General features: G+C 42.9%; 2 protein-coding genes across 13 annotated transcripts in view; both read right to left on the bottom strand.

The window, feature by feature from the left end:
• Positions 1-12721: 12721 nt before the first annotated feature.
• Positions 12722-45267, bottom strand: CLIC4 (chloride intracellular channel 4). The gene is made up of 6 exons (XM_052811205.1): positions 45103-45267; positions 26531-26640; positions 20698-20823; positions 19208-19314; positions 17782-17963; positions 12722-16962 (listed from the first exon to the last, which is right to left on the bottom strand). Exons 1-6 carry the CDS (start codon positions 45172-45174, stop codon positions 16798-16800), a joined length of 762 nt encoding a protein of 253 aa, XP_052667165.1. The 5' UTR covers positions 45175-45267; the 3' UTR covers positions 12722-16797.
• A 19500-nt stretch (positions 45268-64767) lies between these two features.
• The window catches only part of SRRM1 (serine and arginine repetitive matrix 1), an 18483-nt gene continuing 11161 nt past the window's right edge, over positions 64768-72089 (bottom strand). For 7 of the 12 annotated variants that reach the window (XM_052810817.1, XM_052810819.1, XM_052810820.1 and 4 more), the window contains 9 exons: positions 72084-72089; positions 71650-71736; positions 70837-70981; positions 70541-70582; positions 68599-68703; positions 67807-68268; positions 66722-66908; positions 65970-66164; positions 64768-65752 (listed from right to left, as the gene is read on the bottom strand). The exon at positions 72084-72089 is cut by the window's right edge and continues 75 nt beyond it. In XM_052810817.1, coding sequence (XP_052666777.1) covers positions 65648-65752; positions 65970-66164; positions 66722-66908; positions 67807-68268; positions 68599-68703; positions 70541-70582; positions 70837-70981; positions 71650-71736; positions 72084-72089 — 1334 coding nt within the window. In that variant the 3' untranslated portion in view covers positions 64768-65647. The remainder of the gene's footprint in view (positions 65753-65969; positions 66165-66721; positions 66909-67806; positions 68269-68598; positions 68704-70540; positions 70583-70836; positions 70982-71649; positions 71737-72083) is intronic. The other 5 variants (XM_052810822.1, XM_052810823.1, XM_052810818.1 and 2 more) reach the window with 4 other exon arrangements.

The raw sequence follows: 72089 nt of genomic DNA, 5'->3' as shown, positions 1-72089 counted from the left end.
AAAACGCAACAAAAGCAATATGTATGCGAACTTCTGTTCCAGATCCAAAACGCGTGTTTATGGTGGGACAAGCGCATAGGTGAGCGAACGCGCTCACAAGCGAGTATGTGCATACAAATCACGGAGAAACAGGGCTGGAGCCCAAGGAGCCGCCAAACCTGTTCCCTCGCCCAAGGCACGCTGGTGTTTACATAGACAAACATCTGTCTGGGGTGCTTTAACACGTCCTTCACCCCCAGTGGTGGCGGTTCCCCGGCCTGCCGAGACGACAGGAGATTTTTCCTAACATCTAACCTGAATTTGCACCTTTTGTTTCCTCTCCTCCGGACAGCTGTTCCCCTCCACGGCTCCCATCTGCACAGAGGAGATTTGTGCCTCTTCCCGGTCCTCGTTTCTCTAGACGATGCGATGCACCCGTTCCCTTCGTGCATCCTGCTCTAGGCTCCCGATCTCTCCTCTCTTCTATGAAATTCCAGAAATAGCCACTTACCTCTGAGGTTTGACCTTGCAGCCTCCAGCCCTGTCTTCCCAGCTTGGGGCAGACATGCGGAGGACAGGACAGCACGAGGCAGAGAAAACCCTGGGGAAAGCCTCCGCTCTCCCGAAGCTCTGGCACAGCCTCCGCCGTCTCTTCCGATGCTCGGTTTGAGCTGGGCAAGGCAGGAGCCACGTTCCTCTCTTTAGGGCTGCAAATCCTAATGGACGGATCTGAAGGAAGAACCAGTGTGGTTGTGAGATGGATTTGGGTCTGGAGAGAGGGTACACGCATTCAGCCAAAAGCTCTCCAAGACCTAAGGTGCTCGAGAGCTCCAGCAGCGATGCTACCCACGCACAAGGAGAAAGCTGTCTCCAGCACTCGCAAAGCCAGCAGAAACCAGCGCGGAGGACAGGCCACCGCCGCAGCAGCAGACCCGAGACTCTTGGCCATGGTTCCACCAAGGCTCCCAACTGTCCTACAGAGACCTTGCTTTATCCGCTACCCAAACGCGGCTACTCCTGCCCCACGGCACAGTAACCCTTTCCCGTTCCCGGGGCAGGAAGCAAAGTCATGTTTATGTCCAAACCTGCCCGGACCACTGCCACCCAGCTCAGGACCCGGCTGCCCCTTTGTTCTCCGGAGCAAAACCACGGAATCTGCAACAGCAACAGGCAACTGTGCGTCTTGTAAAGAGAAATCCCTCCTGCCAGGGGCTGCGTGTATGCTGGGGGGGGCTCATTTCCCTTTGTGCCCAAGACAAGGAGCGGCCAAACTCCACAAAGAGCTTGCCCACGCATCGACTGGCCGGGGCGAGCCCAAAACCTCTGGCCTCCCTTAGTCAAAAGCAGCAATGTCAACAGAGGAATGTCTCGCCTTGCCCAGTCGCACCAAGCTCCAACTGGAGCGATTAATCTTTATAACATGTGGAAGGAGGAATGCACAAGTCAGCAAGCGAGCGGGGCAGGTGGAGGAGTCGCCGGGAAGGGGGGGAGCTGCTTTTATTTTTTTTTTTTTTTTTCGTAGAACAACAGGCTGCAGGAAGCAAAAGATCAACCTGTCAGCTTGGCTCAGCCCAGCGATCAGTCTGGTACTTCACAAGCAGCGAAACGCTTTGTGGTTTTGCTCCATTACCACCATCGCAGGGCCTTTCTGGGGAGCTCGCTTGCTTCTCGAAGCAACTTTGATGCAGGATGGATAGAATAAAAAAATGGGGGAGGGGCAGAAAGCTTACCCCATGGGCATGCACAAGCACAGCAAACTCGTTCCTTGGCCTTTCATCTGCCTTAATAACATGCTTTCTGTGGCATCTATAGAAACCTGCTAATAGCAAAGAATATGAGCTCGTCTAAAACGTGAATCCAACTTCTCCGCATATTAATGGCTGTGATGGAGCCTGGAGAGCAGCAGAGACTTCGAGCATCTGCTGTGGTTACCAACAGCGTCCACATCGTTTAAGGTCGCCTTGCTTTATTAGGTGGGAAATGGGAAGAATTATTGCTTTGATAACACTCAAGGTGCCCAGCTCCTGGGAAACTCCCGGACCTTCACCACGGGAATTTCCTACACACCCGAGAGGAAAACCTGGTATCCCAAATCATCACTGGGGTCAGAGCAAGGGCATCGGCAGCAACCACTGCCGCATGGGCTAGCAAGGCAAGGACCTTCAGCACTGTCCTAAACTGAGCCCTTGTCCCCCATGACATGACACTAGAGGGCACCATCAATGTCCAGCGTTGAACAGATTCAAGGGCCTGATAGACTCTTCATCCTTGGTTTTGCCAAACTCGCCATGTCAGATAATCCATGTATTGCCATAGACAGGGCTAAATCAGCATTAAAAAAAAAAAAAAAAAAGGAAAAAAGAAAAATTTATTTCTGCGTGGAAGGGGTTCCCACATGGCCCTTGTCAGGTGGAGGAGGCAGCAAGGGCTTGTCGTGCAGTATCAGGCACCAACCCAAGAAAGGTGGGTTTAATACCTGTCCCATCTATTGTCAGGAAAGCAGGGACATGAAACCTTCAGATTTCACTGTTATAGTCTTCCTAGAAGGGGTTGACAAGTGCTATGGGAGACATCAAGGACTGGGAGGTACTTTTCTTCTCCATTGACCCTAAAGCCTCACTGCACACCTGCAACGGGGACCTTCTTTGCTTCAGAGCTCCAGCAACCCAATTTCCCATAACAACCATAATCATTGTCATTAGTGACTAAAATGGCATAAAAGCCACATCCCCTGGGCAGGACAGGAGCCCAGCAGCAGAGGTCATTTCAGGAGCCTAGACTCAGCTCTGCTAATTAGCACTGGGCACTGCATAGACAGTGCACAGCAAGAGGAACCACCCAAGTATCCAACCGTGCTTCGGGATCCTCAGTGGGGATCCATTAGGGATGGGCCAAGGAAATGCCTTGTGGGAAAGAGATGGTCTTAAAATACCATAATAAGAGGCGCTTGTCCCACTGGCCTGCTTGGTAGGCTTTGGAGAAAGGCATCACACAGCCTTCAGCTCCCCAGGGTCCTTCAAAAACTGTCCTGCACCTAGAGCTGTGTTTTGTCCAGGCTACGGAGCTGGCTCAGTGGTTTGTGGCATTTTGAAAATGGGGACTCCTACAATAGCAAACAAACACTCATCCGTTTCCAGTGTTCTTCACTTGTTGGGTGAGGAGGGATCTGAAAAACACCAAAAGCACAGAAAAAACACCAAGAAGAGTCCTGACGTCCACCTGCGGTCGTTTCTGACCCGCATCCTCAGAGGTGCGAGGCGCAGGTCAGCACGCCGGAGATGCGGCAGAGATCCTAGAATATGGGGACAAACGGTTCTCTAAGTCAAGCCCAAACGCACTCACGCTGTTAAAACGGGGTCAGAAAAGAGCATTACGGCAGTTCCTTTTCCTTTGTTCTCTGCCTTTCCAGAAGTCAAACATTCCCCAGTGTCTCTGTATTCTCCCCTCTGGACCGCTAAGGAAAAGCAGCGGGATGTTACAGGAGGGCGGCAAAAGCCACCAAACCCTGGAGGGGGGGGGAAAGGTGTAGCCTCAGAGATGGCCCCCGACTTGGGGAAGGTGCAGAGGAGCAGGAGCTGGGCCACCCTGCTGCTCCCCGGGAGCTGCCGGGGAGATTCCCTGAGCCGAGGCTGACCTCCGCAGGCCAGCCGGATCATAACAGCCCTGCGCTCCTCCCGGGAACCAGGAACACCGGGAAACTATTGCCAAACGGTGCAAAGAGAAATAGGGCCCTTTCCCCACCAAAACCAACGCAGTGTTACCAAAGCAGCGGGCATCTATGGGATCTGGGACCGCCTGCCTCATGTCCCAGCAAGGATGGCTCCGTAAGGGAGCTGCCAGCTCAGGACACGGGAGCTCCTGGGCTTGTTTTTTCTCTCCCATCTTCCCGATACTTCCAGGGCGTCTTCCTGTGCATCTCCCCTACCGCTGCCTTCCCTTCTTCCAGAAATTAAGAGGTTAAGAGACATGCTTGCTACAGAAATAGAAGGTTCACAGCAATTCATTAAGCTGTTGGTCTAACAGGGCTTTCCAGGGCCCCGAGGACCCCTTCTGCACGCAGAAGATAAAGCAGTGCTTCAGGGCCAGGAGCAGACCCAGGAGCCCTGATTCCCCAAGATCCACATCATCTGCTCAGAACAGACAACGATAGGCAAGGACCGTTTGCACCTTTGCACTAACACAGCGCCCAGAAGGGCTTATCCTATCCCCAGTTAATCAGTAGGGCAGCAAACGCTGAGGATTTGGTTTTCAGCTCAAAAAGAAAAGATGATCTCATTGGTGTAGCCGATATCGAGGCTTCCTTTTCCAAGAAGGTCTGAGCGAGCAACGCGTACGCCCTGACAAAAAGCGAAGTTATCCCTGGAGGGCAACAGCAGCTCCAAAGCCTCTCGCCTTACTGAGGTTTTCACCAACAGCTGCTGATCTGAATTCCTAGACACAGCATTTGCCTCCTCAAAGCCTTGGGTTTGTCGGGATGTTAGCGCCAAATCCAAGAGCTCTCCGGCATCCAAGCGGATCCGCTTTGCCCTCCGCACACACCAGCAGCCACCAGCTTCCCCACGGCACAGCATGTGACGGGAACAGAAAAGCGTGGCCCCGAGGAGCGGTGTGTGGCCGGAGCAGTGGGCAATTTCCCCACAGAAGGGCAGTTTCAAGTTGGTGATGCTGGGGAGGACTTCAGAGCAAGAAAATCAAAAGGAGACTTATTCAGAGACTCATTTTAATGCCTGGAGGAGGAGAGGGAGCAGAGCAAAGCCAAAAAAAGTGGCAGGGCTGAGCGAGTGGTTTGCAGGGCTGAGACGTTTATAGGAGGACGTTGGTCAGATGTGACATGAGCTACTCCGTGTACCTCCACCCCACACCACTGCTTTCCCTCCGAGCCCAGCCCGTGCCCTGACCAAGCCCTTGGGGTCTTGCTGGGCCCTGTGTTCCAACACTGATGCTGTGACAGGTTCCCTCACAACTACCCAAAGTTTGTTTCATCGAGATGGTAACAACTTTCCTTCGGAGGGCTTAGGAGCAGCTGCATCCACAGCACAACATTCAGCACACCAAGAGGCAGGTTTTCTCTCTCCCACTCCCACTACGGGTGGGAACTGTGGGAATAAGCAATGCCGATAGGAAAACAGAGTCTCTGACATGGAGAGGGCAAAGACCTTCTGACCATTCTGCCACAATGCCACCGGCCCTCTCATGTGGGTAACTGGACTTTTTGCCCCAGAGACCCATCACTTCTTCCTGGCCTGCTGCTAGAAAGAGGAGACTTGCTAGAGTAGTGCTGTGAAGACGACATGAGAAAAAAAGCCTCCCATGAAAAGAATCATTCAGGAAGGCGCCTGGCAGACAATTTGATGTACCGACACATTCTGCAGAGCCAAGTGTTTATACTGAAGTGAACTCTGTACAGATACGCATTCTAGGCTGGGCAGAGATCAGGATCACAGCAAGGGTGTAAATAAAATTATGAGTGTAACATTGATTCCAGTTCGCCCACTAACAACGTTCCCATTCACTCAAGGAAACATTCCCAGGAATCGCTCCTATTTGCTGTCTGGCAATTCAGGCTGCTTTTTTCTCCTCTGTTGAACCAACACTCCCGATAAAGCAGGGAGCCTTCCGGCTACTATCTCAATGTAAAGGCACAAGGAGACCTCGCCTTTCATTGCCTGTTCCAACCAGATGGTGCGGCCAAAGCAGGGATCCTGGGGAATCAGGACTCCCAGATTCCTTCCTGGCCCTTCTGCAAACTCCAGGAGAGACACTCCACCCTCTGCATGCAAAGGGGGGGGCCCTTACATGTGCCCGCGCTCCACTGAAACGGGTGCATTTATAAGCTCAGCTCCCCGCGGATGTGATAAGATCAATCCTTGGAAGCAGTGTAACCACAGCAGGAGAGCACCGCAGCGGGATTGTTTAACCTATATACAGCACCCCAGACAGAGCTTTACCCCTTTGGGTCAGGTCAGAGCTGGGGATCTCTCCTCCAGGCTGCACTGCACGACGTAGACATGCACGGGGTGACTCACACAAGGGCACCCAGAGAGTCAGCAGCAGAGCCAGCTACTGTGCCCAAAAGCGAGTAACCTGGAGGGACCCCCAACGAAGCTGTGAAGCTCAGCTATTCTTGAGAACCAGTCACAACTTGCCTTGGTTTCAAGGCCTTCTCTTATCTTTTGCAGCAACTTGGGCTCATTGTGAAATCTTACCACTGGAGATGTTAACAGCCAGGATTTATGGCTTCTGTAGTTTCCCTTTAATAGCTTCAGCTGGGGAAGCGCTGGCGAAGGATGAAAGATGCTGGTACGGGATGGATGTCAGGAGAAGACTTCAAAGACTTCCAATACATTGAGTCGCGTTATGATACTCGGGATCCTTCTCTTACAACCATCCAACGCTTTCAGGAGCCTCTCCCTCCTTAAGCACAGGCTTAACCATTTGGACCCACAGTCAAGCACCTGCGTCTCAGCTCTCGAGGCTCACAGGCAGGATTCTGCCCTGAGGAGCCCCTGTTCAGGTGCTCCCAGCAAGTTTCTCATTGCCTACAGCACATTACAGAGCAGTACCTTCCTCCTTACCCCAGTCTCCCCCAAATCCTTCACTCCCAGAGACGCTACGAAATGCCAGCTGGCTCAGACCAATGCAGTAGCCACTGCAAAATCCAGTTTGCAGCAGGAAGTTTCACGGGAAAGCTGAGCAAGTTCTGCTGTAATGAGTAACTAGCCATAAGGAAAGTCTCGGCCGGAGGGGAAGGACAGAGCGAGCCTGAGAAGGGATTTTGCACACTAGTATCTACAGATTCCATTGCCCTGTGGGCTAGTCACACTGTGAGAAAGTTTGCTCATGTGCATCTTTCACTGCCCACTAGTACAAAAGGATCTTAGACTAACTGAACTGGTCTGTCACACACTATGCCTGGAGGGCAGGTAGCTGGGACCCAGGGACAATCTCCATCCTGTTGGCTGCAAGTGTCCCAGATTTCTCTCCTCAAGGAATCTAACAGAAAAGAATTCACCCAATGGTCAAAGCAGTGTTATTTCACACTCGTTCCCATGGCAGGTTTTACTGCATAGCTGATTCTGGCTCAAAGTCCACAAAACGCTCTGAAATTAGTTAGACTCCTTTGAAGAAAGCTCACACTGAACACTTCAAATCTGGCAACCCCTTGCATGATGCCCGCAGTAAATGCGCATGTGCTGTTGTATATCTGATTCTTAGCTGAGTGGGTGCAGCAAGACGAAGAGCCAACCACTGCCTTTAAAAAAAAAAAAAAAACCAACAAAAAAGCCCACAAACTACAGGAACTCCCAGTCCCTATAAGAAATATTGCCTGAGGAAATTAAAACTAAGAAGTAGCTGAAGCAGCATATGCCTGCCTACACCTTAAACCCACATACACAAGCAGGAGCTGTAAAAACTCTCAGCATTTTCCTACCCTATGTCCTTGGACGGTGCATCCTGGCTTCACATGCTCGTTTGTCACAGATAATGCCACCCGGCACGCAAACAGCAGTTTACGTTGTCCAAGTGCCCTGAATGACAAGAAGAAAAGCACAAGCTTCATCATTCAGTTTTGTTTCAAACATATCCACAGTAGGAGCCCACGGATACAGATCAACCCATCCAGATCAAATAAAAAAAATTCAGCTACAAGCCACAGAATCGGTATGAACGCTAACGCAGCTTTGTTACACTGATGTAACTTCATTCCCAGTGAGCCAGCAAAGCAGATAAACAGAAGTCATGGTGACCAGCAGAGTTAATAAAAGCCAATTTCCTTAGGGCACATGCCCTTGTCCTCAAGCACCCCCCTCTACTGCAGCAACCTCAGCTCCCCTCTTTACCCCGTCAGCCTCCTGACACAAGGCAAGGTGCCGTGACTTATCCGGAGCTACGCGTGTGCTTGGGCCAGCTCTGCTGCCAGACGGCAAGTACATCAGCTGAGCTCTGCTCTCTGAATGGTCTTCATTTAGATCTCAAAGGGAGATCGTTGTCCATGATACTTTCTTCTTTAAGTTTCCTTGTTGGTAGCTACGGATGGGAAACACTACCAGAATCTTTCAAAGGCAATTATTCCCCTTTTAAGAAAGCAAAACTGAGACACTACAAATGGAAACAGCTTGCCCAATACAGACAAGAAATGAACTCACAGCCCCTAGAGTCAAGTCCAGGGAACTATTGTCTAGACCACCCTTCTTCCTTGTTAGACTCTTCCCAACAAGAACTTCACCCCAGAAACAACCTCCAACAATTGTGCAGCTACAAATAGCTCGACTTGTCGGCTGCTCACAGGGCCCAGCTCTACTGCTTTACGCTTAAAGGCAGTAAGTCTCTAATGAGACTCAAGCCTCAGGCAGTAAATTATTGAGGAAGACGACCAGGGTCTTCGTCTTTTGCCTGGCATCCCACAACAACTGCAGGAGTATCCAGAAGTTTAAGTTCTCCTCGGAAAGCTGTGCGCACACAGCATGACATGTACAGAGCAGCTGGGCCTCTGGGAGAAGGCTGTGTTTGTAGCTACCGGGCACTGGGCTGACTGCAGCTGGCTGCCTCGCCAGGAGGCTGGAGTGGGCTGCTCTGTATTAAAAACAGGAGCCAGCTACAGCTGTGCTCCACATCCAGACTAAAGCATCATACACGGCAAGGGCTGCAGCAGGGGTATTGAACCAAAGGAGAAACAGGAGCAGAAGCTGTCAAGGATGGAAGTTACTTAATGCTGGGAACAGGAAGGGGGAGTCAAGACTGCAAGAGTTGGGCAAGAGTCTGACCAACAAGTTTGCTGTTCCCAGTTCGTGTCACTCATCAAACTTGATAGAAAAAGGAAAAAAGGTAAAATAACAGCTATCTGCTCCTGGGTTCTGCTCCCACTCCAACCACCAACTTCATATAAGATACTGAGCAAACCCATTTCTGCGAACCACAGTCCCATCCTCCTAACAGGAAGGACTGGAACTGGAGGCTTGAAACACACATCAGATCGGAGAAGCCCCCCCGCTGCCGAGCTCTGCGTTGCAGGCACCTCTCGCAGTTGACTAAGCTCCCTCTTCGGCACACTATCAAACCTGCTACCTTTAAGTGTTTTACTATTAACGCTAGCTTCTCACAATCAGCTTTTTAAATCACACATTGTTTAAATTTTTGCCATGTTCTATATCCAGAGCTCAGCACCGTAAATGCTTTCTCCTCTACCCTGCATTCAACCAATGCATGGACCGAGAAGGCCATTTTAACCAGCATAACCTTCAAACTTATTAAGAGGAGCAGTATCACTTCAATCAGACTCTAAAATAAGAATTCCATGCGCAAACTGACAAAGTCATTCTCCTAGGTCCTGCCAAGCCCTTTGCCGCAGGCAAAGGAGTTGAGACGTCCCTTAGCATCAATTTTGTTTGTTTATTTATAAAGTTCACGTTTGATCTTTGTTTAGCAACCGTTTTCATCTCTCTGTCCGGTGGTAAGAACACAGCAGTTCTTCTCTTGAGTCAAAGAATCATGAGTTCTCTTTTTCCAGCTCTGGAAACCATCCAGCATCAGCTTTGAGAGCTCATCAGAAATTTAGCAAGACCAAGTGCAGTAGGATCTGCAGGGAGAAGGGTTGCTTACTTCCGGACTTTTCACTTCTCGCACACAGTTAAAAGCTAGGCTCTGTACGTCGCCCTAAGTTAATACTTTTCAGAAATTATCTCATGACACTTGACTAATTTACCTCCCCCAGTCTCTGGTTACTTTTGAACACTGCGATCACGACCCAAAGTTGCTCAGCTACCACACACTTTTGGCAGTCTTGGAAAAGTACTAACCCAGACTAAAGAGCTTTGTTATTGCCAGTGTTGCTGCATTTTTTTCATGAGAGATTAAACTGCTTTAAGTCTCACCACTATGCCTACTGACTTCAGGAGACCACCACAAAACCAAGCATTTGGGTGTGAACTATTCACCAGTTCAAGGTGCATCTTGCTTTTGCAGAATGAATTCAATGAAGAAAGTAAAGCCCTCAAGCAGCAGTTCTAAACATTTGTGATTAAAAGGTCAGTCAACTTCTCATGGACCATTCACATTCACCCTGTTAACACTACCCCCTGCTTCATGTAAGCCCATCAAAGGCTCTCCTTGGCCTCCTGGACCACCTGTGATCCACTGAGAAGAGTTTGGGAACCACTACAGTTAAACATATTCTTGATTAATGAGTCACTACATCCACCCTTTCTCCTGGAGACTTTCAGAGACAGCAAAAATGTTTACACATTCAGCTCACACTTAGCTTTCATTGTAATGAGTGTGCAAAAGCCCTCAGGCAACCACGTCAAATGAGGTCCTTTTCCATCCCCCTGAATACAAAGGTTTGTCCAGGTTTCTTTTTCCTTCCATAAAAATCTCGACTACTCTCTGACAAATTGATTTATTCCTACACCAGCAAGAACTCAACAGAGATACTTGCAGGGTCTCCTCAGCCTTCTAGCTACTGTATTTTGCTGCTGTTTATAAGAAAACCGAGTTGAGGAAGTAATTAGAAAATTGTTTCTGGAATTTCCACAGCACAATTAATACTTTTGGCAAATAGTACGTTTTAGCCTCTTTGCAATAAGAAAACTGGAGCTCTGATAAAGCATGCTAATTGCTAAAGGAACGAACCAAGACAAATCAGATCAATCTTCTGAAATGTGTGCAACACCCTATGTAAAATATGATACTATGCTAACAAAATGCTGGTTTATTTCTAGGAACTTCTTAGTGAAACGTCACAAAAATAAGTTGATGAGTATCTAAAATAGTATTTCCAAACAAGGTGCCAATATTTCAAAGCTAGTGCCATTAACAACACATCTCAAGGTGAACCAGTGCCCAAGATCACCAGATCTCCCCCTGGCTTGGTACCAGCGAGTGACAGCAACTTCCAGTACACTGTTAGGCTCACTTAGAATAGGGCAGAGTACAAAGAGAAAGAAAATGATCACTTCAATATAACTGGGGTCTAGCTAAAGCATGTCGATGTTGCAGGGGTGGACAGGACACAGGAGAAGGGTGACACACTTCACTATAGTCACTGCAATTCTCAGACTGCACTGCTCTCAGGCCTTACAACTGAGGTGAACAGATATCAACTGCTTTCACAATTACTACTTACCACAGTTTAGGTGGTCCAGATTCTAAACCACTGGAGTTCATTACGAATCTCTACACCAGTTTTCCCTGGGAACATGGCACCATTTTTGGAGAGGTAAGCCAGAGCTATGAAACCTGGATTCAAGCCAAGTCCAAAATTATTTGCATCAGAGCTGTCCCTGAGAACAGGGAGAACATAGTGGTCAGAAACAAGTATGAAACATTCAGCCTCACCTAGCTCCCCTCAAGCTCTTAAATTCTTTCCATTGCTCCCAGTCAGCAGCTACACAGAACTGTTTGGGAGTGGGCTCCACAGCTTTCACTGAAGCCAAAATCCAGCTGTTTCTGGCTAGGACATCCAGGAAGAACGCTTCACACCAGACTGGGCAGTCACTGAGGTGTGTTAAAAACAACATCTAGCAAAAAATATAGAAGTTATTAGCTAGTCAAAAGCAGCTCTTGCAGCAAATCATAATTATACAAAATATTTATCACATATCCTAGGACTATTGCCTTTGCCATGCAGGACGAGCGTCATCTTCACAGCTCAACACTATTCCCTTTCAGTGTGCTCTTCACATGAAGAGGGTATTACATTACCTTCTGGTCCACCCTGTTGCATTTCATGGAAGTATGTGACCAAACTCAAACAAGCTGATCACAAATCGTACTGCAAAACCCACCTCCGATCACAAGCGTTGCAGTCAGTAAAATAACACAGTGATGCAGGTATGTAAACCTACCAAGGGTTTAATTGCTGGATTTGCTACTATTACAAACACGTCTGTTACTTTCCTGCACATGCTCAAACTCAGATGATGGCATCCCAGATTACAGGCTCCAGGAATGTCTTCTGGATTCCACAAACTTCCTTTCAAAAACAAAAATCAGACCCCAGAGACACCTCAAACACTCATAAGACAGACAAGAGATTGACATGATAATGCTTAGGAAGTTTTGAAGAAAACTTCCACTAGCAGCTGGTGGTCTTTGCTCTGAAGACCTAGTACCTAGTTAACATACTCATATTAAAAGCAAGGGTGTATGGCGTTTACCATGGCTAGGTGAGACATATTTGAAAGCAAAAGACAGTGAGGAAACACAGCTGAAACTCAGAATCAGAGCACTGAGTCTGAAATCCATGAATTCCACAGATGGGATCAATTCAGTCTCAACTCTTGAAATGGCTGTTTAGTGGATTATCTGGGTGGAAACAAGCTGAACCAAACTTGAGAATTTTTTTATGTCTTTTTAATAAATTTTCAGTTTAACTCTGAAAACCTCATATTTCACAGAAAAACATGCTACCAAAATTTATGGGTTTATGTTTCCACTTAAAATCTGGAAAAAAAAAAAAAACCCACCAACCACTTTTCATAATTTCTGTAGGGGAAGTCATTATTTCTCAACTCATTCTTAATTTTAAGAAAGTTCTTAACATTGTTAAGGGGCACAACAGCTAGTTATAATGTTAGAAACAACATGTATTCTGCCTTAAATCACACTACCACTGAAAAAAACAGAAGGCCAAAAATTGAGAAGGTAATTACTACAAAGTTTTGTTCTGCAGTTTAGCACACCACATTCAAGTCAAAGCTTACACGTGAGAACTGTAGTCTTCAGAAATAAGAGAAAGATCTGCTTGGTAGTGAAAATATAATTTTATTTTTAACAATAGCTGCCAGCAGTATACTGGTATATCTGTAAAAGATGTTCCAGAGAGTGAAAGACATAAGCAAACTACAATAAATTGTATCAACTCTTCAAGTATTTCTGCAAACAATGCTCCAATTCTTGATGTCCTGTCTTGGGAGTCTCAAAATCCTATTCTGCTCCACTATTGTCCCATCCCTCCCACCCCCTCCAGAAACAAAATGTAATATTGGTGGCACAGGTTCTGAGGCAGATTAAATATTTTTCACTTGGGATGAAGCCTTCTTCTGAAAATATTAATTGGATATGTTCAGATAGTACTCTGAGTGGCAAAGAGTAAAAAAAAGTTGACTGTACTTAGCCACTTTTTGTTCTACATTGAGATAGGCATCAGTGGGTTTGGCTCAAGCATCTTCAATTTATTCATGTCTGTGTTCCTTTGATACGAAATGCTAATTTGCTACTTTAGCATAAAAACTTGATTACATCTCTCTTCTTATCATGGAACTGCACGCAACTCTCAATCAGTTTAGACATGCCCATTGCGGAAAAACCACCAATTTTATGGGAAAATGCAAACGTACAAGCTACATGGCTGTGACTGTCCGTGTGGGACATTTACATAGACCAGCAGTGAACAGTAGATGGACAGGAAAGCTTTGGAATGCGTGAAATTGTTTCAGAAGTTCACATGCCTCTTGTTCAACAGGCAGCTCTTACACATACGGAATCTCTTCAAGAAGGAAAGCTTGTTAAAAAAAAAATCATGCATACACTGTAATCTGTTCTCCCACACAAAAACAGGGTGAAGATGATGGATTTTCCCTTTATGTTCAGGAAATACACAAGTCACCTGTTTTAATGGGAATTTAAGCATATTTCAGCTTGAGAATAAAGTAAGTTATTCAGCATGCTAATACATGCAACCAACTTGCAAACTGGAATGCCTACTTGAAAGGGTAACTGCTGTTTTTAAATTGTAGAAGGGGCTAGAAGCATCATTTTAAATTTAAACAGGGGGTAGATTAATTGCTGTTTGATGAAATTAAAAATGCATTTAAAGATCAGATTGTAAACAAGTTGACAGAAGTCAAGAATTTACATAGTTATGAAAGGGCTTTTTTAATTAATGTAGCGCTGGTGATTGGGGCCAGATGAAAGTGCTCTACCCACACCAGACGCTAAGCCTTTTACACACCACCCTAGCTATACTCTGCTGTTCTGAAGGGATCACCTACAGAGGTGAGAGCTGCTCGTTCTCCATTAGATTCCTGGCCTCTGCTGAAGCCAGTAAGAGGCTGGCCAGCTTCTGCCACAACACAACAAAACTGTGCAATAGGAAGCCTGAAAGATACCAACTCCTTTCACACAGGACAGTTAACAGCTATCATATGGTAACCGCCTTAGAAACTGCTAACCTGGTCCTCATTTGAATTACACCTATAAGGGAAAGGCTCCGACGCTCAATACTCCATTGTACTGAGATAAGAAATACATTAGTTACAGCAAAAGCTTTAACTTTGTTTACAAGCTTTCAGACACAATCATTAAAATACTTAATGCCGAATATAATGAATTACAATTGTCTGAAGATTGCCTAAAAAGTAGAGAGAATATATTATCTATAAAAGACAAGCCTGGTATTTTAACAAGTTAAATATTTGTATGCATTGATATGCAGGCCATGCACACACTAGAATACTGCATGAAATTGTTTTCATGCTCATATGCACATAACTGCCTGGTGTACTAAAGTGTGCACGAAATGGCTAATTTGCTTTTAAAAGGAGGGAGGCCCGATTACTACAACGTCAGACAACTTCCAAGGGCCATCCTGATCTAGGTTTTAAAGTAGAGTTAAAAACTTAACAAAGATATGCCCACAATCACATTGCTTCCTACAGTTTTGTTTTTCAAGGTTAACTATATGATGGAAAAGAGCACCAAACCAATGAGGGTTGGGGTCTTCTTTTACCCTATGCGTAATTAAAAACGTTATCTAACAAAAAAGTCATTCCTTTTTCTAGAGGTCACGTTGTAGCAAAGACTGAAGCCCTACAGAGGATTATTATGGCTGAGAAACTTTATTCAGGATGAGAACGTGACATTAGAATACAGTAATTATTAAAAGGCTACAGTAAGTTTTTCCTAACCAGGTCACTCATTCTGCAGAATTTTCTTTCTGTGCCTAAACACCCCCATAATAAATCATAATAGGGTCTAAGTGTATCTATGGTTGTCTTTGAAAAACATGTAACAGGCTTGCTAACTGCCTTTATATTGGAATTCTAGCTCTAGGCAGGCAAGACAAGGCACCACAAGCCACGTATACTATACAAATATGGATCCTGTACTCTACCTCTTCTATGTCAAACTAACTTCATGGGTATATAAAGTAGCAAAAGCAGGATGCTTAGAAAAGTCAGGCTGGTTTTCACAAAGCCAGTGCTTACCAAAAAAATTAGTGTATAAAAGTGTTTATGCGAGCATTTCCATGTTATTGCAGAATGTTAAATATTCCAAGAACAACCTACCAGGAATAGCACTTTCCAGCTTCTAAAATCAGTTAAATATAAAAGTATCTTTACAAAAAAATAGGCATATAAGTCTAGCATTCTTTGGAGTTGTTTATGATGGTCTTTTAAAAATAACCTAGCAGTTTATTTCATGCATCAAAATCAGTAATTTTAAACAAGAAAACCACTCCCTGGTTTAGAAATATTTGAAAATTGCTTTTAAAAAAATTGTAGTGCTATTCCTCAGTGTTGCTGTAAAAAGATTATGTATAGTAGTGCAATGATTATGATTATGCAAAATTGCAGTCCAGGTGCACAGATAAACAATTAGGATAAATTCAATGTAAAGGACTGGATTTCACACACCATTTCTTTACAAGAGTAATTAATAAATTCCCTTTCAGGAAAAAATGCATACTACAATGTAAGGCAAATGTTTTCTTTAAAGGTCACTTTAGCTTTCTTCGGGAAAGAAATAGCTTAAAAAAGTTCCCAGAAAGACTCCCACTTTAATGGCTATCAGTGTTCGGTCTTGCATCACTAATCATTGCACTGCTATTCACCATATACAGTAGCTATTTATCAACTAGGACACTAACGTTTACATGTACTTTGTTTATGACAGCACAGATTTTGTAAGTAAATATCACCAGAAAGACCTATACAAAATAAAGGCTCTTAACTACCAAAAAGAAAGCCACTTGCAATTTTTAAGGTGAACAGATGGCAAGCATCCAATTCTTCTGGTTTCATGATGGTAAAGGGCATCCTGACAATTATTCGTTTGCTGCAACTCAGAATTCGGGACAAACATAGGTTGCCAATTTTAAAAAAATTTGCTTTTTTTTTAATCTCATCACGCTCTTGAAGACACAACTAAATACTAACTCTGAACTGTGAGCTTCCCGCTATAGCACTCAAGCCTAGATTCAAACCTCCCTGATATCTGAGGGCATTCAAATCCAAGTTTCACATTTGAGTCCATTCTCAACCATTACTGTGATTTCAAATCCAAGAGAAATTTTTTTAAAAAACATTGCCAAATATTCTGCAAATGGCTCTTTTGGATAATAAGTTCCCTTCTGTATGTAAATAGGATAGACAAGCAGGTACAGTTCAATGTGTCACTGATATGACAATTGTGTATAGATCTTCTGGAAAAGCAATAAATTCCAAAATACATAAATATTCCTTGTACCATATAGCAAGACAGTATCCTAAACCAATTCGTAGACAGGGACCAAATGTTTGCAAAGAAAGCTAGCAGGGGCAAGATAACCCTTCATAGTGAAGAATCTAGAGTTACCCCAGTGCAATATTAACATAACTGCATTAATGATATTCAAACTTGCTGTGAAGAGAGGTAAGGAAAAACAAGCCTATAATTAAGTCTGCAAACTTTAGGTAATTACTGTACCTGGTCTATCCACCATAACTTTGAATAACTGCAAGTTCATGCAAAAAAAATTGCTATCTTATATGAAAAGAGCAGTCTGTTAGAAGCATTGTTATGGAATATGCAAGAAGTCATCTCTTTTGCAAGTGCTGTTTACTTAGTGAGTCTCTTGGCTACATCACTGTAAGCTATTTCAATTTCTTTGTCTCCAGGACAGGTATTGGTGAATTCATCCCTGCTATAAGCATTCGTCAGGTATCTCCAAATCCCTGTCATTTCCTTGGGAATCTCAAAGTTGCGGTATTTTTTGGCCACCACCTAGAACAAAAGAATTACATTATGAATTTACATCCTTCAACTTAAACCACTTTTCCATGCCTTGTCACACTCTCGTTAAGCTATTCTTCCACCACATACACTCAAAGTTACTTCTATAGTCAGCAGAACCTGCCCCTCTGGGATATGCCTGGACCTGGCAGCATACTGCCTCACTTAGTTTGTACTGCTGTCCTCAAAGTAAATACTTCTGCACCCAGGCAGAAACTTAATCTGTGGCTCCATCTGCAGTACAAAACTGACAAATATCACTGGAGACAGTGAAAAGAAATCAAACCACAATTACACAGGCACATCTTCCTTCCTGTAGTTATCCTAGGCTACCTCTTTCTAAACTTCAGACTTTTTTTTTTTTTTTTAATACATCCCTGTTATTTCACATTGAGTCATTTACTTTGTTGCTAATAGAGCAAGCGGTATTCTCCACAGACCTGAGAAGACATCCACTTCAAACATTAACTGGTCACATGATATTCACCTTCCTTCTTCCACCTCATTCTTTTAAGTGTTGCAACTTCCTGTGACCACATTGGTCAGTACCGTAAAACGGGTTTTGGCTTGTGCCATTTTATCATCTGCCGCCCAACTTGTCTACTGGTTCACACCTTCACTGAATTCAACTGCTCTATCCCTAAAGCCCTTGTGAATTACCCAAACCTCACGCAATTTCATGTACTGTTAATACTGTAGTTAAACTTACATGGGAGCCTACAAACAGTTGAAATTAGTTGGACTCCAGAATGTCATAAACCATAAGCATTTTGTCCTTCGTTATCACGTAACAACATACAAGGCACTTACCTTGACAATGTGTAGTTTGGGTAGCAGGTTGCAGTCTGCTAGTGTCATCTCATTGCCATCCAAAAACTTGCGGGTAGAAATTGTAATATCCTCCATGCTATTTTCATCTATCTCATCAGGAAGAGGAGAGTTCAGATACTCGTCCAGCTTCTGGAGGGTTTTCAAGAGGCCACGTTCTAAGGCTACAAAGGAAGCAAGTTTTGAGAACAAAAAAGAAAGCCAAACCACAGCACACAAATTTCAAAGCAAATTATAATTTAGAATATTGGTATTAGTGGCAGATCTGAAAACCAAAATCCACGTCACTGTACTACCCAGAGCAGACCATACACTGAAAGATTTTTAACCCTTGTACAATTTTTGTGGCAACACTACTGCTGGAGCTGCCATCATGGTCACTAAGTAACACTGAAACTGAACTAGAATCCCTTAAGTATCACACAGATGCACGTTATTTAAAAGCTGGCTTATGCATGAGTTTGCACTAATTTAAAATACTCTAAGATTGCCCACAAGTGTTTATTTTTGGTTTAAGAAGTGGCTTATGTCAAGTTTCTTAAGACTATTCCTAACTGGCTTAAACTAATTAGAACTGAGCTATGCTAGGGTTTATATTCATTTAAACATAATCTGTTTAACGTCACATGCTCAGCTAACAGCCATGACTAAACACACAGGCTACAGAGGAGGTTTATGGAATACAGCAGAGGGCAGCACACCCCACAAAATCTAAAAGTATTTCTTGGCTGTTTACAAATATTTTGCATCTCTCCATTTGAAATGCAGCAGAAAGGCATTCTGATACCATGACTTAAGTTTTCCTTCCAAGTACATCGAGGACAAAAGATTTAAAGGTCTAATTGTGCATCCCTTCTCTCTTATTAATCTCTCACCTTCCACCTACTATGTTCTCTCCACACAGAAAGGTCTTAGTCCTTTACAGAAAGTGACATGAACTAAGCTTAACTCAGAACTCTGAATAGGAGCCCTCAATCCTAGCAAGGTCAAACAATCAAGTGTGCAGAAAGGCCTCGCAACAAATGCATGGAAACTCAACCACCAGGGCACGACACAAACTTTGCATGGGAATTTGGTTCTGGACGTTAAAATCATTTCTACTTAGTTCAAGAGTTTAGAGTAGCTAAAGTTGCGTAGAGAAGTTTCAATGCCAGGGATTCTTACAAACCATGCATACCCTACTAAAATTCTGACTGAACACTGTCTAACTGAAGTTCTCTTTGGAAGTGTTGAAATCTTTGTCTGTGACCATTAACTTTAAACCACAGGTTTAATTCATGGGACTCCCTCAAGTGTCCATCAACATGCAGCAAAATTTGTCAGTGAGACACTTCACAGTAAAGCTGCTCTGAAAAACACAAGACAATGAAACAACGTGTGCACAGCCATCAGCCCCCAAGTAACCTACCTTCATTAGCTTCTGGTCTAGAATTCTTGATAAATGCAGAAAATTTGGCAAATATATCCATTCCAGCCGTGTTTGATTCTGGATGCTTTGGTGAAAGTTTTAGGTACCTAAAAAGTAGAAAGGAGTAGATCTACAGCACATTTAGCAGAATGATGCTTACCATATATTAACTAGCACAAAACAGCCCTTTTTAAAAAAAATTTAAAAAAAGATTCTACATCATGTACATTTACCAATTTATCCAGAGGACTTGATTCTTAAGTGTAATATCACACACTCCCATTTAAGTTAAGATTTTTAAACCCCAATACTTTTAAATCACTTTATTTCAGAGGAAAACCAAAGCACATTTCTGCTTTCTGAATCAGACATTTGTTTCAAGCACAGAGTGTCTGAAACAGCCCAGGGTCACAAGAACAAGCTCCCTTACTCTGGCACAGCAGTCCTGCCAAGGGGGCAGATCACAGTTCTGTAAACAAGAATATAGCTAGGGATCAAACAGGTAACAAATTAAATACTCTCATCATTCTCTGTTCACTGGAGATCTTTTTTTCTTTTAAATTACTATCAGCTGTCCCAGAATATCATGGACTCAAAATCTTTTAACAAAAAGTAAAGTCTTGCCACACTAAAAAGACAAAACAGTTCAGTCTGCTAAAGGCAGAGTCTGCATTTTGCCATTGCCTGCCAGCTGAGGGAGAAGAAAGCCAACAGTTTAGAGAAATCTTGAAGACATTTCTCAAGCTTGTACTGTGTAATCTAATTATTTTTAAAAGTGTTGAGTATTTTCCACCATAATTTCCAAACACTAAATAATCAATCTCCAGGACTCATCATTATGCCTAGTATGAAGGAATTAATTTTTTAAAAATTATTTTCAATTTGCATTTAGTAATTACTGGTTCTGTACAATTATCAACTGTCCCTCTGCTCACAGAAAGCTGGAAGGAATAAAAAAGTAATTAACATTAAATACATAGCTCACTGATACTCCCGGTAAGAACAAGAAAAGGACAACAAATTCTTAAAGACTTAAATAACACCTTACTTCTAGAAGAATGACTGCAAATACAAGTCTCCAAAAGGACACCACACGTCTCCTTAAAACAGATTCCCACAATAGTTTATTATGGAGTCAGGACTAAGTTTTGTATAGCAGGCTCATCTTCATTTACATTATTTGGACACATTATCAGAATAGCCTGCCCCAGTCATCAACAAGAAAAGTCATTTAGTTTGAAAACTGTGGGAAGGATGACAGGACTTTACAAAGGACAATTTTAAAATAATCTTTAAAAAGAAAACAGTTTTTAATATGAAGGTGAGGGAACTGGAGGGAGGAAAGGTGTGACATGCGAGAACTCCACAAGCTGTTTTCAACGTCTTGTCTTCAGTTTACTGATGCTGAAGAACATCTTAATTAGTGCAGAAAACCCCTCTGAGAACACTCCATCTAATCTAAGGTGACAAATTATCATTTTAACACTTACTTGGGTGGAGCCAAAACATCTTCCAGGAACTCTTCAATTTTATTCACATCTGTTTTCACTTCACCATTGTAAGTTATGAAGGGCGGATGAGTGCCTGGAGCCAAATTTTGAAGGTCTGCTGGTTTTCTAGGGTGAAATACAAACCAATACAAAAGTAATCGTGGGACATCCATGACCCTAGCTTTCATAGCTACAGTCACAAAAGCACTGCCTGAGGTTTTCACATCCTTGCAGTTTCAAAAAGATATCACCAGTTTTCTTTTTAAAAAGTGAGTTTACAGTTTGACTAGCATTTTGAATATATACTTGATAACAATTAATTTCAAATACTTAAAACCAACTGCTTCCTCCTACCTCTGGCTATGTTTTCTCTCAAGTTAATATAATGTTGACTAGCAGGGGGGATATATATACACACACACCACAAACACACTCTCTCTTTCCCAAGATCTGCAGTACAGAGTTTATATATAGCGTAATCCTCAATCAGTGATAATCCTCCCCCTTTACACAGAGCTTCTCTGGAAATAAGCTAGTCTGATACAGAGCAGTATGTATAAACCATTTATTATGCGCACACAGAATCTGGTCCTAGACAAGCTGACAGATGCTTAAATATCATGTTTAAAAATGATGCTTAAAGCTTCCTCCAGTGAAAAAACTTTACAAGTAAGAGCATCACACTTGGGCAAAGGGAGAAGAATCCCTGACATAGTATGACTAGACACAAGAGAAACAGCATCAAGCTAAAATACCCAGACATTTCTAAATCTTAAGTCAGTTCTGGTGATACCTCTTGCTGTTCACTCCAGCTCCGTTCACACTAATCCTTATCAAGCTAAGCCAGTCTATTTTATAAGCAATTGGCTTCTCTCTCCTCTAGTTGTGCCGTGATACTGCAGTGACAAGGAACAACACTGGAGGCATTTATTTAGAAGCCTATACATCAGCTGCGCATATACACCTACCTACTCATTCAGCCCAAAATGCCTAACTTACTCTTTAACGTACACATCTGCCTTGTCAGCAGATTCAGATGCAAAGCTGAAGTCAACAGAGATGTGGATTCATTACAAGCTATAAAATCCAAAGCATCATCTAAAAAGCTGCAGCCAATTTTTCCCTAGTAAATCATCATGGTATTAGTCCCCTGCTAGTGCAACTGTCTCAGTGCAAGCAGAAATAAAATTACAGTACTGCTTGGCACTTCTTCAGCAGCACCACTTAAAACTTCCCTCTCATGAAACTTTGACCACAGTCCAGGATGACTGCTCAGAAGGACACAGTCTAACTTCCCCGAGAACCTCTCCACATTTTAGAGGACACTGAAATTCCTAGTTCCTCAGACCATCCCTGTGTACTAACATCCAACAGTATACACGATCCAGATGAGGCACGAGTGTACAATTACATTTCTGTCAAGTTGACCAGAGCACATGCTGCAGGATGACCACCACCTTTTGCTAGCATTATGCTGGATGAGGAACAACAAACGATACCTGATCCAGCAGAAAGTTTGCCAAGATAAAGCTGCCCCTTTGTTACTGTTTGAACAAATCCAAACTGAACCGTAACCCTTGAACTCGGTTTGTGCTTTGTACAAAGTGGCCACATTTCTGAGCCAGCACCAGGCATCCAGGAACTGGATTTACTGGATACTGGAACTACAGTTCAAGAAAGCCTCCTGACTGTACTGGACAAGGAAACTAGATTAGTAATACACCCAAACATGGTCATTCAGGGTAGCATGAGAAAGCAGCGTTTTCAGGGATAACACTCAGATTCTGTAAACTAAGCACAGTTTACAAGTTTATCCTGTAAAAATGTTGCTTTCAATTTCTTACAAAATTAAGAATCCCTGCCACAATTTCATGTCCTGCCCACTGCTGAACCTTTTAAGCAGGGCAAACACCAACAGTATGTAGTGCCAAAGTGCACTTAGGACAGATATGAGCACTTGGCAGTATACGTAAAACTGAATGAGAAAACTGATTTTCATACTTGAGAATGTTAAACACCCTGCTTTTAGCCAGGTGACAGAAGTCTCATTAAAAGAATTTAACCATTTTCAATTTTTAAGCTTCCAAGAAGTTACTTCTCACTAATAGTTGCCATCACCCTCTTACTTTTAGGATTTAGAGTCTGTCATCGGTTAATGCTTTAAGTAGCTTAACACTTCATTTAAATACAGCTTTGTAACCCACAACAATTACAGGAAGTCATTGTGGCTCACTTCCAATTCTGCATGTTGGCTAGATAAAATTCCTCAAAAGGAACATTATTTTAAAAACAAACACACACAAGACCACCGGATTTGCAGTAATACTATCAAAAGAAAGATTTTATTTCAGAAACACACTAGTCTAATGAACTAACCAAAAAAGTTTTCCAAAGAATTACAGTGTATCTCAAGGATCCCAGAGCATTTTATTAACCCCTCTTGCCACTCCAGTCAAACCACGTATAACCCTATATCTTTCAAGAGAAAGAAAGCAGAGATTAACATCCCACAGCCAAAGCCCAAACATAATACAGGGTTTGACTTCCAGTTTGCTACTCTTGCCAGTAGATCATAAACAAACCCTGGTTTACCACATACAAGCCACAGCCTTTAGAGCACCACAAGTACACAGGAACATCCTTAAAAGGCTAAGAATATAACTTCCCTTAATAGTCAAATAAGAAGGCAATTAAAAATATTATAGTGAAGTTTACTTCAGAGATAAAACTGGACAGCTTTAAAAATAGCCCAAACCACCACAAAACACACCTCTATAACCACTCAAAACAATTCCATGATAGCTAGTACCCTGCCCCAAAGTTTAACGGGGTATTTGGAGGTAGGGCCACATACTTAAATAAGTGGCTATCACTAGTTAATTAAGTGGGCAGGCTCTTCAACACCAGAGTTAAGGTATAAACTTTTCACGGCTTTGCCACAAACCAGAATAGCAATTAGCATTCAAATAAGTTCTTGAACATCAGACAAAAGCCAGTCTCCAAATGTAATATGCTGTACAGTGATTTATAAATTATAAAAGTACTGCAATGAGTGTCTGAAGAGTAACATGAAAAAAAAATGCCAGCAATAAAAAGACCCTATCTCTAGTACCTAAGCAGTATTTTACACTGCTGAAGTTGCATTCACCTCTGGGCAGTCTTTAATATTTACTAACCTCTCTATTTAATCTTTGTCTGTCAGCATTACTGTAAAACCACACAATCAAGATGTTTAAAATAGGATTTCAAAACTTTACTGAATGCAAGCTGGCCTTGAATGTTGTTACAAGCCCAACAAATGATTTGTGTGCTGCAACTCTGCTCTAGCCACGAGAACAAGTCAAATCTCTGAGCACTGGAAATGCTGCTTCTGAAAAGGGAAAGAATAAAGCCTCTGTCTGACTAAACAGAAGCAAGAAATGCATTATTTCTTTGAAAGGGCAGTACGTCCCACTTCGTTTGCCTATATGCATATTTTTGTGTCTTAAGAGTAGAACTGAAAACTGCAAAATGTTCTTTTGTTAGCACAGTATGATGTCCAATGCAATTATGGAAGGGAAAAATAAATGTCACAGAGTCAGTAAAATCAGACTCAGTTTTTCCTGTGTCCCAAGTTACTTACTTGTAAACTTTTGTACCCAACCATGACCTTTTAAGCCTCACAAACAGACAGAGCTTGCCTTACCATTGTGCAGAAATTACTCTATGAGGCAGAAGCATGGTTTGCAAGTAAACCCTTTTTCTTTTTTTGGCTAGCAAAATAAATTCAGATGCTTAAAACAACTACTACCCAGCTCCTTAACAAGTTTGTGCCTTTAACAGGTACAAAAAGAAGAGAGACACTGAATAATGTACTTGTAAAAGCAGCTTCTTGTGACCATATTAGAAGCGCTAAGGCAGGCAACATCTAGCACCTATTATCATTCTGGTAATGCTAACAGGGGAAAAAAACACCATCTGGTATAAAACATTTCCACTTGAGCAGTTACCTGAATTTGACATTCTGCAAGCTACACTACTCTACAACAAGGTATTAGACAATCCAGAATGTTAAATTTGTATTTATGAAGCTTTAAATAAAGTCTAAAAGGAATTAAGTTTGTATCAACATCTATTCAAATCTGAATTAGCTTCAGTGGCCCTTCTTCTCCTTTACCAGAAAATAACATTCAGTGTATAACGAAAAAGTAGAGTTCATTTGACCTATTCCTGTGCAGTTTTTTAATTTTGCACTTCTTATGTGTTCTCCCCTCCCCAATATAAAAAAAAAAAAAAAATGAAAGAAAGCTTTCCTTGTCTAAGAAAGGACAATTTTAAACATCTGCAACCAATTTATATTCTAAAAGTTAGTCTTACATCCCAGTCCCCCATCCAATTAACTCAAAGTTGCCAAAGGGACACAAATAGAGCCAATTCATCAGGCATCTTTGGCATTTTAATGGTATCTCTCAGACTGGTTCAGCAGTAAAAATGTTTCCAAGTATAAAAATCTCTTTCAACCTTCTTTTCATTCCCCCCCCATAACTGCAATAGGTTAAATAACGCCATCATTAAAAGTAAAGGAAGTCCAAAACTGAAAATAGTACGCAAGCACAAGTTCTACTCCTAAGGTTCCCACGAACCACACACAGTGCCTAATGGAAGATACAATATATTTGGTTTATGTGTGCTGGCAGCAACAATTATATTTGCAGTAGAATCCCACATTGGCCAGAGAAGATCTTTGAGCTGCTACAAATGCACACACAGTTGACAAAAGCTGCCTTCTGCCCCTCTGTTGGAGTGGTCTGCCTCAGCCTTACTACACATGGAAATATTTAACACCAGTTGCCAGCACCAAAGCAGCAACTTCAGTGATTTTTAAAAATCAAAACAAGTGACCTCCTTCAAAAAGATTACAAGAGGTTAAGTCTAACAGAGTGACTTCTTTCTTACACATTTTACACTTGATTCATTGGAGAACACTGTATATTTCTACTGGCTTTATTTCTGAAAATACAGTTTGTAAGCACTGGCAGTCTCCTCTCTCCAGAGAGTTCAGTGACTAACATTACATTACATTAGTGCTGTGAAAACATTACTTCACACCAAAAACAAATACAAGGCCTCTGCTGAATTTAGCATTACCACTTCTAATAAAAGTACACCCAACCTTAGGAAATTAAGACTCCTGGGTTCACATCTCACCCTTCTTAGTCACTAAGGTATTCATTTCATAGATGGAGAAGTTGCCATTAGGTGACACACAGCATCATGACGTATCTGGCTAACACTACACAAAAGCAGAATATTTTACATTTTATTCCTACCCGTTTCACTTCTGTTTCAATTGTATTTACCTCATGGACAAATATTTTCACATTGGTTTTATTCTTACTGGATAATAAGCAATATTATCTCGAAATCTTTAAAAAGAAGAATAGGCCACACATTATGTGTGACAGCTATCCAATAATCATTGGAGATTTGATCAAAGATTGGTTGATCTAAAATACCCATCCAGCAGTCTTCACTTGTGCGATCTCAATGTGAAGTTAGTAAGGTTCAGTATTCAGTTACAAGCGACTTCACATCAGCTATTAGTTTTACAGGAGAAGAGCATCATTTAACAAATTCAAGAGAATTTATCAGACCCATTCCTTCTGGTTACAGATATTTATAAATAACCATTAATGAATGCACCATATACATCAAGGTTGCCTCTTCATATTTATGAGGACAGATTGTCCTTTTAATTTCAGAAAACAAGCCATGCAAGATTTAGAAGCCCCAGACAAACATTTGTTACACCAAGCGTACTGTACTCTTGCTTGTCAGATAAACCATTTCTTACCTCTTCAGGTCAACTGTTGTGACGCTAAACACCACTCCCTTTAGCCAAAGAATCATGAACAGCCTCTGAGAAAAAGGACAGTTTCCTATGCTTTCACCATCACTGCCAGCCTGCAGAAGAGAACAGATTATTAATTAGAAGGTAGGACTGTGCCATCTACACATGCTCACAATTACCGCAAGATCTTTAGACAGACACACTCAGTAACAAATCATGGGATTTACTGCCTATACAGTCTTCACATCACTAACTCTTCCAAAGACCTAACAAGCTTACAGTCAAACCTAGTATCATCTCGCAGGAACACTCCTTTGCTCTCAAACATCCAGCTGATGCACCTGGACCAGATATCCTGAAGGTATCTCCATACAATGCACAAAGATGAGCATCCTCAAAATATTTAAATACACTTCACATACTGGGCAGGTATGCATGGACTTCTGCATCACTGTTTCTTTTTTTTTTTTTTTTTTTTTTTAAATACTTGCACCTTCCAATGATTTTTTTGCTGCAGACACAACAAGGATTTTATTACAGTGAAATGTGGACATTTATGAAGTCAACTAACCTATTTACTTGTCACGTCCTCTAACAGCTGCTCACAAAATGTACCAAAACGAGATTTCAGACAACAAAATAAGTTATCTTTCACACTGAAGATGATTCAACTGCTTTTAGCAGTCAAGAAAAGGCAGCTAGTCATATTTGTCTGAGCAGCCACACCTTTTGATGGCAGTTTTCCAATGTCAATATAGTTCTTTGTTCTATATTATTCTTTTCTTCTTCTTCTACAAGGCATAGCTAATTAATTGTAATCATCTTCCAGTTCATTGCTTATATCTCTCACTGTAGTGCTACAGAGCGCCAACTGCAACTAGGAACTATGAATCTTTATTGTATTGCAGGTGTTGCAAGGAGACATAACTGTAAGCACATAGAGACTTCACTGACAATAAAGTAATATTCCAAAGCCACTTTTTATAGGCAATTTATCAATAAGTCTTTGTCCTACCACAACAAAGGTCCATTACATAGCAACAGTAAGCCACTCCAGGGCACCCAGTGATGGCACGCATCTCATGATTGCTCTGACAATGAAGTATGCATTGCTGAGTTGGAAAATTTTAGGTTTTAGTGGGCTAGAATTAGACACGTGAAACCTGGAATCTTGTTATAAAATTCAACGCTCTGAAAACTGGTTTAGTAGTTAAAACAGCCATATATGTCAGCTTATCTTGACACGTACTTTACATTAGACAAGTTTCAAAGGATTTTGCCTATTATTATTGTTATTAGGGTACTTCCAAGAATAATTTTAATCAGCACAATTCTCAAAACGTGGCTAATTCTTTCATCATTACTCTTACCTTTCCCTAAGCCATTTTAAAACATATTGTAGGATACACTGGCTATACCCCTCAGAGAAATGACAGAAAACAATTATGTTCTGTCATTGTGTCATAAGCACAGGGTATTTAGAAGCAGAGCTACACAAGTGGAAGGGTTGAACACAAGGCCTGAGCATTGACTGGTGGACATCCAGCATTTTAAAAAAGAGGGGGTGAGAGGGGCTGGGAAAGAGGGAAAAGAAGAGAAGCCAACAAAAAGTATCATCACAAGAGAACTAAGCTCTAGGACCAGAACTAACTAGAGAAAGGTTCAGACACTCAGGTAAAGGAACTGGTTTTTCTTCAATTCTCTGCCAGTTCCCAACCATGCACTGAGGGAGACAGTGGGGAGAATGAAGAAAGTCTTTTCAAGTTAAGAAGAGTAACAGTAGGATTTTCTAACAGCAGGATTTTCAAAGATCAGGAAAACAAAGTTTTTCAGTGAAACTGTCTTAAATTCAGAAAGCTATTTTATTTTTTTAAAACTCATGGTACCTTGCAGACAAGGCTGAGACTCCTTTAATAGTTGTCGATAAATTACATGAGCAGTCATAAACTGATTTACATTGCCTCAGGCTTATGGTCTAATTTCTACAAGTACCCCTCCTGTCAGACTATCCTTCTGAATACTTTGTTGTAGAGAATATATAGAGCCATTTTTCTTCAAACCTTTATTAGCGTCATTAATGAAGATATGAAAGACAAAAGAAGTTGTCTTTCTGCCATAAATTACAAATTGCCTCCTTTATCTTTGGAAAGTAAAGTAAAACTTGCAGCAGATTAATGATACTAGATTATTATCTTAAAAGCTGGCATGTTGACTTCTCAGTGTTCAGGAGACTAAATTCTAAAAGATCTACAAAAAGGACAAAACAGAGTCATTTTGGTTACTCTGGGCATTCTGCTTTATACTAGCTCAATCCACAGTTTTCTATAGTGCATGTAACTGCTGTAAGGATTCCACCTACTATATGGATTAATGTGTTCCTACCTCACAAGATGCTTACATGAAGAAAGACTTCACTCTGCAGCCTATTTCCAATAGCTGTATGCTTTTATGGATGTTAATATTTAAGCACAATGCCATCCCTCCAGATAGCAATACATTATTTCAGAATTTTCCACTATCATTACATTACTGTGTTTACACTAGAACAGACATTTCCTGCAGGTAAATTACACCAATGTAGATTTATACTCATCTACCTTCCTTTTTTATTCCACATGCAAGATCTCATCTACTTTTGAAAAACAATACTGAAAAAGACAATACTTCATCGCATCTAAGGAAAATGTATGGTTTGTACTGCCCAGGCTAATTCGCACTTTGAAGCAGAAACAAATCTTTGATTCAGAACTGATCTCAGTCTTTAAGTTTTATGGCAACTTCAACAATGCTACTTAAACCAAAGCACCTGAGTTATGCTGCAGTAACAGCACAGGCATGCATGCCCCCATCCAATTAAGCTTTACCTCACTTCCTCTGATGGAAAAGCCACCACACATTTACTATAAAGTAAAAGGAGGAATGTGGGCATTTACCAAAGTGCAACACCATAACAGCATAAAGCCATACCTTGAGGCACCTCACAGGAACTGTTTACACTGCTGTTCTCAAGCGACTCTCTGGATCTGCCACTGGCTGCCACATTCAGCAGGTCTTCAGCCTGTTTTGCTCACACACTTAAGGAGCCAGTACATGACCTAGTCAGGATTAGCTCTCCTCACTGTTCATCTTTTATTTAGCACTTCTGACCTCAAAACCAGAGACCAGAGCTGGTGCAATATGACATACATTGCCAGAGATCTCATCTGATATGGACTAAGGAAACCTTTGAATAGAAAAAATAAAGGCATGTAACCAAAGGAAGAATCATTGTTATGCAACTGCCTGCTATCAATGTACAGATGATCCTCAGCACCAAACGAAGTCCAGAGACTTAGCTTCAGTACCACAACATCAACAAATGTAATTGAGGCATTTGCTGAGGAGAACATTAAGTTAAATAAGCACTAGTCAGCTCCCCTAATTTCAAACCAGTATTTGAAAATGCAGGAATAGTGTCCTAGTGGACAATAGGCAAGCACTTAGAAGACAACTAGTTTTTACAAGCCACTTTGTTAATTGGTGAGTTGCAAAACATGACTTTAAAAAACTCATTGCAGAGGGCTGATAAGAGCTTTAGAGATTTATGATCCATCACCAGATGTAGAAAGTAAGAAGTTACTCAGAAGCCGAGAACTAAAGTCTTTTTGCTGATAGCATCAGATGAAAAAGCAAAATGGTTCCCCTATGCACAAAATAGACTGGTTTTGCAGACAGACCCAAACATGAAGATTTGTTAATTACAAAACTTCAGGACTTTTCCTGAACTCAGGAGTTAGTTATAATATCAACCAAGTCTTTGGCCGACCAGGTTTTGCTACCTGTCATTGTGATAGGGAAAAAGCAGTAACCCTCCATCAGCAAAACAAAGTTCCAAAGGCACAGGTAATGTTAATGACCAAGAGATGCTAAACATTTTTATATCAGACAGACTTTGGAATTTATCAGCTGCAACAACAATACAGTTTGAAAGAAAGTTAGGGTATTGGATTAAACCCCATGCCTTCTTTCAGATGATATAATTCCACCACGGAGCTTTATTCTTTCTAGAGGAAGATTTAAAAATTGCAACTGAAATAAACCAAAGTCAGAACGCAGTTTTGTTTACTGTACTACAAAAAAAAAAAAATAGTTAGCCCATCTGGAACCAGAAGCAAAGCTACTTTTAAGTCATAGAACTGAACAAAAAATTCTTTAAAATTTAAGGCATAGCACTGAACTGTGGCTCTCATTAAGGTCCATTTTCCTAAGCCAAAACCAATACCAAAACCAAAGCAACCAAAACGGACCAAAAAAGGTCAAATGCATTTACACTGTAATGCCAACTCATACCAAAACTTTTCTTCCCTTCCAAAACAAGCGTAATATTCAAAATGAACAAATGACAACTAGCATCTGCTTTTGTTTAAGCAAGACAGGCTTTTTGGATTATTTGAATCGGAAAAAAGGATTATAGCCCACTAACATAGAGTGCTTTTAACAAAATTTAATGCATTTTCAAAGCTGCAGCTGACCAGCTAAACTGAGCAGATACTTTTATGTCTACATTCAAACATTTGTCCCACTTATGCTCCAAAAAGTCCCAAGTTATTCTGAGCACATACTGGAAAAGGAATGCAGTCAGAATGCCAAGAAACTTTTGGCTTCAGTGCTCTTCAGCCAAGGAATTCTGCTATGTAACTGTTTGCCTGAGAGGCCCGTTTTCTACCTTCTTGTATTTGATGCACTGAGAGCTACAGCACAGTTCTGTTACAACCAGCCATCAAGAGCAACACCATGCTGGCGATGCAACACATTATTCTCCTTCAAGTACATAAGGATTTTTTTCAGAGGGAGACAAGTTTGGTAGATGTTTCTGCGAGAGTCAGTTCTGATTCTGATTTTCTCCATTGGAATAGAGTTGTGCTGGCAATAAACTATAACCCTTTAAATATTGCAACAATATTCTGAAATTCTACATGACTAGTCACGCAGGGGGTTAATCATATATCAATTGTTGCTTAAGCCCACTATTACAAGCCAGAAACCTGTCATTGCCTTGACTCTGAATTCAGGCCATAATATTCCAGGATATCTTCAGTGTCTAATCCTCATCACCATCAGAGTAAAGAAAATACTAAAATATTGACTTCTCTGTACTAACATCAGCCTAGACTATTTGTTAATTCAACAAGATTATACTCATTCTATACCAAGAAGCTTTGAGTTTTTATTTCAAATTCTTTCTAAAACCAGCCTAAAAATCTTTATTACTAAATAATGCCAGCCTTCCTGCAATTAGGGCTAATTTTCAGTTATCACTACCAAATCAAGCTACCATTATCCACTGAAGGACGCTGTACTCGAGAACATCATCAGACATCTATGTTTCACTGAATGCCAGGTTTTCACTCATATGGATTAGGACCAGACCAAAAAAAGTGCACCACCACACACAGCAAGGAAACATGTATTTTTCACTTGTGAGTATTTTGCTTAAGGATTATACTGATTGAGAACTAGCTCTGAAGAGCCTGGCTTTAATTTACCACCAGGGAAAGTACCCTGCCAAACACAGCGCTTAACTCGACCATGACCCATGGCCAACTCCTGCCATGCTAGAGATGCTAGTCTGCAAAGCTAACAGCTGCCATAGAGGATTTATCGCGGTAAGCAAAAACTAAAGATATCCAGTTGCCTTGAACAAAGTCATGTTAACCTCCACAAACTGTAACTAAAACACATCTGAAAAGGTGGCAAAAGAGACCTCATTAATTTTAAGATGTGACATGGAGGAAGAGCTGGGCATACATACACCATAGCGCTCACTCTACAGTATTATATGAAAAACAAACAGAGCTACTTTTTAAAGAAACCTAAATAAGAAAGTAAGTTCAAATAAGAATGAAAGAGTTACAAGGCAGTAAAACAAATCAGTATGCTCACTGAAAAGTCAACCTGGTTTATCACAGCCACAGTAAAACTACTGGCAACTCCCAATGCCAAGTAGCTCAGCCCATGCAAGTGCGCCAGCTACTTGGGGAAAAAAAAAAAAAAAGAAAAAAAAAATCTACTTATCCCACTGTCTGGAGATTGAGCTTAGCTGATCCAGCCAATGCGGAAGCCACCCCCTCCCTTTCTCTTCCCCTGAAGCAGTGATTTCATTCAAATGAGACTGTTTTCCCCAAAAAAACCAAAGAGTGTAAGTAAACATACAAGTCCTTAAGCAGCTGAACAAGAAAAAAAAAAAATCCATTTTAATTGTGAAATGTTTGTCTTTACAGCTGCATAAAAATTAACTTGAATCCTAATACAAGAACCTGCATGGATTTACTTTACCAAGGTAGTGCTGAAGTTTACTGGAAGACTAACAAGAAAAATAAACAAGCAAAGAAACACTTAAAAGGACACAAAGGCCTTATATAGTATAGTTCTGAAAGACTCAAGAGTAAAACAGAATTCTAGAAATCTTTGGTTCCAAAGCCCTGCAAAATTGTTTCAAACAGCAACCAGTTAAAAGGAGCACACTACAAGTTTCCCAAACTGGATCAAATGACTGGAGAAATAATAGTAAAGTCAACGTGCATCTGATGAGAAATGTAATACAGTTCAGTCTCTGCCTACGTAAATAAAATAAAAGGGCAGAACACTAGAAGACCATTTCCTAATTTACCCAAAACTATCACGGGAATCTCTCCCAGATTTGACATACCAGAAGCAGAAAAAAAAAAAGTTTGGATGAAGAGGGAAAAATGCATTTTAGACATATCTCACAGAATACCCTTTGCCAAAGACAGCTACTGGAGCTATTTGATTATACTACCAAGAAAGTCCTCACTCCCCTGAATCAGAAATCTGCAATCTGCAAAGTCTAGAAGATTAATGTTCCAAAAAATAAACATATTGGGGAAAAAAAAACAAAACAGAGGGTATGTTCAAATTTTGAACTCGTCAATCTTGAAACATATCTCAGTTCTAAGAAAAAAAAAAATCCACTGGGAAAACTACATGAGAACAACAGCATGATGCATACTCATTACCTTAAAAGAGCAGATAGCAATCACTCTTACATGTTTCATGAACAGTAAGCTCATTCAAAAAAATGAGTAAATTAATAACAACCCTATAAGGATTACTGTTTTGAGAGGAAATGGTTTAAGGTAAACTAACAAAGTGATTTGAGTGAAAAACATACAGCAATTCAAAACTCCTGAGATGAAAGAATACAGGAAAGAGTGGCTTAACGTTCCACACATGAATACTGAAAATGGTCTGGTAATATCAGTCTAAATCCTTGCAGCATCTGCTTGGACCTTTATCTTGCCAAGCTGAATAAACAGAATTCCATGCTGTTTATTGAGCAGTGTTTTCAGATAAGATGTAAAGAATTATGTCCATGAAAGGACTACAACAGTATTTGATGTAACACCAATCAAATGCCTCCTCTGTATGGCGCCACTATACCGATTGTTTTGTGTTTCCGTTCAGGCAGTAGATGGATGAGCTTCTGTTATATGTAAGCATTCGCTCTGCAAGCCAAAATGTATCTTAAAGGGTCCCAATGTCTCAAATATTAATGAAGCATCATTCAAAAGAAGAAAACAGGTGACAAGGTAGCAAGTTGCACAGATCAGGACTGAAAAAGTGTTGTCTGCAATACACAGTGTTCAATTCATTCTCACCCTTTCAGATTTGTTAGTTTGAGAAGGGAGTTGTTTTGTGGTTTTATGGGAGGAACAGGTCAGAGAGCAAGCTAGAGTCAAGCCCTGAACTCTGATGCTAACTAAATCTGGTTCAACCAGATTTAATCCAAGGGATGACAAGACAAATGGGACACTTCCGTTTTGTCAGTTCACCTTTTATCTCACCTCTCTAGGACAGTGGATAACTAGTACCCCAAATTACACATCAGAGCTTTTGTTTCTGTGTGGTGTCCTTATGCCACTAGGCAGACCAAAACTTAACAGGACATTTCAACACACAAGAGCGGCACATTATAATAAATAAGGCTGATATCACTCACAGCCTAAAGAAGTTCCCTGCCACAATAAGCAAAAGACAGGGAAGGTCAGAACTAGGAAAAAAACAAACAAACAAAACCCCCAACAACCTCGTAAAGGGAAAAAAAATCCACACATGAAGAGGATAGAATAAAGAAGATTTTAAGTATTTCCCCATGCTAGTACTGCTAGGCTCAGAGATTACATTTGTCTTGACCTCATCTTTATGTCAGAATTCACATTTGGCAAAGTTGTTCAATATCTAACATACTGTTTAAGTTCCCTCACTTCAGTTCTGAGTGCTCATTACAGCTGACTTTTGTCATGTTTATGAACCAACTCTCTCTCCTTTAAATGTTTTTCTTAATAGATAAAAAAACTTGCATGTTTAAAGATCCACATCAACCTCTTAAAAAGAGACAGGAGCAAAGGCAAGTCTCAAGACAGCTTCAGGCTGCTGGTAACCTAAGTGTCAGGGCACAGGTCCTGTGTATTCCAGCTGATACCATAGCACAGCTTTTTAACAAAGCTGCCTAATGTATTTTGAAACCTATCCTACTCATTTACTGCTAACTTAAGTTAACATAAGTTAAAAAGTCACTAAAGATTCAGTCTAAGAACAAAATAACCTTGTAGTAACCATTAAGAAGATTTATTCACACTATTAAATGTCTCTGACAAGCAAGCTAACTCCTGCAATTCTTTCACAATGTTAAGAAGATTCTAAATAAAACATCCAACATCATTCTCATCACCTCAAAGGTCAGCAGTTTGGCACCTTACATAGCTATTATTTCAAATTCACCTTTGTTCCTCATGTTGTGTTGTCAGTAGATGAGCCTACAGTATCACAGGCAGTGCAAAAAGGGCACTACCACTGCATCATGCCTTTTCTATGTAATCTTGTTCTCTAATGTCATTATTAACTAACCTCCACCATAAGTTTCCCCAATACCTTTCAAATGCTTCTGAACTCAGAAGGTAATTTTTTTCATGAAGGAAGTGACAAGATAAGCAAATACCTCATTATGTGCCACCTAAAAATAAGAAAATATCTTTCAGGAAAAGAGTGTACATTCATTTCCAAACTGCAGACAGCTGACCTCAGAAAGCTCCACATTAAGCTCACAGCACCTCTATCACAGGCTTATCTTCATATGAACTACACTGATCAGTGTAACCCCTTTATTTGACCTTTATAAGAGAACTTTAAAAACTTTGGTAACACTATATCAAGTTAAACTCTCAAATCACAACCACCACACAGCCCCCAATTTTAGTTCTATAGAACAATTCAGGTAATCACTGCTACCTTAAATAGTTAGTCCTTTAAGAAAATCATAGGAAAAATAGAAAACAAAAAGCCTAAGGCCAGTGCTCATACCTGGAATTCACTGCAAATACAAAGAGCCTAAGATGATTAGTCTATATTTTCTATATGCTGATTGACATCAACCCCATCCAGGGAAAAAGCAACCTTAGCTACCACTGCCTCTTGGCAAGCTATATCACCTTTGCACAATTTGTAATCAATCCAACTTCCACATCATCTGAAATTCCTGTAAACTCAAAAAGCTTAAAAAAAATGAACTGAACTCCCTGCATTGAGATCTGGCTATTAAACCAGAGAAAGGAATGTTTATCAGCCCATTCAAGTAGCCTCTTAAGTCATTACCTTTCTGATAAGCCACCACTGTGTCAGACATTTGACTGTAACAGCAACTGACCATTTTGGGATGATGCTATTTTTAGCCCTGTGATGCTATTCCTAACAAAATAATTAGCAGACTTGTCTTGTACACTTCCCTGCAGCTCTTGTTCATCGCTACCCAATTCTCACTGTAAAGCTTTTGGAAAAAGCTATGGGATCTTCATGATGTATTAAAGTAACTTCACAGTTCAGTAGAAATTAATTACCACTTCTAGTTCTTTGGAGAAAATAAATTATCCCATGTTCATCCTTTGGGAGAATCAGATGAAGAGTCAGAATCAAAACCTGCATTAAATACTAACCACCATTTTCTTCAGTGAAATTAGCTTAATGATATGAATAAAAAAAAACTTGAGATTATTGTGGACAGCCACGCACATGACCACCTCCCAGCCTGACACAGAAAAACTGAATTATTCATTAACAGCAGAAGCCTGGCATCTCTTCTCTTCTGTCCCTCTTATTCCAGTGGCAATACCTTTAACACAGTGATCCAGCTGTAACAAACCTCAATAAGATAAACAGGGCTAAACTGACTAAAATTTGCTGTGCAACAGCTTGACACGTTCTTGCAATATTCTAGTAGGAAACTGTAAGCAGGCAATTAACTCTACAGTACTAAGGGTTTCTTTTATAGTGCTTGAAACTTGCCTTTGGGTACCTAGCATGTAAACTTGGAATAGGCATTGCATATGACAATGATTCTCCCCCCCCACTTGCTAAATTTGTTAACAAAGTACAGTGTGTGCTTTGGCTACAGCCTAAGAGACCCACTTCCAACCCCCCACCCCCACAAATAATGAAGCATCTATAAAAATTATAGGAAAGAACTGCAAACCTTGCCACTGGGGCTCAGAAGACCAAGTAAAATTTTTATCTTTGGCATTTAACAGTTCTTCAAATAAACCTCTGAACACATATCACTTCTACAGGACAGAAAAACAAAGAACTCTGTTTATGGTATTTTATAACCTAATTCACAGAGCTAAGATGAACAATGAGTTGGAGAGATCAGCAGAGAGGAACGGTGAAGAGCTGCCCCAACTTCACCCTGTGCACTGCTCCTTCTCCACCAACAGCCAGGTCATTCAAGTCACCAGGCTGACTTAGACTGAACTCAAGCAGGAGAGCTGATGTCACGTGCCCAAACGAGTTTCATGCCAAAATGCTAGCCCAAAAGCAATCACATAGGAGCTTCAAAATCCTGATAAAACAAGGAATACAGCTAAAACCACCACTGCCTCCAAATCAAAATGTAAACAGCAATGTCCACAGAAGAATGTGGCAATGAACAAAGAAATTGCTCAAATTCTCAAAAGTCGCTGAAAGAGAGCTACAGTTTTGAACCTGTACCCCCTTCTAACAGCATATTCAAAAGCTCTAGCAAGGAAAAGCATTATCTTAGACTGAAACTGGTGTTGGAATTTTTATTTTAGAGCAGCTAGAGCACAAAGGTTTCAAGGAAGGCTTGCTCTCTGTTGCTTCTGGCTCCAAGGCAAGCAATGTGCAACTTAGTTACTAAAAGGCACCTCTACGACTGTATTCTACATCCCTTGGGAGATGGTATCCAAGTTCTTCAGCTGCAGCGTAGAACTTCCTCCTTTGGGACACACTGCTTTATCTCATTAAGCGCCAGTACAACATGTCTCACTAGGGCAACTAATACATCACTTTGAAAGACTACAGAAATATACTTATGCTTGCTTTGATTTTATTTTCAGACACCACCACATAAAAAACTATTTCCTTTATTTAAGAAAAGCGGCTCTCCAAAGTACAGACCATCAAACTCTAGCCAAAATAGTAATGCTTTAACAGAGCCAGAAAACTCTGAAGCTGATCCAGTAGCACTGACTGATCTCATTAGCTCTTCTCATGAAAATATACAGATATGACTTCACTCCTGGATTACACGCCTATGTTTAGTTTATACCTAATATGGATATTCAGTGTACAGAACTAAGTCATTTCCTTTCCTCGTGTAAAGTTCCTTGCCCTTTGTCTAGCCAACAATACAAGGAATAAGTTTGAACTCTCAGAGAACTCACACACAAAGACATTTGTAATTAATAGCAGTTTAGCTTATGTTTTTCACTTCAGCATAAACAAACACAGCATTCAGAGCCCTAAAAATCAGATTGTGCCACAAATGCCTGTTTGACCTGAATTAAAAAAAACCAAATAACTCAAAACAAGTTTAAAAAAAATTAACTATTATCTTTTTTAGGAAAAAAATATTCTAAATAAAGGATTTAAAGCTCCTGAAGTCAAAGCTCTATTTAAACTCATATCAAGGCAACATAATGACTTGGGCTTGGGGTGTTTTAACCATTAAAATGTTCACAAACTCCTAATACAACAAATGAGCACAGAGTGAGTACCTCGCATCTATTTTAAGAGTGAAACTGTATCATTCTGAAGTAAAGAATATGCAAGAAAAAAAAAACCAAACTTGATTAGGACAATAAGTTGTTTGTTATGGGTTATTTACAAAGAACCTTTAAGATAAAAATCAAATTAGATGGATAACAAGTACAGATGTAAATTATTTTTCCATGGACAGTCAACTCAAAACCAACGACCATCTTAATTAAAGTTTGTGGTCTTAGACAAACCAAACATCTACACTGGCAGACAAAAACACCTTACTTTCTCCCATGCTGTCCAGTTAAGGTTTTATAGAATTGCACTGCTCAGTTGATTATCAGTTGCAGGGCAAAAGAGAACACCTACCAAAAAAAAAAAAAAAAGACAACAAATCCAATTACTGCCAAGTACAGTTATCCAGTCTTAAAAGTAGTTCTTACGGATTCCTGTCCAGCCCAGCGAGAACTTGGAATTGATGTAGGTAGGCACTGTTATAAAAGTGTCTAGGCCTTGTGTTAGTCATATCACAATAAATGTCTCGTTTAAAAGACAATCTGAACATGCTTACACTGGTGAGAAAATAACAACAGCCCAGGGCTCTTTTTGTCCCTTTTAACTAATGTGCACCTTTAAAAATCAAATTTGTAACCTCAGAGTACAAAAGTCATTTGCCAAAGTACATAAATTACTATTTAGCTACAAGTTCAATGAATTCCCCAACTAGATTTTTCCAAACACAGATTTTTGTAAGAGACAACATAGCCTTCAAAAATCCACAAGTTCAGCTACAGAACCAACTACTTCTCTGCTTACCCTATTCACATTAAAAGACAGACAGTAATAATCTTCGAATAAAGAACTCTCTTTCCTCACTGTTTCCTTCCACAAGATTAGGTCAGGATAACCAGTGAAAGACTAGACAGTGACACTGAGTCACTTCAGGCTGTGAGGGTAATGATTACTAACTTCTTAAGATGCCAATACTGTCACAGTGCTGCCCACTGAAAGACTATCAGACCCTCCAACCCACTCCTAACACTGAAACTGAGTTTACATAAATATTCCTCATATCTACATGTTATTTCTCAACAATCAACTACCTTTACACACAGACAAGACATCTCTTAAGAGGATTCTCTTCAAATATTTTCAAAAGAACTTTGGTGGTGTGTTAGGTATGCTCTTCCCTGCTTCTGTGGATTCCTTACTGCGCATACACACAATCACAGACTGACATACAAAAGCATCAGGAACGAGACTCAGACTGCTCAGATCCTTGATGTGCATTTACCCGTGACTTCTGATAGGTGCCAGGCCCTAAAGTTTGTCCCACAATACGTGCTCTGATGCACAGGCTCCTCTTTCCCCTTCAAGCCTTCAATGCACAGCCTGAGACATTGCCTATCTGAGAAAACTCAAGACAGATTTGTCTTTTATAGCGGTTATCTATGCTCAAAGAATGCATCTATGGCATACAGCACTTGCATGCACCATGGAGCAAATGACTCAGAAGCACCACTGCAGATGACCATACAATCCCAGCTGGCAGATTAGCAGGCTGTAAAGGGCAATGAGTTGAAATTCAGGAACTCAGCCAGTTCTCAGACCACTTTGTGGGGCAAGGAGGAAAAGTGCACAAGTGTCAGCCACCTTTCAACTGCAAAGTAAAACACAAGTTCTCTTGACAATCTAACTGAGCTGTCTAGCTGTAAATCGTTGGAAAGGGGAGGATAGATGCCAGTGAATAAAACCATTACTCATTAAGTGCATACTCAGAAGCAATTTCTGACTGAAAAGCTAACTCATCTGTATCATCCCTTTGAAAATGATTGCTAGGAGTCTTTAAGCTTACTTTCCAATGTTTTGCAAAAAAATTAATATTTACACTTGAGACCATCTCTGTATTTTTAAACAACATTGTACCAAGCACGCCAGTTTCTGTATTAGCTATCAGATTCAAATCAAAAAGACAAGGAGGTTTCAGGCTATGAGAACTTTCCCAAGCAGAATTTAAAGGAATATAGTTTGGTGGCCAGAGAAGGAAAAGGCCTGATTTATAACAACTAAGCTCTGGATATACCAAGATGGTTACATCTCAGTTTATAAAAGGATCCCTTGCAATACTCCAGTATTTGCTCACAAGAAATAAGACACCCATGAAATTTTGCTACCTATACCAAATGCATATCAAAGGTGGACTGAGAAAGTTCTCAGGTGCTGAGGTTATTACACCAAAACCTCCAAAGGATGATCTGGTACATAAGGAGGAGACTTATCTACGAAGATTAAGTGACAAGCCTACCCCTAACAAGAATATCTCTGAGAAGCAATGTTGCCTGTCTCTAGGCTTGTTATTTCCTTGTTTCGATGTTCCTTTTAATTTTACAGCTATATGGTAGTTGCCAAAAAAAAAAAAAACCACAACCAACCACCCCCCCTCCCAAATGATGACAAAGATGATCATGGGACAGTTTGTTATAAACCAATATAGAGCAGCTATACTACTCCAGAATGACACATCGGAGCTTACGTAAGGATGCGCACAGGCAATGAGCAACTGTAAAACAAAGGCAGACCTGAATGCATGCAATTCAGACAAATCACACTCCTCTCACCCAGCCCTGAGCTAATGTCAAGTCTGCTGCTAGAGATGCAGATGCACACAGCCCTTTCCTGCCACGGGCTCCAACATTTAACTGAACAAAACGGACCTAGATCCCAGAAGACAAACAGTTCACCTGCCAAATTTCTGTTTAATTCAGATATACAAAAATGTAGACAAGCTTCTGTTACAATCATTGGGGGCGTTTCAGAGCAGGGTATTTATTAAATGTGAAATCACAGCTTTTTTCCTACTGACAGTACAATTCACAGGTAAGCAGATAGTAGACACTATCTGATTTTCAAAACAGGTGCCAAATTTCACAATGACATCTTATCTGAAAGCTGCCAGAAACCCAAGGTCTAATTAATCTGCAAGTATACACATGTTACACAGTTGAAGAAGAGAGCACCTTCCTCAATGGTTACCTACATCTACTATAACCTGTCTCATGCCAGCAGATATACGACTATGAATTTCTTGTTTGTTGAGTTTGTTGTTTTTTTCCTTTAACGCCAAACTTGTTGATCATCTGTGTCTTCACCTTGCTATTACAAGAAGAATGCAATCACCGACTGCCCTCTAGAACACCAAGGGCTGAGCTTTGAGCAGCTCCATCTCCTTTGTACACTGTCTTAAAGAAACTGCACAAGTAGTTTTGTAAGCTCTGTCCTGTGGTTTCCACAGATGAGTGGTTCTATTTGACCAAGTCAGTCCACCATGCTTTTTATTTACAATAAAAATCCACACACTATCAACTAAATTGCAGCTATTACAAGTGGCTTATACCGGTTGTATTCAGATCACAACACTCGAGTTTCTGTGTGCATGTTCATTACAAGAGTCTTCACTACTCTAAAATACCACAAGGGCATATAAAAATATTCTGTTGGACAATGGAAGTGGGCCTCCCTCATTAATAAAGCATGTGAAGAACATATGAGAAAACTAAACGAAATCAGATACATCACTAGATTCTCCTAATCAGCTCTCAGAGGAAAGAATTGAAAAATATTTACACTTAGTTTAAAAGAGACCCCAGGCAGCCCACCAGCACTGTAACGAAAAAGCTGCTGAAGCTACTCATTATCTGAGACCAAGAAACGGGTTATTCACCTCAGTTTCAGCACTGTAACACATTTTCTTACCCAAGTATCCTAATTCTGCACATACTTTTATCACAGACTATGAAAATACAAGTTACAGCAGACTGATACACTGTCTTCTTGAATAAACCAAAGCAATTTGCTGGTGACAAACAGCCCTATATAGTTATTCATAACTGAAACCTAACCATGTGTGCACTCTTCCCCATGCTGTGCCCACCCTATTTTGTTACTGATCACAATTTAATAAGATTCAAACCCAACATTTTGGGCATGAAGCCAAACAGTTTCTCCTGCTTCACAGGTTTGTTTCTCAAGCTTTAATCCATACCTTTGTTTCATCTTAGTCTGGCTGCTACAATCCTTTGTACACAGGTCATACAGTTACCGCCCTTCAGCCGCAGGCATTTGGCAGAGATTTCTTTTTTGGTCAAGAAGTCTCTCCACTACCTCTACCTTAAGAGCTTCGCTGACTAACAGTGCACAGGTAGAACCAAGACCCCATATACTGTTTGAAAAGTGATTAGCTACACTGCAAAATACTCTAACATTCACTCAGTAACTTCAGAACTTTTCTAGACTGCACCCATAACCAGGTGAAAACTATGCAAGAGACTAAAGCAGACACTGAGCTTCCTTCCCATTTACGGGGGGGGGATATGACTAAATCAAAATCTAGTGCTCTTCTAGACAGACACTATTAGTTTTCTTGAATAACCATAAATATTCTGCTTGCATTTTATGAAGTGACCATTTTAATGAGACAGGTAACAAACAAGAGTTTTATTAGCTTTACAAAAACACCCTTCCAATAATACTTAACAGCTTCAATAAAGTGTAGGACAGGCAGCAACACCCAGATGAAACAACTATTTTGGTCTGTCTGCTGCGGTGGGGGGTGTTCTTCCTCTGCTGAATTTTACAGGGAAATAACCTTTACCTGAAGATCATGAAGGCAGACAATAACTTCTTTTTTAACCTGAACTCTATCCTAAAGGCAGACAGTATACAGCTTGCAGCAGTAATTCATAACACAGGGAAAAGGCTTCCTTGAGGGAGATTATACTCACTGATAATCCCGAATATAACCTTAAATCCATGCCAATAAAGAAGTTTCAGCTGAGGGGGACAGAAAAATTCTGTGCTTTTCCCCTTTCACATAGTCTCACAACTTTAGTGGTCCAATACCAATTTAATCCCAATCAATACATGCTTTTCACAACTGTTTTTACACCCTCTTCCATGCTACCCCTCATGCGTAAAATATCCTTTTTAAACAGACCCACAAAGCTTATTCCCCCTGCCCTCAAATCCTTCTGCCATCAATCACTGCTCGAATTTGTTTAAAAATAAGGAAAATCAGCCAACGAACTTTAGGTCAGATGAAGATAAATCAGCATGTTATATTAAGGTAGCACTGCTATAAATAATTCAAAGTAATCTGTAACTTAACTGCTGTACTAGTAAGTTCTAACCTCTACACTAAGAGCCCAAATATTCTGACTAAAATCAAGTCTGGAATCCTCCACTCCAATGCTTTCCCTGGGTCCCATTACTGCCTCTTGATACCACTAAAAAGTCTGAAACAGGAAAAATTCAACATTTTTAGAGTATCATTTAAGAAATAAAAATCTATCTTTAATAACTTATTTTCAAAGCTCTACCTAGTCTGCTGGAAATTTTCATGTTTGTCATCGTGGCTTTTATACCAAGCAATTCCCAAGATCTCAGATGAAGGTTTTCCATTATTTTCTCACTGCAATAGAAAGAAACTTCATCTGAAGAATTAAAATACTTTTCTACAGAAGCTTTCTTCAAAGTAAGTTTAAGCACAGTAAGAAAACATTAACACAATTTACTCTCTGCATTTTTGATATGAAGTAAAACTAAGATGCTGCATCACTAGAGCCCTGGAGGATGCAAAATATTGCATCATACTGCAATATATGAATGCAAAACATGTGGAGATACCATATGTTATCTCTGCCAGATAAGGGCAGTACAACACATGCTCATTCTTCTAGTTCGGAAGAAAAACTGGTGATGCATTTACATGCTTGCTTTCTGACACAAAAGCAGACTTCGTAGGTGGGGGACTGAGTGCAAAGTAACTCGTATTTTTACTACCTTCATGCGCATACTTGGGCGCACAATGCAGAGCGCTGAATCGCGAGGGTAATGCATTGTGGTGCACAGAGCAAGTTACTCCTCTCTGCTACCGATGCCCACAGTCCTGCTATGCACCAGCTGCACCATTTGCTCTCGGGAAAAGAATTTTCCAGCAAACGCACGCGGGCACACTTTTCAAAAGTGACTTATTTGCGGTTCGCAGCGCCACTCCCTCCATCTGTACACACCGACTCACCCCCGGTTCCCCGCACTCCCTCCCCGCTCCGGACACACACACACACACACACCCCCTTTCAAACCCTCCCCAGCCGAAGGGCCCTTTTGTACCCAGCCGCCCCGCACCGAGCCGAACGACGAGGCGTCGCCTACAGCCGAGCCCGGAGCCGCCCTGAGGAGAGACCCGCCGTCCCGCCTCGCCCCCGGCCTGGGGGAGTTTGGAGGGGGGGGATAAAGGAGGGGAGCCCCGACAGTAGGTGGGGAAGGGGGTGCCGGAGGCGGCGCCCGGTCCCCCCCTGACCCGGTCCGCCGGGGAGAAGCGGCCCCGAGCAAGTCGCTGAGGGAAACTTGGAGCCCCCCCCCCCCCCGCCTCAAGGCGGGGAAAACGGCGGTTGGGGGAGGGGGCGACCAACGGTCGGGGAGCGGCGCGCTCGGCGCCGAGCCGGGACACCACCCTCCGCCTTTACCTTGACGAAGAGCTCGATGACGGGTTCCTTATCCCCCTCCTTCAGCCCGTTGACCGGCACGGACAACGCCATGCTTCAACCTCCGCCCGCCTCTCGCCTCACCCGCCGCTGCCAGCCGGGACGGCGACGCCACACCGCTCGCCTCACCCGCCCTGCGCGCGACTGCCGCCGGCCCCGCCCCAGCGGCCCCAGCCGCCCGCCGGGGCCGGAGCGAGGCGGGAGGGGCGGGGCCAGCGTCAAAGGGGGCGGGGTCCGCGCCAAAGGGGCGGGGCCGGGGCTGAGCTGAGGGAGGGGGGGCGACGGCTTCCATGGCGGGCCGCAGGGCGCGGTGCCGCCTGAGGGAGAAGGCGGGATGGGGGGGGGAGTCCCGGCGGGCAGGGCCGGGGGACACCCCCGGGGCCGGTGGAGGGACACCCCGGGGCCGGTGGGGGACCCCCCACCCCGGGGTGAGGCCGGTGGCGGGCGCTCCCCGTTGCTGGTGCGGTGCCCGATGACCTAACGTCTGGGAGCGGCCTGCTTGGGCCCGGCCTTGGCGGAGGCCGCAGGCCTGTGGGCGCTGGCAGGCCCAGGGAGGGGGTCGTGTGTGTGTGGGTATCGTGTGTGTGTATCGTGTGTGTGTATCGTGTGTGTGTGTCTGCAGCCTGCCTCGCCTGCGGGAAAAAGCTTCAAAACTAGAAACTTCCCCCTCAAGCCCCACCGGGGTGCGGGACCCGCCACAGGGCGGGCGTCTGCGCCAGAGCAGCAGAAATAGCTTCTTTCCTGGCTGGGGGAAAAAAAAAAAAATCTATTTTGAGAAGCAGGGAGGAGTGTTTCCAGCCCAGTTTCTCCCTCGCTATTAAGGTCAGGGACTGAGGAGCTGGACAGAAAAATGCGCAGGAGAATTAGGAGAAACATCGGAATGAAATTAAACGGTTTGCCCTTTTTCCAGTCTTTTCACCAAAATAGCACAAGGCAGCACGCAGCCTGCGATCACATTTTCCCCATGCGACTTCATGCCTGCGGAGTCCAAGCCATTGTGAACAGAGCGGCTTTTATGCCTCGGCAGCACCCGCCCTCGCTCCCAGTCCTTCCTTTTTTCAGGAGCTCAGACTCTGTTTTTCATAGTCTGAGTTCAGCTGCACCTGGATGTCTCGGCAGAGCCGTTCCCAGGGTAGGATGCGCTGGGGCTGTGGGATACCCTGAGGTGACACTGAATGACTTGCAGACGCAGCTCTCCGCCTCTACTGCTTTAATGCTGTCTGTGACCTGGCGCTGGAGCGAACCTCCCTGTAATTTGTACCCAAATGCGTCCATGCAGCCAGAAATGGCTCTGGATGAAATGGTTACCAACGGAGTATTCACTGGTAATAACAAAACCTCATATCTCTCCAGGCATTTTACTACCCTCAGTTCTGCATAACCGGATGTCTTTAAGCAAATTTCATCTTTGAATGTCCTTGAATCGTTCATCTAGAGCAGGAAAAACTGCTGTCAGACCCTCTCCCGGTGCCGATAGGGCTGGGCAACCGATGTGACAAAGTCCTTTTCATTCCCATTCCTACAGCTTCTGTACAGCCCTCCTCAGCTCAGCAGACACCCTGGGAGTCGGTGGAAGATTCGTTTCTATTTGTTCTACAGAAAGTCTACGGAATCTCGCTGATTCATGGGGTGGGACAGTCTAAATTGGAATCGGTGTGTCACTGTAACCAAACCGATCTGGGAGCAAGGCAGGACTGTGCAGTCCAGCCCCATCCAGGAACCTCCCTGAATAATTGCCCTTAAATTAATTGCAGCCTGTACCACAAAGGACACCGTGGTTGGAACGTGGGTGGGATAGAGAAGAGGGAAAAACGTGTCCCTTAAATGGGATTGTCACAGAGACCTTCCATGAGCATCAGTTTTGGGGCTTTACGTTCACTTTTTCCACACGGCAGAGTAAGAAATCTGCACCAGTTGGGCCAAATGTCCCCAGTTGTTCAGGAACTGGTGACAAGGGGCTTTTATTGCAAGGCCATTGCAGCAGCATGCTGGCAGGGGAAAGTTGTTATCCTCTGCTGCTTGTTCGGCGTCTGCTGGGACAGGCAAGAGCCGAATCCTCTGAACCGGGGCTGAGCAGCGCCAGGTTAAGGAGCACTGAAGCAGATACCCACCCCGCTCAGCCAAGGACCAAGCCTTCCTCTCCGTGCTTCACCATCCTCCTCTGCCAAAAGTTTCGAGATCACAGGGTGTTGTAAAACTTGAAATACTTTATAAGCCTCCCCAAAGCAAAGAACCACCTACTTTTGAAAAGGCAGTGTTTTTAGTACAAAGAAATAGCTCTCCCACGGCGCTGCTAAAGGAAGGTGTATAGCAACAAATTTGAGGTCTGTGAGGCACTCTGCTTTTTTATGTTTTACCAGCCATACAAAGGAGCTGCCAAGGCCGTTTTTTTTCCTTGCTACCACTGAATTTCTCTAACAAAAGAGTTTACATGCTGTTATCTCGCAGAGCAGCTAATAGCTACCTTATTTCTTTTATATCCAGCTGCACCAGCTTTGTCTGTTGCTTAATATCTTTTCAGTTATTTTACTTTTAGATGACATTTTCCTGGTTTCCAGCTGCCACCTACCAAACCCCTCATCTTCCCCATTCAAATGAAACCTCTTTCCGTAACAACGCTCGGAACGGTTTTGAAAGTTGAAAGCTCTTGATTCTTTCCTAGTTCTGTAATTGCTACTTATGTTATACTGGAAGATTTTGTTCGATAATACTCAGAATTAATTTGTCCAAGCTTTTCAAAATAAATAACCAATCCTCCTAACAATCCGTAGGAAAATGAGTATTACCCACCTTTTACAGCTGTGAGGAATGAGTCAGAAAAGTTAAGTGACTTATTCAAAGCTAAATTTGCACCAAGTCAGGGAGTCAGAACAAAGCAATTCTGGCCCCCCCACCTATGCCTAGACCAGTAGGTCACTCCCTCTATATTATTTTATGCTGTATTGAGAAGGCTTTTTTCCATTTGGCAGAGCAGCAAAACAGCATATTATAGTTTCACTTCTCTAGCACTTTTGGCCTTTATGCAGCAATTTTCCATCTCAAACTTTCCAAGTGCTTTTGAAACGGGAGGCATCAGATGTTAAAGATATCAAAGCAAGCGTTCTCCTGCCCCGGCCCTCGCTGCGCACGTTCAGCCGGTGGAATTCACCGCCGCATTGACCCTGGGGTTCAAAAATGGCTTTTTATTTCTGAGGGGAGTTTTTCAGGCACTGGAGGAGCTCAGCATGCAGGTCATGTTGCAGCACAGCGGGACCGCGTGACGTACGAACATCCCGGCTTTTAAACATAATGAAACTGCTTCGAGAAGAAAGGGTGCTGAGGAAGGTTTGGAAGGCAGAATGCAGCACGGCTGCTCGCTAGACCATCCAGTGCCGGCCACGGCTGGAAGCGAGAGCCTGGCCTGACGGTCGGGTTCGTTATAGCTCTTTAAAGCAATGGTGGATGAAGCTATGAGAAGAACCTGCCCACGGACACCTATTAAAAGAAAGGCAGAAATGACACGCCCTGGTTTAAAAATACCAGCATTCTCATTGCAATGCTAATTCGGGTTCCCGGACTTGTCTGCAGGCCTGGACGCTGCAAAATCTTTCCCTGGAGACTTGAAGAGGAAGAGCAGTGACCGCAGGCCCAGAGACCACGTGTCCCAGATGCTCTGCTGTGCTGGTGCCCCTTTCGCAAAGTAACCCCATAAGCTCCAATTTCCTTTAGCCTCCCATCCAGACACCAAGCGAGATTTTGGGCTCCATCCATCCCCTGCCACCTAGGATGAACTGTTTTGTTCTGCTGATATCGCTCATTCATATTTTATTACCCCTGTGTTGAGCAGTGTTTGTTTTTGAAGCGGATCGGAGGGTGTTAGCCCGCCAGATTTACAGGGAGTGCGGGGGAAATCAAACTTCTGCTTGTGTCAGACTGTTTGCAGTTTGCTGTAACTCCCAGCCAGCTGTCCCTAGATAGCTCATTTTCATCTGGGGCGGATGCCAAATTTTAGCATTAACTGCAGGCTCACGGAGCTGGTCCCACAAGGCGCTGAAGTGAGCAGCTGAGGACACACAGCGCTGCGTGGAACCGGACCCAGAGTTAACATCTGACAGTGGTGAAAAATACAGTGGAAAACAGCTCTCTGCTGTGGGTTGAGGCAGAATTACAGGAGCAGAGGACGCATCCCGTGTCATTATGTGGGAAGTTGACTTCACCCCACAATTTCTGGGTCGCTCCTCTTTTGCACGGTCCAAGTTAACACTGCTCCAAGCACAGAGGTTGGAGCACTAAATGTTTCTAGGAAATGTTAATCAAGAACTTTCAGTGGCAGTAATTGCAGCTTGGAGTCATTTAACAATCGATGTACTTTCCATGCAATAGCATGCTTTTTTTTCTGGTTACTGGCATATGGTCCTTACCCCAGGGAGCTGGACGGTAATTAATGCATTTTGTGGTTAAATGTTTGGACTCAGCATCTCACGGCGCCCGAGGAGAAGGGAGGTAGACAAAGCAGGCATTGTCTGCAGGTTTCCCTGGGCTGCCTTACGTCCCCTACACTGAGGCATGGTGGGGGCAGGTTTACAGGAACGCTGACACAGGCAGAGTTTTCACCTCGCTCCCTTTAGTGTCACTGAAACACTGGCAAAGTTAAACTGCTTGGCATCTCCCTGCGTTTGGAGGTGATATCCAAGGAGGGGAACAGGAAAGTTGGCTCTCAGGACCACACATACAACAGGAGTAATTGAATGCCTGACTCTCCTCTTTCAGCAGGAGGCTGTTGCCATGCCTCTTGTCGCCTCGCCGTGTATTTCTCACTGCCCTACTTTCAAAATTCAGATATTGGTCTTTTCTCTACTGTGAGCATCAGGAAACAAAGATTTCAGCTTCACCCTTTTGTAGAAAGGGACCTGGAAAGGACCAAGAGGCAGAGTTCGAGCCTCAGCTAAGTGTGAAGGGAGCTGGAAGTTGAGTCTGGGTGCTGGGAAACCTCCTGGGACACATCCCTACAGCAGCACTGCACAGACGCACACACACCAGGCACCTGCGGTTCCTTCAAGAAAAACCCTAAATCTACTGCAGTTCTGGTTTTAAAAGTTATTTGGGGAAAAAAAAAAAAAAAGAAAAGACACCATTTCCTGTTCCTGCTTAAGTAAAATCTGTATTTCCCCACCCTTGTGTATAGAAGTTGCCTTAAAGTAAATAAATTAAGGTCATAGGCTGTTTTCTTTTAAGGTTAGTCTCTGGGTGTTTCAAAGAGCTGGACTGATAACATGACTTGGTTAAAGAAAAAAACAGTATGCAACCTCCTTCTCTCAAAATAAAAATACCAAGTTTGCCCGGCTTTGGTTGATTAAGTGGTTAAATCAGCCACGCTACCCTGAAGCACAGCAATCAACTGCCACCACCTAGGTTTCCCCCCGCATTTCTATCATCTGAAAAGCCTGAAAGTTGCCGGTAGCTGGGGACTCCCCTAATGAACTCTTTCCATTATATCCCAGCAGCTCCCAGCTGGGTTTCAACACCCTGGACTGGCTTCTGTCATGAAGCTTAAATGGAAGAAATGCCGTTTGATGTGGCTTTTTAATGGTCTGCAAGTTCTGTAAAAGACCCCGGGGAAAGCTGCGGTGTCGAAAGCCAGCGCGCAGCACCGGCAGCCTCTCGTGTCCTGCGTGCTCCATTGTGTGTGAGCAGAGAGTGGAAGCACCAGCTCCGTCCCCATCTTTCATCAGCCTGCAAATGGCATCTGCAGAAGATCTGTCCAATTAAAGTAATTACACCGAGCCAGTATATTTTCTCTCTGGGGTGCAGGCTAACATCAGAGCAAAAAAACCCCAAACCCCGCACTGAAACCTCTTTATCCCCAGGCTTGCTTGATCCAACACCACGTTATCAGTGTAGACACCTGATAATCCATCCCAATTTATTGCAAGACTGTCACCTTTAAAATACAAACCACTCTATGTGTTTTCTTCTCACTGTAAAGATACTGCTGATGTTCTTTGCTCCGCAGCAAAGCTTCAAGCATGGGAGAAACCCTTGAAGGAGAGAAGGGAACTACTTTCCGCTCCTGAGCGGCTGCCAGAAATGCGCAGCTGATGAAGGTGTGTGGTGCTAACCCACACCGACGCTTGGAGCCAGCAAGGGGAGGGAGAGGACAAAGCAAACAGCTCATTCGAGGCCCCAGCTCATTTCACTGCAATATATGCTAAGACTCAACTTGCACCCAGGGTCTGAAATATCTTTATTTCTGTATCTGCACACTTGGAATGAAACGGGCCCCTGCCCCAACCTGGCAGGGTCTTCTACTGACCTGGCAGTTGCTGGTGTGTCAGCAGTGATCGCAGTCAGCTTGCTTCAGAGGGCCCATCAAAACAAAATAATTCAATTAATTCCTTCTCCTAGGGGAACGGCTGGATAAGGTTAAGTGATTTACCCCAGGATTGCCCGCAGAGCAGCAGATCATTCAGCAGTGCAGGTATAAACTAGTCAGCATCTGAAGTTTTACATCTCTGCTAGCTCCCAGGGCCGTTTCCGCTTCTAGCCACGATGAGGAGCATCGTCCCTCCAGGCTCAGTCTCTCTTTGCTTTCCGGGTACCAATGTCCAGCCCCATTTTGCTCCCCCTAAACACCAACCCAAGCCCATTCTCAGCACAACCCCGTCGACCTCAGCAGTTCATTTGCTCATCTGGAGTCTAAGACAGCCCAAAAGGGGCTACGCCAAGGAGTCGGTGCTGGGCTTGGTGTAGCCCAGGGCTGGGTGGCCAGGACATGGCATGGGAGATACGGTCAGTGCCAGACCCTTGTGCAGGAGGGAGGATTTTCCACCTCCCCCTCACTGCCCTGAGCACTTACCTGTTCCCAGTGGCATAATGTGAAAGAAGGAGGCAGGTCTCTGCTCCAGCCAGGGTGGAGATGTGTCCCCACCACTCATGTCCTGCCCCAGGTAAGGAAAACATCAGTGCTTTCCTCTTCGCCCTGCTACGAGCCTCAAAACTGAACGTGGCACCTGGGTAAACACCCTCCACCCTCCACAAAACCCCTTTATCGTGCAATGCCATTTTGGCAGCCGCCTCTCCCCATCTTTTCCCCAGGCAGCAGTCTCTGGCTGTTCCCGCAGAGCTAAGCCTTGAACATCAGACAAGCGCCTTCTAAATCCCTCAGCAGATTAGGCAGCCATCAGAAGTAGTGAGGGACCCAAACTGCCTCCCTGGGTGCATTTGCCCCTCAAGACCTAGCAGGCAGCAAGATACTGATGTGACTATTTAATTGTCTTTTTATCACGTAGGGACAGCGGGATTACTGGAGCCCTGCAAAGGGCTGCTTCAGGGCTATAAATCACAGCCAAAGCCCGAGGTGACAGGGCATGGGATGAGAATGTGCAGGGAGCACCAGACATGGTCGCTGAGCGGTTACGTGACATTACACCTGCAGAAACGCGAGTCCCTTGCAGGTTGTTGCTCTCCCAGCTTAGCCCCGCACCTCCACGGAGGGAGCTCCTGTCGATGGGGTGAAGCTGTGCACCACGAAGGAGGCATCCGAATTCCGTCGAGCTTTCCAGGCGGTTCTTTGGGCAAAGTCCACGTCTAAGATTAATTACATTCATCACAAGGAACAAAGCAAACACCCATCGCGGAGCCAACCTGCTCCGGACTAATGGCGTAAATGCCGATCTGACTCAAGCGGTGACATGATGAATGTGGATTTTATTTCCTCCTATCTGAGTCACAGTGGAAGGAGCCAGAATTTTTTTCAAAGGACTTGAGAAAGAAAAGGAAACGTGGTCGGGACAAGAAGCCAAGATCTCACAGTTCTTACCAGGACTTAGAAATAATCTTTTTGATAAAATTATTTATATTGCGGCAGCATGTATAGTGCTGGCAGCTCCCTAAACACAGTGACAGAAACTCCTCCACCTTCTTTAAACCTTGCAGCCTGAGGCAGCACAGTGGTGCCAAGGGAATGACGTCCCAAAGCCCAGATATGCCCACAGCAGGATGGAGACCTGAACATCAACCTCCCGAGTCACAGCCTAAAAACTCGCAGAAGCAGCTACAGTCCTCATCGAAGCCACTTTTGCCCTGCAGACAGGGAGAACAACAATCCTGCAGGGCAGAACCAGAGCAGAGATTTCCCAAATCTTCCCATTACAAGAGCAGGTTATCTGCAGCACACACTCTACCTGCTCAGGCTGAAATTCTGGTATTTCTGAACACCGGATATTTGATTTTGCAATTTTAATAATCAGCTCTTTAGCCCAGTGGTTTTTCTGTGTAACGATCGCTATAAGACACTCTTCAGGCTCCTACTAAGTTATGATAAGAACCGTTTATAGCCAAAAGTTTAGGCACAAAGCTGGAGCAGATATTTGAGGGCTGGAGCCATCCCTCTCCCTCACAGCCCAGCACAAGGGCTGCCCGAGCCCACCCAGGCTCCGCATGGCATCTCTCTGAGCACCAGTTCTGCCAAGATTTTCCCCCTTTCAAATCCTTTGCATCTGTCCCCGCCACGAATCGCAGTATTTCTAGGCGATCTGCATCGCTTCCCCGGTTGTTCACCACAGTGAGGTGAGCAACAGGACCAAAACGGAGCCGCGCACGGCAGCGGACGAGGTGGTTAAAACACGGGCTGCTTTTCTACAGCCGTCCTAATTAGATGCATAAGAGGTTTCTATGATTCAGGTTTCTTTTACTGCTTTAACACTTACTCCGGGTAAGCAAATGAGCAATTAGCAGGGCTGCATCTGTGATGTCATTTAAATTCAAATAACACCCTGGCTGCTCATTAATAGCGGGGATGTGCAGTTCAAGACGATAAACCCAAATCCTCTGTGGGCAGCAGGCAGAAATCCCACTCTTCGCACACCCCTTGTCCCAGGAGAATGGGACGATGTGTCCAGCCACACCAGACCGGTGTCAGGGCACCGACCCCAGGGGCAGACAGATTTAGGGCTCCCTGAACATCTTGGCAACCCCTCCTGCTTTGTACAGGAAGGTTCCCGCTGCATCCGCCCTGTGCCACACCATCTGCCTTGGCATTATGCTGCTAATCCACTCGTCACGTCGGAAGACGCCTTGCTTTGCATCGATGGGCACAATCTGGGGGAAAATTCAACGTGCACAACTGCTCGGGCTTCAGCCCAGCAGGGCAAGTCCCTATTTCTAGTACAGCAAACCTATGCGAGGTTTGGTTACATCCAGACCCACTGATTTCCACTTAACCCCCCACTCTTGGCACTTCCACAGAGGTCCCATCCCACCGAGGACAAGGCTCCACGGGGTTATTTCCTTGCCAGCTGTTAGCACAGCTCCATCTCAGCTCCTACATGCCTCGGAAAGCTGGAGCAGCAAGCCCACCCCAAGGCAGGGCAGTGGCAGCTCACCCGTCCTCGGTCCCAGCACCCAAGGTCCAACGCATGGCACGTCACCGCAGGGGCCACCACGGCTGGTGCTGGGGAACTCCGCTCCTTGCTTTTTGCATCCTCGACGGCTCCATCTCCAGGGAACGCTCGGGATGGGAGCCGAGGACGGCCACCATGGGGACACTGACGGGCACCACACAGCCCAGAGGCCACGGCAGGAGGAGCTGGAGAGAGGGCTGGTGCCACCTCGGCTCCACGGGCAAATCTCTGCCTGCAATCGGCCAAGATAAACCGGCGCTGCTGGTTGCACATCCAAACACCGCCTTGGTTCCTCCCTGATATCGAGGAGACCCACGCAGCACCGTGCCAGGATCCAGCCGCCTGCTCACCCAGCTGGAAAACTGGTGTCCAGCACAGGCAGAAGTGGGGTCCCAGAGCTCAGAGACCCCCCCCAGCACTCCCGCTGTACCAGCTGCATCGCTGGAAAAATCTTTCAGCCACGATGGCAAAGCACAGGGGAAAAATGACTGCAGACAAATGGGGTTGATGTGGACAAGGACTTCAGAGCATTTTTTTCTTCCTTCGGGGACCTCACTTCCAGCAATAGATGCTAATTTTTTTTTTTACAAAAATCAAAAGGTTTGTGGTTGATAGCAGATGGGTGTAACACACCCACGGCAAAACAGAGCAGTGGGGATTGCAGTGGGTGCGGGAAGGAACAGGGGGGACCTGGACTTTTTATAACCTGGAGAGCAGCCGTTTACCTTCGGGGCAGGATAGCACGGCAGGGCACACGGCAGGAGCACCGGGACTCAGAGGATACAGGACTCGGCATCGTTGGCTTCTCCCGGGAATCTCCCACCGCAGCCTTTTGACCTACAGCATCGTTACAGCTTACTCAAAAAGCTGGGGAGCCGGGGCCCCTTCTCCGGCAGAGCCAGGCGACCGCTGGGCTCACAATAGCGGCATTCAGAGCCACGGTCCTGCCACAGCGGCACGGGGAAGGTCCTGACGGAGCCAGCACAGCACCGGTGCCAAAGCAAGGCCAAGCCGGGCAAAGGGAGCTGCAAAGGACCGCGGCGATGGCCGGGAGCTGCAGTGACTCCAGCCAGCCCAAGCCTGTCCTGCCTGCCTGGCCACACCGCATGCTTTTTCTTGGGGCGAGTGGCACAGCCAGGAGGGTATTTCTTTTGCTGCTTGCTCTTATCCCTTCAACTGTAAAGCTTCATTCCTCTCCTCTGTTCCCCCCCCCCCCCCCAAGTCTGAACTTTATCCAGGTTTGGGATCTGCCCACGGGGGACCCCAGCACTAGGCACCTCGGCGGGCTTTAGGAAAAGCGTTACATGAGTAAATGCATCCCGAAGCCCTGGGGTATTCCTGCCACGGTACTCACGGGTGCTGCTCCTTGGCCTCACCGCAGCAAAGTCGCCTCTTTAACTGCCAAAAGAGTCCTGGTCATCGGAAAATGATGTTAACGGTATGAGCATCACCGAGCATTTTATCAATAGGAATCTTCATTACGCCACCAGAGCATGCTAAACCCACTGTACTGATGGGGAAACTGAGGCAGGAGTGATCTCATGAGTTGCCTGGCTTCACACAGTGAGTCAGCATCTCCAGCTCAGCACCAGTCTCATCTCCCTCCTCCTCCCCCAGCAAAAAACACCCCGAAAAGGACAGCGAGCAATAAATTAGATTAACATTTGCTGCAGTTTCTCCGCGCTGCCGTGCAGGCAGTGGAAGGCGCTGAACGCTGCGCTGAGGGCAGGGAGGAAGGGAGCAGCAGCTGGAGAAGGGCCAAGTCCCCCCTGGCAACGCGGCCAACCTCGAGACGAGGTGCTCTGTGCACGCAGCGCAATTTGGGCGAGTGATGTAGCAAAACCCTGTAGCTGGAGAGCAACACTTTCAGCTCGGGCTGATGGCTGGAGCAATCCCATCAGCCGATCCGGAGCCGTAAGGAAACCCCAGGGTGACTTGGCTCATAGGATGCTCTGGCTGAAATAGTCTGATCGCCCTTGGGAGGGTGAAAGGCTTTTATTTTTTTTTTTTTTTCAGCAGTGAGATTTACCCTGCGGTGGCCTGCGGAACCCACAGACCACTGACACGAGCCCTGCGCCTGTGGAGATGGTCTCCTCCTGGGTAATGCCCTACTCTCCCACAAAACACGTGAATTACTCCCTTTTCACACAACTGCCTTCACTTATCTCTGTCCTGGATAACGGCAAGGTGTCCACTTTCGTCGTCTGGAAAGAAGAGTTGAAGCTGAAAGCAGAGTCTGCCTCCTCCCGAAGCTCTCTTTATCCTCCCGCATAAATAATAGAAGGATTCATTCAAATGCTTGTAATAGATTAAAAATAAATAAATAAAAGCGAGCTCAATTTTGTTTTGCCAATCATGCACTTAATGTAATTTTCCTTTCTTGTCCCCTTGTGCCAGTGCATGTGGACTCACAAAGATTTTAATTAGCTGGAAAGGCGCCAAACCATTTCTGTCTCATTAAAAAAATATCATCGCAGTGACAAAGGTAATTTTTTCACATCAGTAGTCGGATCCACTCGCTGAATTAAAATCCAGCTGACAGAGAGACTATCAATTTTTAATGGGACCTTCCCCCTCCTGCAGAGGGGAAGCATGTGGGGGTTATTCACAAAAGGGATCGAAATTTTTTTGCAACCTCTCTGCTGGCTTCAGTTTCATTTGAAGCACGTAGCCAATTATTTTTAAAACCTGAACGAGGAATTACAAAAAGCCACTGCCCCCCCCAGGCAAATACCCTTCCGTGAGCTTTCCAAGCAGAGCTGGGAGCCCAGGCATGGCCTGTCGCACCTGGGACATTCACTTCTTCCACCGCACGTGCCGGGTCAGGGCACGGGCGCCACGAAGGCAGCCGAGGTTTGTGCTCCTGGGGACAGCCCGGAGCAGGACACGGCATCGGCACAGGTCAAGGGTGGGGAGAAAACTCAAAGGAAGATCTGGCCAAGCAGATAAGTGATACACGTGCTTTTGTGAGCCTGGCTGCATAAGCCGAAACTTTTCTCCAGGGGCCATCCCCAAGCTGACATCAGCAGCCAAAACTCCATTTATTTCAGCATAACCACAACAATTTACACAAGCTGCAGCTCTGCCCCTGGATTTAACACAAAGCTTTTGCAGAGGAATGGAACAATTCTTCCCCCCCCCCCCCCCGAGTTGCTTTCCCAAGATAGCCGTTTTCCGTGTTTTCTTTTAAGTAAAACAGAAGGATTCAGAGCTTCCCAGGCTGGGGATTCAGAGCATCGCCCACCCCTGCCCAGGATTAGCAGACGTGGCTCACACGCACGGACCAGCCCCGCTCCTCTCCCGCAGCTGGAAAGAGCAACCCGAGCAGTCAAGCATCTGTTTGACAACATTCTTCTCCATTTCTCCGCAAGCACCTCCTACACCCGGATTTAATACCTTAACGCAATAGCGAGATCTGTCTCCAAACAGGCTGAATCACACGCTCGTATCGCTGTTGGGTGCCTGTGCCACAGCCCTCACGGCCGTACCGCCGGCTCCTGCTCGCTCCCGTCTCGTCTCCCTTCTCCCACGCGATGACCGTTGTTCGCAACGCGCACAGCTGCGCGCTCAACGCGGCACACAAAGGCACCATTGATTTCGGGAGCGATGGCTACCTACCGTGCTCTGCTCGAGGGGCAACTGCATCCTGCCTTTGTGTGAGAGGAAGGATGCGGCCGGACCCCACGTCCCTTCTGCTGTTTAACTCGTTACATCGTCCGTTGCAGCGTGCCCTGGCTGGGGAAACAGATGTGGGAGTTAAAAATTATTCCTGTCGCCCCCCACCTTGCTCACGGCCCGGAGGTCAAGTTCCACACCATCGGCTGCAGCAGGTGTTCACCGTGCCACTCCCAAGGGAATGATCCCGGATGAGAAAACACACCATTCCTGAGGAATCTGCCACAATATGAACTGCAAAGATAATTAATTTGCTATTAAAACACCTTGCACTAAAGGCTCAGAGTCATCCCCCCTGTAGCAAATCCTCTCCCCGAGTCGCCAGGGAGCTGTGCTCCCAGCGCTGACACCGGTCCCAGCGTGGGAGCCAGCGCGCTCTTTCTGGCAGCGCCGATTTTTGGGGTTATCCAGAACAATCTCAGCAGAAAACAGAAGCAAAACATTCCTGAACAAACGGGCATGTATGGCACAAGGCGGCTGTTGTCGCCGTGAGTCACTGTGCCCTCTAATCCCAGTTTCACCCAGCCAAATTAGGGCATCAAACACTGGCTCACCTGCGCCAGGAGTCAGTCACGTCCCATTATAAAATACGACACTCCCAGCTAAGGAAGAATTTTCACAGCACTTCCCCTCCCCGGGACACTCGGGCTGGCTCCGCGCAATACCTGTTTGCTGCTCGGGCACAGCCCCCTCTCAGCTATACAAGACACCAGCAAACCTCATCGGAAGCACATCGCAGCTCATGTTTTTAAAGGAAAGACTGTGAAAAAGAAAAAAACCAACCAAAACAAAACAGAAAACCTCCTTTCCGGTAGTACTTTTAGCTCCGCAACAAACTGGCTGTGATCCTTCTCCCTTAAGCAACAGCTCTCGGTTCATCCCCAGCGTGGTGAAATATAGGCAGATGAGAAGCACAGATAGAAAAATCTAATTAACTGGCCCACTGTACACCAGGCCAGGGTTGAGCTTTGCTAATCCAGACATAGAAATTACCCTAATGGACTGGGCTGTCTCCATCTCATCTGCTATCTCGCCTCCAACAGCAGCCAGCACCCAATTTCCTACGGCACCAGCCATGGAGACATCGGGCTCTGCTCTAGCAGGAGGCTGAGAGCTCCTGGCTTTATCTTGCTCCAGAAGGGAGATGTAGAACCAATGTTTGTTATTAGCCTGCTTGAATTAATTTAAATCACTAATCCTGGTTTGAATTAGCAGACAGGAAGCATCTTCTCAACTAATCAGTTTTATACTATTTTTGCATTTGTAGTTTCATTTTGCTTAAGGAGGGTAATTGATACAACCTTTAAGGGTGTGATTTACACTTCTGTATTCACTTGACTCTAAATTTGAGCTATTTTTTGTAAACATGACACACCATCCCTGTACATTTAAGTTGTTACCACACATAGTTGACATACATGCATTCAGATTTTGTTAAATACATCCTTTTTTTTTTTTTTTTTTTTTTTTTTTTTTACTACAACAACAATTTTTACTCATTATTTTGCCAAATGGCCTTTAGGTGAAAGTCAATTAAAAGAAGAGAAACATGAGAACATTTTTTTTGGTTGTTTTGCAATGCCTGATAATTTTAACAGCCATTTGCCTCTTCAAAAGCTGAGCAACTGAACAATTCCCATGTTACTTTGGTAGGTTTGTGGACCAGCTCAGTGCAGCTGCTTCTTCAATGCCTGGAATTGAATCCGTTTGAAGGATTTTGCTTTTTGTATTTTCTTGCTGTTCTTTCCAAGTTCAAGACAGCACAAAGCACACCTCTTCCTTCAACACATGCAGCACTTAGAACAGTTTTGGTAAAGTTTGGTATATTTTCCTATGTATTTTTCTTTGGAAAATGTTTACTGCTTTGCCATGCTGTGCATCTGTTCTTCATTAGTGATCATCAACAGCTGATGCTTTAGTGAACAGGGCAAGCAAGTCCAACACTATTTCTTTTTCACATTGTGAAGAAATTAAACTTTCTCTTAGTAAAGAAGAACCCCTACCTTAAAGACTATTTTACAACGTTAATAAGACTTTTCTCCCACCACAACACCCAAATCTTTGGGTGTTTGGGTCACAGACTCAAATTCTGCACTTAACAACGAGGCTTCGTGCCCATCTGTCCTTTTCTGAATGTTTCTACACTGAATACCTTTTCAATAGGTAACTATAAATTAGACTTGCACAGATACAATTTTAAACAGCGATTCTAATAAAAAATCTAATTTTTGATTAAATCTAATCTAATAAAAAATTCTAATCAAAATCTAATTTTGATTTAAAGGGCAGAATCCCATTCTAGAGGTGGTCTTTTCCCACTGCGCAGTCCTCCCCTCCTGCTCCCAGCCCCACCTGGTGAAAGGCACTTGCAAGTGCATCCTGCCCTGGCAAAGAGCGTGGCCGGGGGGAGCAGCTCCTGTTCCTGCTTCTTCCAGGATATCCCAAAAGGCATAGCCCTGCAATAACCACAGCTTGCATTTAAGGCAAAAAACCCCAAATACTTTCCTTTAAAGGTAAAAAACACATGGATCTCCTAAGCTGAATCCCTCTTCTCGTAAGCATCTTCAGCTGCTTGATCTATACGGCACACACAGCGTCCGAGTTACCTACAGAACTCTCTGCTTGCGTTAGCTCCCTTCACCCAACCCTGCAAAACAGCCAAATGTGTTAATAATAAATCCACAGTGATAAATTGAGGACCAGCCCTCTGGACAAAGTCTGATCACGCCCAGCTGTGTATTGGTTGTTCTATTTTAAGATCAATTAAATTAAATCCCACACTTCCCAACCATCTTCCCAAGGATTAATCCACACACAGCATGGGGCATATAAAGAACTTGCCCGTGTATTTGCACACTGATTACCTCCAGGCAACCGAGGAAGCAAACACAAATTATCACAAGTGGACCATAAGATTTTTAAGCATGATGGATGTTAGCTAAGCTTCACTCTTACTAAAAGCAAATGCTACCGAGTCAAGTCAGAACTAAACCCGAACAACAGAAAACGTAAGTCAAACGGTATCTTTCAACCAGAATCTAGCTTGAAACAAAGACAGGGTTACAAGATAAACAGTTTATGTATGTTATGCATTCAAGAGTGTAATACAGCAAGACAGGCAATGTTCTTGCTGTAGTTTAAGCAGCTGACTATCTGATTTCCGAGGCAGAAAGAGCTCAGGTAAGTCACTGTTACAGGACATCATCTACCTCCAGCCAGTGGGGCGGGAAACGATCTCTATCTTCTTGCTTCATGCCACAGCTGAATGAACTCAAGCAGTTACAACCTCTTTGAACTCATTCTAGGAGAGTTGAAATAAAGTCCAAAAGTCAAATTGTTGATTAGTCTGGAAATACACAACTGCCTACTCCATTGTTCTCAGATTTAATAATCTTTTTATTATCCTTGAAGAGATAGACTACTTTCACAGTAATTTATTACAATGACTGAGACCTGATCAAGAGAAACAAAAACTCCATGGGAAAGTTCTGTGAATATGACAGGGGAGGGGAAAAAAATAAAAAAAAAATCATACAAGAGGGAAACCAAGTCACTATTCAGCAAAGTGAAGGAGGCTGGAAAGCCGTGGGGGAAGGTAACACTAAGGAGCAGCAGCTCTCCTGCGCCTGCCAAAGTCTCTACTACAGTTTTGGACTCTGGCTGAGAAGCGAATCAAGCACTGTCAGTGCTGTGACCACCTTGCTGGATACTTACGCGACATTAACAACAGACTTTAAGCAGACAATTCAAGGTTTTGTGAGCAGATAAGCCTATACTAAAACATAAGTTATCACACACAACAGCTGAAATGAAACTCAATCCAAATACAGTTCAATGCCCTGCTGAAAGCTACTCTTCCAATAGCACTACTTTTTATACCAAAACACACGTAGTAGTAGGTTTGGTGTTTGAGGAATGAAGTCAAGAGTGCAAAAACACACGTGATGTTTAAGCTGCTCCTCCTCCAAGCTGATGCACCTCCCATCACAGCTGCACTAGCCTGTCCTCCACGTCTGGGCCTCTGCTTAGATTAACTGTGTCAGACATGGAGCTGAGCACGTACGAGCTTTAATGTGCAAAGTTTTACAGTTACAGCTCTGAGCACAGAACTCTGCCTTAGTGCTGTTATTTATCATTCAGATTACATCTGCTTTCAGGGAGCACTAGACATTTCCCAAACCAGCAGTAGAACGGTCTTTGTCCTGAACATTAAGGCAATTCATAAATCCGTTTCAGAGCGTGAAACTGCAGTGGTGAAGCTCAGGAAGCTGGTCCACACAGAACTCCCTAGGCAAACTTCCAAAGTCACACAAGTGGAAAAATTTAATAATCCAGCACTGAGTTTCTATAAACTTCAAACTATTGCCACACACCTGCTGTTGTCCCATCTGTTGACATAACAAACACATCTTTATTATGAACCGCAGATACTGACCTGCCAGTGACTCACTTCATCCTTACGTTCACTCCTGTGGACTCATTTTCATCTAAATTATACAGTCCACTTAAACTTGAATTTATTAAAGTTTTTTTTTGCATAGTTAAGATATAGTTCTTCCAGGAAGTCACTCATCAAAACCCATGTATCCGTCATTTCAGGAAGGTAGCCTTGATTAACACGCAAGCATACAGCATTAGCAGATTCAGAATAAGAAGAGCAAGCGAGATTCATGCACCAGAGGTTCTGCCGCATTGCACAAGGCATCCGACATGGTTACTTTCTGAACTACAGCAGCACGACTACAAATAAAAGGATTGAGAAACAGAGATAAGCGGTTAACCAAGAAGATCGAGTGGTGAACAGATGAGACAAGTTTGGGTTTGGATGGTGGGATCTCAATTACAGAGGTTCAGGAGAGGAATTCAATGATATAAGTCAACAGTTCACCAGGACAGAGTTTCACAGTACAGACACAAATGCTAAAGGCTATCGTCCCAGCAGAGTGATTTTGTACTAAAAAGTATCTATGCAACATGATTTAGAGCAGCAAGAACAGTGTAATAGCTCATGAGAAGACAAAAGGCAGCTTGCTATCAACTTGACTGGTATTTAAATGCTATGCTACTATTTGAATGAAAGGCTAAGTCGGAAGGAATTAAAATATTAAACTAAACACAATTTAGAAGTTATATTCTTCTAAACCAGCATATTTAATTGCTCTTTTTAAAATTAAACCATTCTTTAAGGTTAGATGTTTAGGGGGAAAAAAAAAAAAAGAAAAAGAAGAGGGAGCACCTAACAACAGAAACTCCAAAGGAGAAAAAAAGGGTGGGGAAACACCTGACCACCTTGGGAAGGTCTGGCCTTCCTTCATGACTTGTTCAAATCGACAGTGAAGTCCTTTATCAAAGTGCAGTCCTGCAGGCAGGAGATGAAAAATAGGTATAAGGGAAGATAAGCAGTCAGTGACTCAGGTATTTAATGTATTTAAAGAACTTCTATTAGTCCTAAGATTAAAAGGCACACAGAGGTCACAAAACGCAGATGAAAGTAAGATTCCTATTATAAAGAACGAGGCACTAACTCCTTGTGAGGACTGCACACGTATGGTCTTCTAAGACTGAATTTCAGAATCGCTTGTGCTGCCAAGGAACATCCCAGGAACAAAAAAAAAAAAAAAAAAGAACGAGGCAACGAGATTAGCACAATATGTTGTTAGGTTCTGTAGTTTCATAAGCACCAAATTCACTCAGATGTACTTTATAAAATGTGTTTGTCCAGAAAGTTCTTGGAATTTATTATACACATTTAATAACAGATGATACTCAACATTCAAGTGTTGTTGAACTAAGTTTACAAGCACTTTAGCATACAATGTATACTTATGCTAAGAAACAAAAGATTCAGCATATAAGGAAGTGCAGAAGGAAGCTACTTTAAAGATATCCCCTTCCATCCAGTATCTACATAATACCTGTTTTATTTTAAAACCCTACACGATGCCAAGTAAAAAGACTAATCAAATATCTACACTTAATTGTGCACATCACATCTACTTCAGATGCAGGACAAAAATTTTCAAAAGCACGTTCCATTCCTCCTTCCAGAGGAACCTTAGACTTCAGAATTGACTTGATTTCAAAAACAGAGCTTGAATTTTTAAAAAAAATTCGACAGTAGCAATCCAGCAAGTTTCAAATATGATTATGAAAAAGGCAGCGAGCCACCAGGATTCTTTAGATGAGGATTCAAACCAGTGTTTACATGACTAAAGCTTGTAACTAAGTTAATGCAAACCTGCCATTAATTTTTTGCAGGACCTTGAAACATTTTACTTGCTATGACAAGCAATTTTCACCAGCAAATATTTTGTTTGTTTGTTTTAAGCTTATCCATCCTAACAGAGTGCTGACCAGGTAGACTGTTTTACTCTTGCTTTGCAAGAACACCAATCCAGACACAACAGGAGCATCACTGAATTAACAAAGGGCTATTTCTGCTACCCCAGGACAGTTAAAAACAAAAGCCCCAATTTTTCAGAAGCCAGCGTACTGGATCAAATACTTTTTCATATCTGTGTATTCATTAACCCTGTACAAAAGAAAGCTGATTAGCAAATGTAAATGTTCATATAAAAATAGCCAACATCTGTTTAAATTTAGAAATTTATTTTTGTTTAATCCACAAGCTTTATATAGCTTTAGTTAAAAAAACAAAAACAAAAAACAGTGAAAACATGACAATATCCAAAGTTCAGGTTCCTCATACTTTCAAAGACCACATCTCTGAAAGTTGCTTATACCATTCAGAAGAACCGTAACAAGACAAGATTTATGAATGGGGCAACGACATCTCACAAACAAAATTTATGTAACTGAAGGAATTTTTTCTGGGACTGCTGATCATGGAAACTGCCCTTTAAAAAAAGAACATAAAAATACAAATGAAATTCCAGTGTTCCAAATCAACATGTTACATCAATATAAACCCACAGTGTCCTGGTAAACAACATGCTTTCATTTATGTACCATTCTAAATTGCTATTCTTGATTCGCTTTAATGGAGACTATACAGGCAACAGTAGAAAGCATTAAAATATATGTACTTCCTTGGTAATTCTGCAGTGGTTTTACTTCTGGGCAAGCTTACAAACCACAAAGGTTAGTAGCGTAATGTAAGTGGATACAAAAGAAGTCAAATGAGACCCTCACAAATTATGCTAAAGGCTTTGTTGAATTTCAAAGAAACTAGGGAATTGACGGTCATGTTTAAAACCTTCAAAACAAATTCCTACTGCTTCTAAAAAAGTCTCACTCTAAATGAAATTATGTTGACTGTCAATGAAAGAATGTCACTAGTACACTGTGGACACCTTTTGTAATGTAAATCCATGCCCTTTGTACATGGTGAACCTCAACCTAGCAAGTATTACAACAAATGTTATATTCTAAAGCTCAAACACATTTAGCAATTTGAAATTGAATTCTGAGTACAAACCAAATAAAATGTACATTATATCAAAGGATTCAGCCTAGGATGGTGGTGACACTTGCGCCTTCCTCATTGACCTCAGTGCCTTCTCTCGCAGGTGTTTTTCTAGATCATCAAGGTTGTCTTCTGGTTCACTTTCTGTCTCCTTTGAACAAAGATAAAGCATTTCTTCAAACACTGAAACTAAGCCAGGCTCCAGCCCTCCCAATATTGCAAATCGTCAAGTAAAATCACGAGACACTAAGTTGCATGTCTGAAGTATGACTGCCGTTTAGAACATCAAGAGTACGGTGTACATTCACCTCCATCTATTTTCTTATATTGGACTCTTAAACAGTAAAGCATAGGTACCAAATTCCTACCTTTTTGGGTTCTGTCTCTGCTTCCTGGTCTTCCTGTGCTGACGTGGTATCTACTGCAGCCACGGCAGCAGCTGCTGCAGCTGCCGCAGCCTTCTCCTTCTTATGTTTTTTGTGTTTCTTGTGCTTTTTATCCTTTTTATGCTTCTTATCCTTCTTTTTCTTCTTCTTCTTTCCACCCCCTTCTTGATCTGAATTCTGTAACAAACAATTCAATAGATATTACAACTCATCCCTAAGGCTTCAAAATGTTGTTTTAACAAGCCCACAACCATTCTGGGAAATGTGAATGGACTGAGCAACATCTGAAACTCGGTAAACTCTACACCGTCTTCAGAACTGGGGGAAAGTCACACCATTCCCAATCAAATGAGAGAAGCAATCCTAGGAGACAGACATTGTAACGCACGGCTGTGCTGTGTCTGTTTAAAACAGAACATAACACCATGCAAACTCGACATGCTGGTCATAGCAATGACAGACAAGCCTCTTCATAAAGGTTAATACTGCAGGTGGAGTCTAACTCCCTCAAACACTCCTCTGGCAGAGAATGGAAGTGTCCCTAGGAAACACCTCAGGAGAACAGATAAGGATGCCTAACAATCCGTTCTCTTCCTATTAGGAATAGTCCGAGTTTGCACGTAAGACTACTAAGCATAAATAAGACCACCTCACTTAGTTCATCAGGCAAGTCTTCATGAAAATAACTTGCCATATAACCCAAAACACTATTGCTTTTATTAGCAAACAAATACCCTTGCAGGTGATGGGCTCTGAGTTGGGCTTTTAGCCTTTTTTGCAGGTGACCAGTTTGCAGAAGGAGAACGAGACCGAGTAGGAGATGGAGGTCCTTGATGCTTTTTCGGTGCTGGCTCAGGTGACCCTGATGCAGACCGTGAAGACGACACCCGTCTCGCAGATCGTGGACTTGGTGTGGAAGCCCTTAAAAATAGAAGAACCACAACTGAGAGATTTAAGAAACAGAACAAGAAAGTAAAAATTAACAAAAAAGCCAAATGAACTTATGTGCTTATAACTCTGTTAAGCTGCCACTTAAAAAATGATTAGTTACTTTGCTGGCATGTGTTACAAAAGGCAAAACAATCTAATACCACTGTGCATCCATAATGCAAAAGGATATTGCAACTTGATAGCTTGTTAAACAATACTACTACTGTTGTTCAGAAATGATTGCTCCCTTTCTTCTGATATGACTAATTTATAACCACATTAAAAGTCAAGAGAATAGCAATGCTATTATTTTATCATCCAATGAAGAAAGTGCAAGAAATTACATTCAGCTGCATTCTTTCTGAAAGAACAAGCCAGCACCATACTTTTGTCTATCTGCTCATAAAAGCAGCGTCAACTAAAGAAAACTGCTAAAATTCTAAATTTTTTTTCTCTTGGATGACCACTTATGAAATGATTTATGAGCTAATGAAAAGTGTTGATTCCCTTCTGCAGTTAGCTTTAAAGTCAGAGAAAGTTCATTTTTCTTTAAACAACGCTAGCAACAAGATTTCTCTCAAACTTGTTTTCACCTGCTCAGTCCCCGTGCTTTGTTGTGCTATTAAAAGACCCCCTCAAACTCTATATAAAGCCTCTTTAATGCTTCTCCCCATGTTGTACTTTATTTTAACAGATGCTTCCAATCCAATAAACTTCCGAAAATCAATGTTGTGACAGCAGAAGCTGAACAAAGCCGCCAATACCTGAGCAATCTCAAGAGAGATGAGAGCCATTTTAATGCGATTCCCTAGCTATTCCCACTGCATTAAAACAAAACAAACAAAAAACCCCTCACAAAACCACCACCAACAAAGACAAATTTTTTTACTTTGTCTTCTTAGGTTCTGGCGTTCTTGACACCCTCCTGATGGGTCTAGTGCTTGGAGATGGAGACTGTCTTCTCTGGGGTGAAGCCGAAGCTCCCCTTCGTGGTGGTGGTGGGCTTGCAGAGGTATGAGAAGCTCTAGGCCGTGGCGAAGGTGAATGCCTTTTGTTTTGTGGTGGAGAACGTGTTTCCCGATTGGACCTACTGGGAGGAGATCCCTTCCTGTGCTTGGAAGATATCGAAGGTGAACGCCTTTTAGCAGCTGGCGAGCTCCTTTGTTTTGGCGGTGGTGAATGGGAGACTCTGCGTTTTGACTGTGGAGAAGGTGATGCCCTTCGTTTAGGCGGGGGAGGCGGAGAAGCCGTTCTTCTCTTAGGTGGTGGAGAAGGAGAATATCGTCTCTGTATCGGTGGAGAGTATCTCCGCGGAGAAGGTGAGCGTCTGCGCGGGGGTGGTGATGGAGACCTACAAAGAAAACAAATGTTCAGGTGCCACATAGGCATGTGAATTAGTTACAAGTGTCTTGCAATCCACCCAAAGAGGGGAAAAAGAACTCTAAAAATTCTTTAAAGCTTCATTTAATACCAAACATTTTGAAAAACAGCTTAATGGGTGTTATTCTGTATTTGATACAGCAATCAAATGATATCCAGGCCACTCACAATCTCACTAGCAAAATTACACTCCCCTCACGTGAATCAAGGAACTGGTATCACGGCAGTTCTTTTTAAATGCCATAGTTGGAAGTCAACAAACCAAAAGCAACCACTTCATGACAAAAACGCAATACACTACCTTCGACGAGGTAATGAAGGTGACCGCCGCCGCCTAGGAGGAGGGGCAGGTGAAGGAGACCGTCGCCGCCTGGCTGGTGGGGGCGATGGACTTCTCCTCCTCCTACTAAAGATATAAAGGGGTTTCTCAGAAAAGTTGCAATTGAGCCATGAGATTATTTTTTGTTCATCTGCTTTTACTATACAAAATCATATTGTTCATGCACTTCAAAATGAAATTCTATTAGAAGATGGAAAAAGATATACTCGTCTTTCTAAAGAGTGCGAGACAACACATAATTTTACTGTAATTTGCAGAGCCCACTACAGCAGTCCTGAGACAATTTCACATTCTGCTTAACCGGGTCTATTCGCATCTTGGAGCTGAAGAGGAAGACCAACTCTCTCCCATTTTCTTCTCCTGAAAGCTCATTTCTGCCATTTCCCTTGCACTGAATCTAGTGGTCATCTAATGAGTCAGACTAGCTTACTGATCCACCAGGAGACCAATCCAACAAAAACACCTCTTTGTCGTCATGCAGGGACACGATTGCTACATCCAACACAAGGGAGGAACTGAGAATGCCCATCTGTGTCAGGCAGACCAAAACTGCATTCAGCAGCAGTCTGAAGTTGGATCAGATTAAACAGTGTGAAACTGTACTCTTGAAAACAGCTTTTATCTACAGATCTGAAATCCAAAATTACTTATTTCTTGAAATGCAGAGAAAAATCAGAGTTGTTCCTAAACTGCAGCTGTCTGGATTAACATCATTCACAAAATGAGCCATTTTCTGCTCTGCAAGGTTTACAACAGACTTCTGGAAAAGGATATTTTAATCAAACACATACTTTCCTAGAGACTGGATAAAGGAAAAAAATGAGAGTAAAAAGCAAAGAAGCTCATCTACATAAATTGAGATTCAATTTCAAATACACTGGATGCTGTTCTCCAAGGCAACGAGTTACACTTTTTATAGATAAGAGTTTGCTCCAAAAGACAATGTTCTTTTATGATGCAAAAAATACCAGCCTTCAAATGTCATGGCTGTCCTAATTAAACATGTATTTACGCAATGGGCAGTAGGTGAAGTTAGTATGTTGCAAAACAGATAAAAATCTTTGAATTCCAATCTGGTTTACATAGAATTGTTTGACAAGATCCATAATTAGAGTGGTCTACATTTGTAGAAGTAGTCATACCTAATCTCATACATCATTATGTATGCTGCGACTACATTCTAGCTAGGTCATAATTACAGATTGCTCACAAGGGTCATTATATCAGATTAATAAACCCATCAAGCACCCCACTTCCTGCACCTTGCTATGTTCTGAGATCAACAGAGAGCAAACAATTTCACAAATAAAAATGTTAACAATACCGCCCACATAAGAAAAAATAAAGTAGGTGTTCACTACTAGTCCACTACTAGTAGTTGAAATATCTAATGAATTGAGGAATGAGACTTTTGAAAATTCCAATTATCTGTGACCCAGAACATCAAGCTCTTGATCACTTGTTGCAGCTGTATGGGAGGGTTTTAGCCAGAACGTCAATGGCAGCAAGAATACAAAGTAGTGCTCACCCGTCTTTCAAATCTGTGTATATGGAATAAGAAAACCCCCAAAGAATACAAGCATTCAGTTGTTTTCAGGCATCAGTAAGATGCTAATAACATGTTATTAGCTGTTACAAGCTTATGTGAATTAACAAACAGTGAGCAATGAAGGAGACTGAGCACGTGTTCCCCCCCCGCTTTTTGGTTTTTGCCAGTGAAATGGTCCCAGATCCAACACATTAAGGAACACATCAGTCTGAACTTCCCTCACCTTATTACTTTGAGTGTGCAAGTCCAAAGGACAAAGGACAGCAAGTACTTATCTATGACAAAATAAATGAGAGCCTGTCTAAATGATTTTCTATATGTAAATCCTACTTAACACATTAATTTCTAACCAACCTTTTCATCACTGGCGATTGCCACCTCTTTTCCATCTGCATCCTGATAGCAGTGGAGGAAAAACAAAACAAAGCAAATCTATCTGCCATACATTTGAGGCAAAAATTAACATATTCAAATAAAGTTCAGAGTAATTATTACCAAATGAGCATAACAAGAATGCAATCAAGATTGGGCAAACTGGACATGACTTGATTCTATTGTGTATTTGCTGACAGCTGCATAGCAGATAAACAACATTAACTAAATAGTTAGGAAAAAAGACATCAGTTACATTCAACTTAAGAAGAAATTACCGAGGGGAGGATTCCTTCTGTCGTTTTCGTGGAGACGGTGATGGACTGCGCGAATGTGAATGGCGTCGGCGTCTACCAACTTCCCCATTCTTCACGTTGGATCTCTTAGGTCTTTCTTCTTCAGATGAAGATGAAGAACCAGAATCTATAAATGTAGAAGAATCACTCTCCGGAAAATGATTCTCATGATACTGTTAACACAGTTAGTGATAGGCTTATACTGCAGTTTAAACTACCAACCTGCTCTTCTGCAAAATAAGCAGCTTCTATTTAAAAGCAGTTCAACTAAAAATGTCAATTGAAGTGATAAATATATCCATCAGAGCTGGGTAAAAATATTTGCAGCAACCTAACTACCCACATAAAATTTGACTAGACAGGTAATTTAAAAGGTGAACTGCAGTTACTTATAGAACCATTAAGTGGACAAAAACCTATACCAGGCCCAGGTTAATTTACTGATCTCAAGCATGCAAGAGTCCAAAATAGTAGGAAATAACCTACTGCGACAACAGATTAAGTAATCTATAGCAAACAATATTTGTGTGTGTGATGGTAAGAGTTTAAAAGTGCAACTTTTAAAGACACGAACCCATTAATAAGAGATATAGCATAACCTTTAAAAGTCATACTTTATTCTTCATGAGCAATAATTGAAGTGACTTCATTATGAGGGGTAAATCTATAATAAAGCTTAAAATAGCACTGCAGTGCACATAGCAAATAATTTTAATCAGTATTTGAACTTAACATTAACTACTTCCTGCAAAAGTAAACTACAGTCCAGTTTTAGGAAATCTATGTCATCCATACCAGATGAGGACTGTTGATTTTGCCTTCTGTACTGACGCCTCTGTTGAACAGAGTCTGCTGCAGCCATTTTACCTCCTTTATCTTCTTCTGAAAAGGTACATACGTGGACAGAATATTTAAACCAAAGATACAAATTCACCTTATTCAGGCAGAAGCAAAGTCATATTACAGTAGATCATCAAGCATGCTTTCCCCGCTGCCCAAATCTTAAGATAACATTGAGGCTGGAATACACTTTGGCTGAGCTTTTTTCCAAGAAAGCTTGGATAGAAATATTTGAGGCAGTACGAGTGATCATTTTTATACTTCTGAAAACTCTTGCTTTCAATGCCAGTCTATCAAGAGGGTTCAGCACTTCACCACTGCCTTTTATTGCCATGCATCTTTGATTAAAAACCCCACCCAAAACCAGTGTTGAAAAGTGAGAGCCATACCCGATT

Source organism: Harpia harpyja, chromosome 16 (genome assembly GCF_026419915.1).
Source record: "Harpia harpyja isolate bHarHar1 chromosome 16, bHarHar1 primary haplotype, whole genome shotgun sequence".
NCBI classification, from domain to species: domain Eukaryota; kingdom Metazoa; phylum Chordata; class Aves; order Accipitriformes; family Accipitridae; genus Harpia; species Harpia harpyja.
Note: the sequence above shows the minus strand (reverse complement) of the source record. Positions and strands in the feature narration are given on the sequence as shown.

What these genes read in the sequence shown, in the direction of transcription:
- CLIC4 (XM_052811205.1), bottom strand. Translation starts at nt 45,174, where the DNA reads ATGGCGTTGTCCGTGCCGGTCAACGGGCTGAAGGAGGGGGATAAGGAA. An exon ending in ACAACAGTTGACCTGAAGAG is followed by an intron (nt 20,824 to 26,530) that starts GTAAGAAATGGT and finishes ATTTCACCCTAG; the next exon opens with AAAACCAGCAGACCTTCAAA. An exon ending in CCAAACTACACATTGTCAAG is followed by an intron (nt 16,963 to 17,781) that starts GTAAGTGCCTTG and finishes CTTTTGTTCTAG; the next exon opens with GTGGTGGCCAAAAAATACCG.